A 72,089-nucleotide genomic window follows, 5' to 3' on the forward strand; every position below is an offset into this window, starting at 1 on the left:
GTACGAAAATGATTCCTTACAGATCTCCAATGCCTTGAGTATAGATGTTTACAATTGGCAAAAGGGACAAAACACTACATAAAGAAATAACCAATATTTTCAAAGCAAAAAAAGAAATAACCAATATATTTAGGCAAATTTAATATACTTTAACAATGTATATTCTAGCCGACATATATATATGTATAAGATTTATTTTCTAATCAAGTTTTTATTTATTGTTTATAAGTTTTAACATATTATATTATGAAGTTTTGCTTACGTAGAAGACAACATGAAAAAATTAAATGACAAAGTGGGTTTTTTAAGTTATGCTTTTTATCCAATAAGAAAAAACAATTATATTTTCAATCACACATCATACATTAAGTTTAAGGTATATATTAAATTTGGGTTTGTAAATCTAATCATTTATGATTACTACATATAAATATATATATATATACATATATACATGTTACATTTTCACCATATATATATAGAGATAGATACATATGTTAATATATAATTAATTAGCTTACAATTAATAATTCAAATAACAATAATACAAGTGAATTAAAGAATTTAGATCTTAAAGTATAAAAGTAAATATAAACCTCTTTTTTTTTTAAGATAAAGAAACTAACCTGTAAAAAGGATATCCAAAGAAGTTGTATGAAAGAACTTGAAATTTTGTGAGAACCGAAAATATGTATAAGAAAAAATGTTAAGAACAAAGCATCAAACTTGCTCTTTAAATAAAATAATAATGTGAATTTTTTTTTTCTATGGAATACTTTATAATCAAAAGCACACTCATGACTCATGAAGAATATGTATCGGCTCTGGTCAAATATAAAAGACACGTGAAATTATGCAAAGACAAGAGAGTGGATAACTAAGTGTAGTATATAGAGACAAGAAAGTGCCTAAGCAATAGTCAAACACACATTTATGAAGAATATTTTTTAATTTCAAAACTATATAATGATGTACTAATATAAAATACATGTGAAATTATGCAAAGACAAGAGAATGAACAAGCAAGTGTAATATATAGAGACAAGAAAGTGTCCAAGCAATGGTCAAACACACATTTATGAAGAATATTTTTTTTAATTTCAAAACTATATAATGATGTACTAATATAAAAGACACATGAAATTATGCAAAAACAAGAAAGTGGACAAGCAAGTGTAATATATAGAGACAAGAAAGTGCCCAAGCAATGGTCAAACACACATTTATGAAGAATATTTTTTAATTTCAAAACTCTATAATAATGTGCTAAGATTCTCTAGCATAAAAATATTTTTTTCAAAACTATATAATAATGTACTAAGATTCTCTAACAAAAAAAATAATTTTTTAATTTTAAAATTATATAATACTATTGTAAGATACCCCATGATATAAGAAATTCATGGAGAGTATTTGGTTGATTGATATAATTGAATGATATATTGTCTTCTTCTTAAAAGAAAATGAAAAATAAAATTTATGAATTTTTAAAAAAATTATGAATTGTCTTCTTCAATAATATTTATGAATTTTTTTAAAAAAAAATTTCATAGATATTTTTGAAATTTCCATGGAAATTTTATGGAAATTTTGGAAATTTCCATGGAAATTATAGATTTTTTAACCAAATCATTAAGGAGTTTATGTAGATATTTTACGGAAATTTCCATAGAAATTGTCTTGAAATTTCTGAAATTTCAATGGATATTATGGAAGTTTTATCCATTTCCATGTTTAACCTAAATTTTATATCGACCCCTTCAAAAAATGAAAATGCGAGGAAATTTTGAAGAAATATTGGATATTTTAAACCTTGGATGGTTGTTTAAAAGGAAACATGGAATTTTATGGATTAGGAAAAGTGTATTAAACCGGTAGTATTCAAATTTTGGTATTTATAATATTATAAATTTATATATATATATATATATATATTTTTATGCACGATATAGTACTGATGTTCTGTACTATATTCATGATTAAGGCGCATGTATATATGACAATCCTATGGGAGCTATGGGCTTAAGAGTTGGTAAGAATTTATAAAGTGAGCATCAGTAGCCTTGCCCCTTTGGCCACAGGATTGCTAGTTATTATATTATGATTTAGTGCGCAGGTTATATATATGGTCGTTTTTTGTGAGCTATGGTGAAATAAGGTAGGCAAGTATTTTATGGTGATAGCATTAGCAACCCTCCTTTCAACCAAAAGATGACTGGTTTAGCCACTCTTGTGGGAGCTATGGGCCTAAGAGTTAGCAAAAGGTATCTCTCTTTAACTTTCTCGTCAAAATAGTGCTTGAGACACCAAGTACTATCTGACACTACTGGTATATTGTATAGTGCATCATGTGTTATTTCGATGTATATGTATATATGTTATATTATGTTAGTGTGTGCCACACTGTACGGGGGCAACGACTCGATTCAGCTTATGGACAACCTAGTCTCCCATTTCTATTGCCTAAGACAGCAGTGGATTTAATGGCCATTATAGGCAACAATACTTGGCCGTATTGGTAGCAGTGTACCTGCATCAGCTGATATCATGGGACCATGCATTTGCATATTATATGGTACATTGGGCATATCCCCGCTACGAATGAACAGGTTATGTAGTATCTTTATCGATTTTAATTCTATTTTATCTATTTATGATTATGATTTTCTATTATTATTTGTTATTGTTATTATTATTGTTATTAATATTATTATTATTATTATCATTATCATTGTTATTTATTATTGTTATTATTATTAACTATTATTATTATTATTATTAGCATCATTATCATCATCATCATTGATTGTTACTGCTATTATTATTATTTTTTTTATTACTATTATTATTGTTATTATTATTATTTGTGATTATTATTATCATTATTATTATTGTTGTTATTGTTATTATTATTATCAATACTATTATTTGGTATTGTTGTTGTTATTATTGTTATTATTACCATCATCAATGTCATTATTATAATTATTATTGTCAATTGCACAATTGTTGTATTTGTCCGAGCCGAGGACTTAATGGATTTGGAAATATTATAGCCTTCGCCCAAGTATGACAGCCTTCAGGCAAGTATTGTAGCTTTCGGGCAATTATGGTAGTCTTCGGGCAAGTATAATAGCCTTTAGGCGAGTATGGTAACGCTCAGGTAAGTATGGTAGCCTTCGAGCAAGTATTGTAGCCTTCGGGCAAGTATGGTACCTCGGATAGATATCGTAGCCTCAGATAGGTTATCCAAATTCTTGAAAGGTTATATTATTATTATTATTGTTATTGTTATTATTAGTATTATTATCATTGTTTTTATTATCTTTTACATGTATTTATAGGTTTCGTACATTACAAGATATTATAATAACGTATGGTTGTAATAAGTTCTCGGTATAGACAGACATGAGTTATAAATATATTTACATTTTATTAAAATATTTCTTGCATCTATATTCCTATGTTGTTGTTATTAAAGTATTGTCCCTTGTGGAAAATCTAATATGAAAGTGGAAGGAATAAAGTGGTGTATTATTGGAGTGTTTTTTTTGCAAGTAATTTTGAGACATGTCTAATCTAAAGGTAGATGCTGCTGGATTTTCTGCAAGAAGGTCTAGTAGTGTTTCCCTAGTCGGCACTGGTCTAGGGTTCTGATAAAGAATCTTGGATAGGTTCTGACATTATATATCTATTTATGATTTTCAAGTTGACCTATACCCTGTTATGTTTACTTATCTAAGTTTTCATCCTTTTTTTGGTACTATACAAATATATAACTTTTGTTTAATGTTTGGGCACAAACACATCACTCAAATTATATTATCTAGCTATAAAAAAAATAAAAATAAAAAAAACTAATGCATCACACTGACTATAAACTATATAACAACTTTTACACTAAAATACTATATAAATTTGAATAATTATAATTATCATCATTGAAATGTAGTTTAACAATTATCGATTTCAAAAGCATAAAAATTCATAGTTAAAAACCATGAATAATAATTAAATAAAGCAAACAAAGTATAAAAGAAATGATCTATCTTTCTCTCTTGCAAGATAGAGAGAAAAGAAAAAGAGACACAAAGCAGACCAATAAAGAAAAGAAAATGTCAAAATTCAAATGGAGTAGATGAGGGATTTTTAACTTCTCTTTCTCTCTCTCTCTCTCTCTCTCTCTCTCTCATGAGACTATGAACATCTTTTCTGTGGGATTTTCATGTGGGGATGATTTTATAATTCCTATATTTTTAAGCCAATGAAGAAAAAGAAGAAGGCAAACCTAAAAATCATTTATAATAGCAATCGGCCTTTTTGTGACAAGGTCATCAAGAGTGGCTCCTTCTACTGACTTAGCTTTAGATTTCGGTTGGAAGCCAAATTTTTTAATTTCTATATGGTTAGGGTTTGTGTTTCGATGGTGCTTTTTTATTCATCTTCTCTTCTTGTCAATTAGTTTGTTGCACCTTGCCAAAACCCAGCTTTAAAAGTAAGTTAGAGACTATGAGTGTAACAGGGAAAGAAGAAGATAAGTTTCATCAAAAGGAAAAACGAGTTTTGCTTTATTTTTCTTGATTTCATATTAAATGAGGGTAATTTGGGAATAAATAGGAAAAAAAATGTTTAAATGGAGAGGGTATCCACCATTAAGCCTTTATTTAGATGCGTAATGGGCTAAATTTCCCTAAACCGTGGTGGCTAATCCAGGGGGAAATTGCCCCATTGCCCATCCAAACTGACCCTTAACGATGAATACCTTTTCAGTTAATATAACTTTTATTCCACCCATTAGTTTCCATTTTGTCTCTATTTTTAAAAAAAGTTTTAAGACATAAAAACCTTTTTATTAAAATATTTTTAATAATTTTATAAATCATGCATCCATTTCAGTAGTCTCCCATGTCATTTTTTATTTTTCTCTCTTTCTCCACACCTTAGGTTTCTGCAAAAACTTTAATTTTAAACTCATCGCAGGAAATTCCTTTTTTTTTTCATCACCAAAATAGAGAAATCGTTGGGAGTTTTCATTGATCACCATCTTTCATTCGCAAAATCCTCTCTCATTCTCATGCAACTTTTTAACTCTGATGATTCTCTCTCTAACTTATTGTTTCCCATTCCATCGCTCTCTCATTTTTTCCCTGTTGATTTGATTCCAAAGAATCTATAGCTTTTTTTTATTGACTAAAGCTAACATTTGCTAAGGTATTTTAGCAATTTATTCTATTTTTTACTGTTTTGTAAAAACTCAAAATTATATTGCATTTTTGTTTTTCATTTTAAAATAAATTTCAAAAAATAGTTCTCATTTCTCTCAATCAGTTTTTTTGCTCGCATAGCTTCCATGAACAAGGCGGGTCCATTAATTACTTTCATTTTTGTTGGTTTTTGATTGGTTATGATTTTGATGTGTACAAGATTTTGTATCCTATGAATTTGGTAACATCATTTTCAAGCCAGTTTTTCATTAATCATGCTTTGTTTGTTTTGCCATGGTTTAGTTTCCAAAATATTACTAGAACAATAAAATAATTGTAATTGTTAAAAAGTTGTAGGCTTGGACAAAATGATGCTTAATTTTTTGCCTAAGTTTAGTTCTTTGTTTAGGAATGCTTATTTGCTATCCAATTGTACTTATTAATTTTCTGCTCTTATAAAATTTGCATATTTTAACTAATTTTCAGCTCTCCAATGGTACTTATTATGTTATTCCTTTTTTTGCTAAAACTGTTGTAGGAACTCCCAAATTGAGGCCAATAGCAATTTGTAGCTTGTTGTTTAAGTAATATTTACATGAAAATTCTCTTCGGACTTCAAAATCAAATTGATTTGCAATTAAGTTAATCTCTCTTTTCTTTATTAAATGAAATCTTTGTTCTTGTTTATCACATTCTCTTCAAATAGTAGTTACATAAATACAAAGATTTTTCTTTATTAAATGAAATCTTTGTTCTTGTTTATCACATTCTCTTCAAATAGTAGTTACATAAATACAAAGATTGTGTGTGGAAAAGTGTTTATTTCTGGTATTTAGATGCCATACAAACGCTAATGTTCTTGTACATGATGAATTATGTAAAATTTTCTGTACAATGGATATGTGCGGTTTTAGTTCGGTGATTGTTTTTTTCCCCTGCATTTTTTTTATTTTTTTATAGTTCGTAGTAGTTGATTCTTAAGTTTATTTTTCAATGTAGGAACTAAGCAGCAGCACATGCACTTTATTGCCCTGCATAGGTCCATGTTAAGGCTTAAATGGTTAGTGCTTATAATGTTACTTGTTTATAGTATTGTCTTTTAGATATGACTGTTATTTCATATATGCAATTTACTTTAGTTAGAATGCAGCTGACGCAATGCATTTTATTGAAATTCATGACAGCTTTCTTATTTCATTCATAATAACTTATTTGACCTTTTATGGCCCTTTAATATGGATGATATACTCCTTAATAATAATGCTCTTTTGTTTTGGTTTGTTGATTAAAGTAATTGTGTAATGAGAAATACTAAGGTGAAGATTGCTCATATATATTTTGTTATTTTTTAATGTTTTCTTTGTATGAAGGAATTGTCATTTCACTTAACAACTCTTTTTCTATTATTTATTTGGTTGTCTAATTTCATAGTGTCTTGTGTTCATTCTTAGTTTTGTAGTTATCTAGTTCTATGATTTTGTAGTAATTGTCATGTATTTATCCTTAATTTATAAGCTCTCTGCTAATTTGGTATCTTTCTAATTTCTAATAAGTACTTAAAGTATTGGTGACTGTTATTTACAAAAGGTAAAACAAATAGTTGGCTAACAAATACATTTTGGTTTAATTTGTTGGTCATGATGATGGATAAAGAATGGATGCATTTATCAAGGTTAGTTTTCTTTTTTCTTTATATATGTGTATATATATATATATATTGTCGATGGATAAAGAATGTGATACGAACCTAGAACGACCTGCTCCTAAACCCGTATTATATTAGCCCGGATCTTAATTAAGTTCAAATTCTAATGGAATTGACCTCAACCCTTAACCAACTTATGGTTAGAAACCTTGGTATAATATAGACGCCACAATAGGAGATGGAAGACCTATTGATAAGTCAAGCTAAAACAACCAATTCTCTAATGGTGTTTTAGGTGTTCTCAAAGAACAAAGAGATAATTAATCTCACAAGTATTTTCTTTAATCAAATCAAAGTTGTATTCTTATTGAAAAAATAAGCCTTTAAATAGGCTTTGAAAGAAACAAAATAAACCCTAAAAACCCTAGGAAAAACTGGCCACACACATAAAGAAACCTAGTTGGCCGCAACTATACTTCCTTTCCTAAGCTAAGTTTGATTAATTAATTCTTTTATATTAAATTAGGAATTAATTAATTTACAATAAAATAAAAACCTTCCTAAAGTTATTTGTCCAGAAAATAAGTAAATAAAAACCCAAAAAGAAATAAAGTCAATCGCAAATTAGGTAATGAGTTGACTTTGACATCTAGGCTGAATTATGTCTTCAACCGAGCTAACTTATGTCTGCCTGATGTCCGAGCTAACTTATGGCCTATCCGAGCTAACTGATGTCTGTCCGAGCTAACTTGTATCTGGCTGAGCTAACTGATGTCTGTCCGAGCTAAGTTATGTCTGGCCGAGCTAACTGATGTCTGTCCGAGCTAAGTTACATCCGATGTCCGAAGTCCAAGATCAGATGTTCGAGGCAAGGCTCCGATGTCCGAGACAAGGGTGTCCGATATAAAATGTCCGATGTATGGGTATCCGATGTATCAACCTCCACCAATTGGATACTTGAAACGGGTCTTTTATCTTCAGGTATGGACAAGCCCTTTTGAGAATGAATTACTTTTTGGATAAAGGCAGCAAGATTGTCCTTAAACCTCCTAGCTTGAGCCCTAGTGATCGGTCCAGTCTTCGTCTGTACCGGATCAGTACCCCAGTGAGTTGTCGGTGGTGTGAGCTCGGGCAGGTTTGCATCATTCCCCTCCTCTTGAAAAGGATTTGTCCTCAAATTGAAGTCATCACTTGCAGCAAAAGGAGATAAATCAGCAATATTAAAGGTGGCGCTAACACTATACTCACCCGATAAATCAAGTTTGTAGGCATTGTCGTTTATCCTCTCCAAAACTTGAAAAGGTCCATCGCCCTTCGGCATGAGTTTGGATTTCCTTTTTTCAGGAAACCTTTCTTTCCTTTTTTCAGGAAACCTTTCTTTCCTTAAATGCAGCCACACCCAATCTCTCGGTTCAAACACCATTGATTTTCGGCCTTAATTAGCCACCTTTGCATATTGCTCGGTCCTCCTCTCAATATTTGCTCGTGTCTTCTCATGAATCTGCTTTACAAAATCAGCTTTTTGTTTTCCATCTAGATTAGCACGCTCACTTAAAGGTAAAGGTGTTAAATCTAATGGAGTCAAAGGATTAAAACCATAAACAATTTCAAATGGAGTAAATTTAGTTGCTGAATGTAAAGACCTATTATATGCAAATTCAACATGTGGCAAACATTCTTCCCAAGTTCTTAAATTTCTACTAATTAATGCTCTCAACAATGCAGACAAAGTTCTATTTACTACTTCGGTTTGTCCATCAGTTTGTGGATGACAAGTAATTGAAAATAAAAGCTTAATACCTAATTTAGCCCACAAGGTTTTCCAAAAATAGCTTAAGAACTTAGCATCCCTATCCGAAACAATGGTTCTTGGCATTCCATGCAATCTCACAATTTCCTTAAAAAATAAATTAGCAATATTGGATGCATCATCAGTTTTGTTACATGCAATAAAATGTGCCATCTTAGAAAACCTATCTACTATAACAAATATTGAATCCTTACCTCTCCTTGACCTAGGAAACCCAAGAATAAAATCCATAGACAAATCTACCCAAGGATAGGCAGGAATCGGCAAAGGCTTATACAATCCATGCAGTTTCAATGTTGATTTCGTTTTTCAGCACTTCAAACATCTTTCACAAATTCTCTTAACATCTCTCCTCATGTTAGGCCAATAAAAATGTTCTTGTAGCAAGGATAAAGTTTTTAAAACACCAAAATGACCCATTAAACCACCCCCATGTCCTTCCTGAACCAATAATTCCCTAATACTACAATTAGGCACACAACGTTTGTTTTCCTTAAACAAATATCCCTCAAATATGTAAAATTTATTAAATCCATGTTTCAAACAGGTTCTAAAAATTTCTCCAAAGTCACTATCATGCTCATAAAGTTCTTTCAATTGTTCAAATCCAAGCAATCTAGCATCTAAGGTAGAAAAGAGTACATACCTTCGGGATAATGCATCGGCAACCACATTTTCTTTACCTTTTTTGTAGTGGATCACATATGGAAAGGTTTCAATAAATTCAATCCACTTGGCATGTCTTCAGTTGAGATTTCCTTGACCCTTGATATGCTTCAAAGACTCATGATCTGTATGAATCACAAACTCCTTTGGCATGAGATAATGCTGGCACGTCTCCAAAGCCCTCACCAAAGCATATATCTCCTTGTCATAAGTCGGGTAGTTTAGGGCAGCTCCATTTAATTTTTCACTAAAGTAGGCTATGGGTCTTCCTTCTTGCATTAAGAAAGCTCCAATACCTACACCCGAAGAATCACACTCAATTTCAAAAGTCTTAGAAAAATTTGGCAAAACTAACAAAGGTGCATTACACAATTTTTCTTTCAACAAATTAAAAGATTTTTCTTGTACTTCCCCCTATTTAAAGCCAACATTCTTCTTGACAACTTCATTCAATGGTGCTGCTATGGTACTTAAATCCTTGACAAATCTTCTATAAAAGCTTGCCAAGCCATGAAAACTCCTCACTTGGGTGACAGAAATAGGAACCGGCCACTCTTGAATTGATTTCACCTTAGCTTGGTCAACTTTGATTCCTGCAGCACTTACTACAAATCCTAGAAACACAAGCTCTTCTTTGCAAAATTCACATTTTTTAATGTTAGCAAGCAATCTTTCCTTTCTAAGAACTTGCAAAACTTGCCTAAGTTGATCCACATCATCATCCAAATTTCGGCTATATATTAGAATGTCATCAAAATAAACAACCACAAATTTACCAATAAATGGACGCATTACATGATTCATAAGCCTCATAAAAGTTCTAGGTGCATTGGATAATCCAAAAGGCATAACTAACCATTCATACAGCCCATATTTAGTTTTGAATGCGGTTTTCCATTCATCACCTTCTTTCATCCTAATTTGATGATAACCACTCCTAAGATCAATTTTTGTAAACATGCAAGCACCATGCAACTCATCAAGCATATCATCTAATCTAGGAATGGGATGCCTATATTTGATGGTAATGTTATTTATAGCCCTACAATCAACACACATTCTCCAAGAACCATCCTTTTTAGGTACCAACAAAATAGGAACTGCACATGGACTTAAACTCTCACGAATGTATCCTTTATCAAGCAAATCACTTACCTGTTTTTGCAGCTCCTTTGTTTCTTCGGGATTGCTCCTATAAGCTGGTCTATTTGGTATGGCAGCCTCTGGAACAAAGTTAATTTGATGTTCTCTCCCTCGAATAGGTGGTAGTCCACTTGGAATTTCATTTGGGAAGACATCTCCAAATTCCTTCAAAAGAGAAAACATTGAACTTGGCAATTCAAGTTCTTCAAAGTTAGTTTGATCATTAAAATAATTTTCTTTATAAATCATGACCAGCAAAGGCTTCTTACACTCAATAACCTTATTAATATCCCCTAAACTCAAATAAAAATTGCTACTTAACCTTTCTTTTCTTTCTTTTTCTTTTTTTTCCTTGGATTGGCGCAAACCTTCGGATTTTTCTTCCTTCTCCATGCTCTCGGGTTTGCCACTTTCCTTCCCCTCTCTTTCGACTTTTCCTTGACCTTTCCACTCAATATGAGCCTTAGAAACCTTACCTTGACCAACAACCTCATTCTTACCTTCCTGAAAGGATGGTGAAGCCGTTGGTGCCATACTTGCTTTTTCCTGGAGCTTTTCGGCTTCTCTCCTTTGTTGCATTTGTAATTGGTCTTTGTAAACCTCTTTAAGAGATAATGGTTCCAGCTTGACCTTCTTCCCTTTAAACCTGAAAACAATACTATTTTCTCGACCAAAATGAGTAGCATCTTTATCAAATTGCCATGGTTTACCTAATAGTATATGTCCAGCAATCGTGGGAACAATATCACATAAGACTACATCCTCGAAATTTTACTTTGGCTTGTTTATTTACCTCATCTCACCACTATCATTTAACCATTGTAACCTATAGGGTTATGGATGTTTAATTGTTTTTAAGCCTAATTTATCAACTACAAGATTATTTATCACATTGGTACAACTCCCACTATCTATAATCATGCTACAAATTTTACCTTGTATTTCGCAGCGAGTGTGGAAGATGTTTTCTTTTTGTATCTGCTCTTCATCTTTGTAAACAGCAAGTACTCTCCTTGAAACCAAGCTCAACTCGGCCTTAGATGTATCTACAGGTTTGACTTCATCTTCATTGCAATCCTCCTCTTGCTCAGTTTTAGCCCCACTAGCCTCACTCTCGGATTCCACCTCTCCATTACCCTTAATTACCATTATTCTTCTATTCGGGCATTGGCTGGCTATATGTCCTCTTCCTTGGCACTTGAAACAAATAATTTCTCTTGACTTTTGAGGTTTAGGTTCAGATTTTACCTCACCTTTAATGCCTTGGGCAGATTCGATTTTAAATTCTCTTCTCGGCCGGTTAGTAGCTTCTTCCCCAAGCTTCGGCTTCAGCTTGCTTTCATAGGTAGAATTGTTTTTCCAGCCACTTGAACTTGTCCTTTCACTACTAGAAACTCCTCCAAACCGTGTGCTAACACCCCTCCTCTTGAATTGGTTCTTAAGCTTAATTGCTACATGCAACATCTCCTCCAATTCCAAGTATTGTTGTAGTTCAAGCTGGTTGGCAATGTTACGGTTTAACCCTCTAAGAAATCTTGCCATTGTTGCCTCCCTATCCTCATTCATATTCAGCCTCATCATTAACATCTCCATCTCTTTGTAATAATCGTCCACGGACCTATTTCCTTGAGACAAAGATTGAAGCCTTTGATGGAGTAACCTATGGTAATGGGATGGCACAAACCGTATTCTCATGGCTCCTTTCATTTGACGCCATGTCGAGATTAAATCATCACCAACTCTCCTTCGGGTATTTTGCTCATTGGTCCACCACTGAAGTGCATAATGTCCAAACTCCATTGCTGCCAACTTCACCTTCTTACCTTCCGAATAGTTGTGGCAGTCAAAAATCATCTCCATTTTTTCTTCCCACTCCAAATAAGCTTCGGGATCACTTTTACCCATAAAAGGTGGGATGTTAACCTTGATATTTTCCAAATCATCATCTGTATCTTCCCTCCTATATCTTCCACGGCCAGCTCTATCTTGGACAGCAAAAGTTTTGTCCATACCTTCCTCAAAGTCTCCACCAAATGGCTCCTTATCAAATTCCTCTCTCAGTCTCTCGCGACCTCCTCGTCCTCGGCCTTGCCCTCCATGGAATTCTTGCCTATTTCTTGTATTCCGCATTCCTTGTGAGGCTTCTAGTCTTCCCACTCTTTGATTCACATGCTCAACTTGAGCACTAACCCACTGTATTGACTCCAAAACAGCTCTCATGTCCACTTGGTCTCCACTCCCGGTAGCTCGAGCATCGCCATGGTATGCTACGGACTCCTCCTCATTGATCCTCAAGGGTGGCTCTCCTCTCCTCATTCTTGATTCTGTTATGTTAGTATAATAATGCAATAGAAATAAAATAGGACCTTACAATTTCACTCCCTTACGTGTTTCACTCAAATGAGGACTCGACACTCGTGTTTGCACACTTGTTTCGGCTTTTACCCTCTTTTAAGCTCACACACTCTTGCCTTTTTCCACTCAATGAATTATCTCAAAGTTCTAATCAAAACACCCACAAAATAGCAATTAGATCACTAGTATGCTTTAATTAAACTTATCAACAAACAGCAAGCAAAAGGTAGGCAATACCGAAAGAATCCAACAAATCCTAATTTTTCGGCTTTCTAGACAAGAAAACACATAAAATAATAGAAAAACGTTGGAATTTTTAAAACTACACCAGATGGTCGTAGATTATGAGTTCAAGAATAAAATTCCAGGAAAAGAAATTGAAATACGAACAAGAATCTAATTGAACAAAAAATAGAATAGTTGTTGGTTGTTGTTCTTTGTAATTCAAGTTTTGTATCAAATCCTTTAAGTGATTTTAGTCCAAATAATTTAAGCACCCAAAATTCAAATATCCAGCAGCAAAAATAATTTCCTAGCAACTCAAATAAATAATCAAAAAAAACCCAGCAGCTCCAAATATATATATATATATATTTTTATATATATTTTTATATATATTCGGCTTTACCTCTTCTCTTTTTTTTCTTTTTTTTTCACTCACAGAACATAAACAGCTGCAGTAGCAAGAATAATTACCAAAATTGCAATTCCAACTCCAAAACAAACACCAAACTCGTGACCTCCAAACAAACACAAATGTGCAGCTTTTTTTTTTTTTTTTTGAATATATGAATGCAAATATTGAAGACTAAAACGGCAAAGAAAAATAAAAAAAAACCAAAATCAACAAGAACAATGATAAAAAACAACCAACAAACTAGGAAACAAAAATACGGTACAACTACGAAATCCTAATTCAACTAGGAATGAATTTTTATTTTTTTTTAATGTAAAACGTGTATGGTGATAGAAGCAACCTTAACCTAATGCTAAAATTGCAGATTAACACTAAAACAAATAAAACAAATAAAGATAGAACAAACCTAAACAAAATTTAGCTGTGATACCAAATGATACGAACCCAGGACGACCTACTCCTAAACCCGTATTATATTAACCCGGATCTTAATTAAGTTCAAGTTCTAATGGAACTGACCTCAACCCCTAACCAACCTGTGGTTAGAAACCTTGGTATAATGTAGACGCCACAATAGGAGATGGAAAACCTATTGATAAGTCAAGCTAAAACAACCAATTCTCTAATGGTGTTTTAGGTGTTCTCAAAGAACAAAGAGATAATTAATCTCACAAGTATTTTCTTTAATCAAATCAAAGTTGTATTCTTATTGAAAAAATAAGTCTTTAAATAGGCTTTGAAAGAAACAAAATAAACTCTAAAAACCCTAGGAAAAACCGGCCACCCACATAAAGAAACCTAATTGGCCGCAACTATACTTCCTTTCCTAATCTAAGTTTGATTAATTAATTCCTTTATATTAAATTAGGAAGTAATTAATTTACAATAAAATAAAAACCTTCCTAAAGTTATTTGTCCAGAAAATAAATAAATAAAAACCCAAAAAGAAATAAAGTCAATCGCAAATTAGGTAACGAGTTGACTTTGACATCTAGGCTGAATTATGTCTTCAGCCGAGCTAACTTATGTCTGCCTGATGTCCGAGCTAACTTATGGCCTATCCGAGCTAACTGATGTCTGTCCGAGCTAACTTGTGTCTGGTCGAGCTAACTGATGTCTGTCTGAGCTAAGTTACATCCGATGTCTGAAGTCCGAGATCAGATGTCCGAGGCAAGGCTCCAATGTCCGAGACAAGGGTGTCCGATATAAAATGTCCGATGTATGGGTATCCGATGTATCAGCCTCCACCACTTGGATACTTAAAACAAGTCTTTTATCTTTAGGTATGGACAAGCCATTTTGAGAATGAATTACTTTCTGGATAAAGGCAGCAAGATTGTCCTTAAACCTCTTAGCTTGAGCCCTAGTGATCGGTCCAGTCTCCATCCGTACCGGATCAGTACCCCAGTGAGTTGTCAGTGGTGCGAGCTCGGGCGGGTTTGCATCAGAATGGGTGCAAAGTATGTAAATATGTATCGATATTTTGATTGTGTGAAATGGGTTTATGAGAACAAGCATGAATATGTGGTGATCTTTTGATGATAAAGCTGCTAAACTTAAAGATAGACATGACAAGGCATTGAAGAGTTAAAAATATTGATGATGGATATTGAAGTTTGAAGATTACTAGCAATAAATGTAAACTCAAAGTACTATTGGTTTCAATTTTAAAATTGATTTTTAATACTAGTATTAATAATTGTTAGCATTTTGAACAATTAACTAACTACAATTACCGGCTTATAGAAGCGCTTTGCTAATAATGTAATTTCTGTAAATTACCTTGTGAGTTCTTTGATTTGAATTTGAAGTACAAATTTTATAGTTGGAAAGTAGCTCCTTTATTTGGATCATGTTGTTGGAATTAGTGAAAGATAAATATTGACGTTTAAGCTTTGGGTCTTTAACAACATGTGCAATAAGTTTAAAAGAATATACAACATTTTACTTATATCATTGATTCCAAGATCAAATTGTGACATGATACTAATCATATTGGAATATCAAACTCTTTATACACAAGCATGTGTACTATATATGTTGTTCCTCCCAGATATCAATGGCATCTATTGGTATTCTTGATACTCCTTTCGATAATTGTTTTACTAATTTATGCATGAGGTAATTTTTTTTTTTATTTTTATAATTCTCTATATGGTATTACAATTATTTGTATTGTATATACCATCATAGAAGTTGTATTGATATATTGAATCACTACTTAAGGAATGGATAAAAACAACATAAGGAAATATAAAAGAAACAAACAAAAAATTATCCCTTCTTACAAAAATAATTGTGCAGTCGAAATAATCAATGCCCTATCTGTACTCATGATAGTATATGTTGGTAGCTTTTCTAATAGTAACATACGTTGTGATGAAATTATCGATGACACCTGTCAATATAACCGATAACCTTTCGATAATTTCTTTTCTAATTTGTGCTTGAGATAACTTTTTTGTGTTTATAACACTCCATGTGGTATTAAAATTATTTATGTTGTGTAACCATAATAGAAATCGCTATAACAACCATTTGTAATATTCCTAGGATTTAAACAAGATGGAGAATAACGAATTTCCTCTTGTATATTAATAACTATTACGTCTCACTAATTCCATTTAAACCCAATTACTAATTGAGTGGGCAATGGGTCAAATTCCCACGATATAATTGGTAATTGGGTTTAAATGGAATCGGTGGGATGTAATGGTCATTGATATGCAAGAGGAAATTCATTATTTTCCATCATGTTTAAGTTCCAAGAATATTCCAAATGGCTGTTATTGTGCTTACCAATAGGCTATTGCTAATTTGGACTGGTCAATTTTATTTTATTTTTTGTTAATGGATTAATTTTTCTTTAATTTCATTTTCTTTTTTCTTCAATACAACTTTTATTATGGCTACACAACATAAATAATTGTAATAACATATACTGTTATAAACAAAAAAAAAAAAAAGAAGAAGTTATATCATGAACAAATTAGAAAAAAAATTATCGAAAGGCTATCGTAATACCAACAGGTGCTATCGGTAATTTTATCAAAAAGTATATTACTCTTTAAAAAAAAAAAATAGCAATAGATGCTATTGTGATTACCGATAACGCATTGGTAATTTAAACTACACAATTATTTTTTTAAAAAAAAGGTTAATTTTTAATTTTTTTTTACATTTCTTTATATTGTTTTATCCATTCCTTAAGTTTTGATTTTATATATCGATACAACTTTTAAGACGACATATACAACACAAATAATTGTAATGCCATATAAACTATTATATATATATATATATATATAAAATAGTTACCACATGCACAAATTAGTAAAACAATTATCAAAAGATGTAGTGAGAGTCCTAAGAGATACCATCAGTATTTATGGGAGGAGCTACATATATGGTACATAAGCATGTGTATAAACCGTTTGATAATTCAATATGATTATTATTAGGTTGCAATTTGATCTTGGAATCAATGACATAAGTAAAATCTTTTAAAATTATTGCGCATGTTGTTAAAGACATAAAGCTCAAATGTCAATATTTATCTGTCACAACATGATCCAAATGAAGGAGTTATTATCCAACTACATAATCTATACTTCAAATTCAAATCAAAGAATTCACAAGGTAATTTATTAGAAATTACATTATTAGCAAATCGCATTTATAAACTAGTAATTGTAGTCACTTAATTGTTTAAAATTGTTTAAAATTCTAGCAATGATTAATATTGGCATTGAAAATCAAATTTAAAGTTGAAACCAATAGTACTTAAGTTTACATTCGCTGGTAGTAATCTTAAAACTTCAATCTCCATCTTCAACATTTTCCTCTCCAATGCCTTGTCATACCTAGCTTTAAGCTCAACAGCTATATCATCAAAACATCACGACATATTCATGCTTTTTCTCTTAATCACACAATCAAACATCAGTACATATTCACATATTGCACTCATTCTTTATCCATCAATAGAAATATATATATATATATATATAGAAAAAAAAAAGTAAAAAGAAAACTAATAATGATAAACGCCTCATAAAAAAAAGTAAAAAGAAAACTAACAATGATAAACGCCTTATTTCTTTATCCATCATCATAACCAAGAAATTATACAAAAATATCTTTGTTAGCCAACTATTTGTTTTACCTTTTGTGAATAACAGTTACCAATACTTTAAGTACTTAATAGAAATTAAAAACATACCAAATTACCAGCAAGCATATAAATTAAGCATGAATGCATGACAATTTACTACAAAATCATACAATCAGATAACTACAAAATTAAGCATAAATACAGGACAGATAACTATAAAATCAGACAACCAAATAAATAACAAAAAAAGAATTGCCAAATGAAATGACAATTCCTTCATATAAAGAAAAAATTTAAAAAAAATAACAAAATATATATACGAACAATCTTCACTTTAACCAGCAAGCCATGATAAAATAGCACTATGATTAAGAAGTGCATCATCCATATTAAAGGGCCATAAAAGGCCAAATAAATTATTTTAAATGAAATAAGAAATCTGTCATGGATTTTAATAAAATGCATTGTGTCAACTGTATTCTAACAAACATATTGTATCTATGAAATGCAGTCATATCAAAAGACAATATTAGAAACAAGTAACATTATAAGTCTTAACATGGACCTGTGCAAGGAAATAAAAGTGCATGTGTTATTGCTCAGTTCCTACATTGAAAAATAAACTCAAGAATCAACTACTGTGAACTCCAAAAATTAAAGAAAATGCATGGAGAAAAAAAAAAAGATTACCAAACCAAAACAATAGAAGTCCATTGTACAGAAAATTTTACATAATTCATTATATACAAGAACATTAGTGTTTATATGGCATCTAAGATACTAGAAATATACATTTTTTATGTGAAGAACAAGAACAAAGATTTCATTTAACAAAGAAAAGACAAATTAACTTAATTACACATCAATTCAATTTTGAAGACTGAAGAGATTTTTCAAGTAAATATTACCTTAACAACAAACTGCAAATCACTATTTGGCTCAATTTGGGAGTCCCTACAACAATTTTAGTAAAATAAAAAAATGAATAACATAACAAGTACAATTGAAGAGCTGAAAATTGATTAAAACATGCAAATTTTATGAGAGCTGAAAATTAATAAGTACAATTGGATACCAAATAAACATTCCTAAACAAGGAACTAAACTTAGGCAATTAAGCATCCCTTTGTCCAAGCCTACAACTTTTTAACAATTACAATTAATTTATTATTCTAGTAATATTCTAGAAAATAAACCATGGCAAAGAAAACAAAGCATGATCATTGAAAGCCTAGCTTAGAAATCATGTTACCAAATTCCAAATAATAATATCCTCATCTTATCAACACTAGAATCAAATTGAGTCCCCATATAATGAATTGGATACAAAATCTAGTACACATCAAAATCAGAACCAATCAAACACCAACGAAAATGCTAAACAAAGCAGTTAATGGACTAGAATTGTTCGTGGAAGCTACATGAGAAAAAACAAACTAATTGGGAGAAATGAGAACTATTTTTTGAAATTTATTTTAAAATACAAAACAAAAATGTAATATGAAATTTAGTTTTTGTAAAAACAATAAAAATCAAATAAATTGCTAAAATACCTTAGCAAAGGTCAAATTCAATCGATAAGAATAGCTATGAGTTCTCTGGAATCAAATCGAAAGGGAAAAATGAGAGAGCAATTGAATGAGAAACAGTAAATTTAAGAGAGAATCAACGAAGTTAAGGAAGTTGCATGAGAGAATATTATGAGGATGAAAAATGGTGATAGATGAAAACTCCCTGCGATTGCTCTATTTTGGCAGTGAAAAACGGTCAGAGTTTTATAATGATTACTCTATTTTGGAGATGTAAAATAGTTGGAGTTCTAGCAATGGATTTGAGATCGGAGTTTCTGCATAGACATGGGGTGTAGGGAAGAAAGAAAAATGATATGGGAGATTATTTAAATGGAAAAATGATTTGTAAAATGATTAATCCTTTAATAAAAGGTATTTATTTCTTAAAACTTTTTTTAAAAAGGGGGCAAAATAGGAACTAGTGGGTATAGAACTCTTTTTTGGAAAAAGGGCAAAGTGGGAACTAGTGGGTAGAGAACAAAAATTATGTTAATTGAAAGGGTATTCATCGTTAAGCTCAATTTGAATGGGCAATGGGCCAAATTACCCCAAATAAAACTTAAAAGAAAAAAAACAAAAAACCAAAAACATAAACATTAGGTGCCCATACCCTAAGAAAACCAAATTTGGTGACATGTTCAGTTTTTGGTGATAAGTTTGTTTTTGGCTTTTGGTTTTTTGTCTTTTCTGTTTAATTATGTGGAATTTGTTTAATTCAAATTCAATTGTTGGTTGATTAATACAATGGCCATTGTAGAGGAAAACTCATCTACAACTATTTATATATACACAGATCTATATATATGCAATATGCTCTGGACAGCAGTACAGTTAGGTCCACATTTGGTATACATGGGAGATGACCTTATGAGGTGATGGCATATGGCAAAGGGCAAAAAAGGAAGAAAATTTGCAATTAGTAATAGCAGGTTGCTATGTTAGACAAGAAAAAAATTGCATGGGTGGGAAAATGTTTTTAGTAGGCGAGAAAAATAAGAAAATGCATTTTCTTTAATAAATCATGATTATGTAATAAGAAATCATAATATAATATCTAATTAATGCTTAAGTGACATTAATCAATAGAAAAAAAATTGTAATAAGAATAAATAAAATATTGGAGTTATAAAGTAAAAAAAAAAAAAATTAGACTTTTACCCTTTTACAAACATGATTCCCTTTTCTTTTTTTTGACAATATTACCACTATTTGGACAGTTACATATGTAATGGATAATAAAACCAATATATAGACATGTAATACATTTTTTCACATAATATTATTATGTTATGGACAATTACAAGTTTATGGACAAAATAATAAAATTTTTGACATGTTATCTAATTATGAATATGTTATCAATTTTTGGACCATTATTAATTTTGAAGCAATATTTACTACCATTTGGACATATTGCAAATTTTTTGAAAATGTTACCACCATATGGACTATTTCTAATTTTGAATTGCATGAGAGTAATTATTTTAACAAAACATTTAGTTAAAGAATAAAACTAGCCTTCATGTAGCAAAAGATACATTAATAGTTAGAGAGATATAAAGAACATAACTCAGATGAGTAAATTTAAACTAAGTATAAGTGACAAACATAGTAAACAACATGCTAAAATCATGTTACTTTGATTTGCCACTTACCTTATCCATCATATAAATGGGTCCAGAGAATATTGGAAAAGCAATAACATTGACAATAACAAAGTATAAAAATGATAAATTAGCATAAAAAAATACTTAGTTCTTTGGAAATTGAACTTCGTTTGATATATTCATTCATAATTAGCTCATAATCATAAACTTGATGAAAGTTAATAATTAACAGTTGCATATATAGTATACATGGTGGCATACATCACTACCACACCAATCAGTTCATACACAAGTAGTTAGAATAAGAACATCCAATAAGGGTTCCAAATTGTCAACGTCTAGTACAGTTTACTTGGGCAAGCTACATGATTATGAGAGTCAAAGAAGAGATGATGCTTGAAAACACATATAAAATAAAAATGCTTGAAAAAACAAGTAAAAGAAAATAGATACTTGTAGATAAGAATCTAAGAATCAAGTAATCAATAAAAATTTTATTGAATTTTCTTATTGATAATAAGAGATTGGTAAATTAGATTTAATACAAGCTATAGTGCATCTAAAGAATTATATTTGAAATTACATCTGCTTACACAAATGCCCCATGTCTTTCAAATTCATAGTTAGATTATACTATTGAAGAAATAATTCCAATATGACAGAGGTAATGTCATGATTGATGTTCATCAGCCAAAATTCCTAGTCTCCATAATTAAGGAAGGCCTAGACCTAGATCAGAAATAGAGAAAAAAAAAATGGAAATTAAGCATAAGGAAGTACCAATTTCAATTTTATCAAAGAAACAGAGAAACATTCAAGAACCAAAAGCAAAAGTGAAATTCAATTACCACTAATCATAAGCCAAGCTGCAAAAAGGTGGAAATACATTTAATCAGAACAAAACAAAACAAATATATATATATATATATATATAATTCAAAAGATGAACCATAAATTAAACTCTAAGCTGAGGGGAAAGTTTTTCTAACACCTTGATGAAGCAAATTGTTAATCATCTTGAATGGAAATTTAAACTCAAATATAGTACCTGCTCTACATAGAAATGAAAGTTTTCCTTCTAGGGACCTCCAGTATTTGTAGTAGAGGAATTGCTCATGCTAAGAAATCCTCTATGAGGAAAGACTTTACTTTTTGTGCTTTTGACCATATTACAATTAAATCAATATCTGCAATTTGGTCAATAATCTAATGCGCAAAGAAACTCACAAAAAGTGCAACATTTCAATCAAAAATTTGATATTCCATTTATGAAATAGTGTTTATAACAAGATTTCCAATGCCAAAATAGACACTCAAAATATTCCCTTAAGAATCAAGCCAGTTTCACCTTTACAGTAACCTTCTTCCAACCTTTTAAGCAAAAGCCCAAATATTATCTCCTCCAGTACAAGCTTCCCTTCATTCACTAATCTAAATTTACCCAAAAAAAAATTAAAAAGAAAAAAACATACACACAAAAAAAGATCAAAAACCTAATAAATCATTCTCATGAAAACCATGATCATTAATTTCTTCCCCCATTTTTTCCATTTACTTTTTTTTTTTAAACACAATAATTGGATTTCCAAAGAAATACAATAAAGACCAATAAAAATCCAAGAATGAAAAGAAACAAAAAATTGAAAAATCTACCTATTTGTAAACAAAAAAAGGCAATAGCTAACCACTTTGTCTGACAACCACCACTGGAATGTTCTTCACCACCACCACCAACCATTCCTCGACATGAGCCTAATCATCTCATCCCTCTCTACGAGCTCTCTCTCTTGGTGGAGGATCCAAAGGGTTTTTTTTTTTTAAAATAGCCACTTGCCCGGTCAAAAGTTGAAAAATAGCAACCAAAAAAAAAAAAAAAAAAAAACTAGCCAACTGTGGACAAAATACCCTTGACTAAATTGAAAATTACCAAACATGCCTCTCTCTTTTCCTTTTTCCTCCTTTCTCAAAGAAACACCACTTCACCTAAAAAAAAAAATCATCATTCAAGCTTGTTCTCCTTCTCACTCTCTTTTTCTTGTATTTTCTCAGTTTTGAAGCTAAACTGAGGTAAATTTTTCTCCTTTTCTTTCTCTTAAATTCTACATCGAAAATGTTAAATGAATTTGTATCTTTTAAGATTTTTGTAATATGGGTATGTAATAATTAGTTTATGAGCTGTTATATTTGAATTAGGGGTACTTAGGTTACATATGGTGTGAAAATGGGGGGAAAATTTTGTAGATCTAAAAAATTGTGAAAACCAATAAAAGCCTAGGAAAATTGGCGAAAAAGATGGACTTCCCCCATTTTTTGCTAGTTTGTCAATTTTTACTAATTTCTACCAGTAGAAAAATGTTATATTTAGCGGAAAAAAAAAAAGAAAAGCGATTTTTTTTATACGGTTAATATGTTTGTTTAGTATTATTCATATTTTTATAAATTCACTAATTTAGTTTAACGTTATTCATTTAATTTTGTAGTGAAATGGAAGATGATGATATTGTAATTGCGATTTTATACGATAGATCATTGGTGCAAAATGTGGTGGTCATTGGGAGTATCAAAATGGTAAAAATATAATGGTTTTCGTCGACAAAAGTTGCACAAAATCAAAGTTAGAGGATGAAATTTTCAATTCTATTGAGATAGACCAAAATAAATATTTGCTACAGCTAAAATGGATATATGGATGATGTACAGAAAAGTTGGATCCTATAGAAATACACAATGATAGGGATGTGAAATGCTTTCTTCAATAAGTGAGGAATGGAGAGATAACAATGATGCGACCTCCATTGTATGTTGAAGTAATTTCAAAAGTTGAACAAGTATCTAAAAAAGTTCATGAAACAGCCTTTGCTTTGGATAGTGGGAGTAATCATCTATCTTTTGCTCATCCTCCAATTGGTGTTCACCTACCACAAGTTCCCAAATCTGAACTTATTAAGGCTACATTTTATGACATTTTATTTCAGAAAACTCAATTTAGAGATCAAGTTGATGTCCGTAGATCTTGTACATCATTTAACATCCATGAACCAGTTGATGTTGGAGGTGACTCTGCTGAATGATTTCCTAACCAAGAGGAGTATGATCAGTTGCATAATATTAGTAATTATGAAATTTGCAATGCAGCAGGCAAGGAAGAAAAAGTCGATGATGTTATCAAAATTTCGATGACATTATCGGGTATCGGTGAGCATCGACACCGATAGAGGGAGAAAGAAATATATGTCTGAGGTATCACCAAAATGTCACTGTTGCCGCAAAATTTTGACATTGTCGACTAAAATCAATGGAAATCAGATGAAAATTTCGGTTGCTGATGGAAATCTCGGTTTTCTCTCTTTCTCATCTCTTTCGTTGTTTCTCTTTCCCAAACCTATCTTGGCTTTCTCTCTTTCTCATCTCTTTTGTTGTTTCTTTTACCCAAATTCACCTTAAAGCTTTTGCTCTGAGGATTCGCAGGACAAAAAAAATCAAGATTTTTCAGATTCAGACTATGACAATTAATTATCAGAGAGAGAAAAAAGGGCCTCAACTAAGATTGAGAAACAGAGAAATGCTAGCAGTGCTTGCCCCATTCACTTACCCATTTCTTCATCTACCATATGTCTTTTAACTTTTCCAAAACAGATTTACATAAAAAGATTGCCCACTGATTTTGCAGCCTATTACTATATTGCCATTAAATCAATTTCAATACAAAAAGCTTCTTTCACTTTTCTTTTCCTTTTCTATTTTTTTGTTTCACATATATTTCTTAATATAATGCCTTCAATTTAATTACAAAACTGACATTTATTTTCTATCTTTAACTAAAGCAAAATAAATGTTTTAATATCATAAAAACTTCTATTTCACATTTTTTTGCAACTAAGCCATTTTTGTGTATTTGACTAACTAAAACTATAATAAATTTATATAATATACTTACAAAACTAATAATATTCAAAGACTAAAATAATCAATAAAATATGATAAATCAATAAATATGTATTCTATTTCCTTTTAAGTTAGAATCTTCCAATTTTTTTATTTATTTAGGTTTCCCCTTATTTTCCATTCCTACAATACTTTTATTTTTTATTATTATTATTAAATTATATTATGTTGGTAAATCTATTAACAATTTATATTTTTTATTTTAATTAGAAATAAATAAACAATTATTTGTGAAGCACCAATGAGTTCTTTTTGGTATTGATGATGTATTATGAATTGTATTTGAAAATTTCATATATCTTAGTATTATTTATTAAATTTTCAACATTTTGGTGCTAACAAACACTGTATTTTCTTTAGTTAGAATAATTTTTAATATTTATGGACAATTTTATTATCCTTGTAATCTAATTATTATATTTTTTATTACAATTTCCGTAATTTTATCGACATTTCCATCCATATTTCTATAAAATCATACCTTCAATATTTTCATCGATACTGATATTTTCATCACTGACAGTAGTGGATAATGTTAGTATTCAATCGGATGACATTGATCATAATGATATAGATTTTGAATATGAGTTGTCCGAAAATAATAATGATATACATCCCGAAATGAACAATGAAGGAGTCGATGCTGTTAAGGTTCATCATGCTCCAAGTGACCATTTTTCATCAAGCAAAAGTGGTTGTATGGCTATAGTTTCATCAAAGTTCACAGGCTACGAGAGCATTGTAGTTGGACAAATATTTCACAACAAACGTGAGTTACAAAATAAATTGAGTATTTATTGCATGCGTGAAAATAAAGAGTTTAAGATGATACGATTAACTATATAACTATATGAGGTTGTGTTTTTGGAAAATACTTGTAAATGGAAACTATGTGCGACCAAATTAAAAAATGAGGAAATATTTGTTGTCACAATTTTTGATAACATACACAGCTACTCATTAAATATCGTGCATCTAGAACTCAAGCAGGTAAGTAGTTGGGTTATCGGGCAATATATCAAATCTAAATATGAAGGGATTGTATGTGTTTACAAAACCAAAAAAATTCAGCATGACTTTCTGCAAAAAAACTGGGTGAAGATAAGTTATAATAAAGCATGATGAGGTAGAGAATATGCATTTAACAGTGTTAAGGGATCTCCAGAGGAGAATTTTGCTAAATTGCCTACCTACTGTTATGAGTTAGTGTCAAAGAATCTTGAAACTCTGACCCATATCAAAACATATGATAATAACCATTTTGTATATTTCTTTATGGCAATTGAAGCATGCATTAGGGGATTTATATCCCACATAAGACCAATGTTGGTTGTTGATACGATTACTTTGAAAGGAAAATACAAAGAATACATGTATATTGCAGTGGGCATGGATGGCAATAAGCAAATATATCCTTTGTCTTTCAGCATTGGAGATGGAAAGAATGAGCAAGCATATACATGGTTTTTCCAAAACCTCAAGGATGCTATTGGAGATTTTTCGGATTTGGTGTTTGTGAGAGATAGACACTCAACTATTGAAAAGGCAATACACAAAATTTTTCCTAATGCATACCATGGCCTGTGCATATACCACATAAGCAGAAATATTAAGGCTAATGGACATGCGAAAGAAGATGATACGATAATACAATGTTTCATGCTTACAGGTAACGCATATTTGGTTGAAGATTTTGAGTTTTATATGGGGCTAATAGAGGCAAAAGACAGTAGGGCTACCCAGTACATCCGAGCATGTGACCTTACAAGATGGGCATGTTCTCCCTCTCCATGTAAAAGATACACTATCATGACCACCAATATTGAAGAAAGCTCAAATGGTATTTTGCTAGATGCTAGAGAGATGCTAATAGTAACATTGATTAAGCACATACGGGATCTACTGCAAAGGTGGTTTTATGAAAAACGAACTACATATGCAAAATTGACAAAGCCTGTGACTAACCATATGGAAGAGCAACTCAAACTCCGCAATTTGGAGTCTATCGGGCTGCATGTGAAGGCCGTGAATATGTATGAGTTTCTTGTAGAATGTGGGAGTTTAAAGGGCACAGTTAACCTCCAATAAAATATATGCTCATGGAAAGTCTTCGATCTTGATCAATATCCTTGTGATCATAGTATTGTTGCTTGCAAAGAATATAAAATTACTCCTTATGTCATATGTTCTCAATACTACATTGCGGATGCATATCGGGCAGCTTATATTGAGTCCATTTACCTTATTTTAGATGAAAAACAACAACATGCTCCGGATGATGTGTCAAATTGTATTGCTCTTCCATAGAGATGGACGCATAGGCGAGTGGGTAGGCCAATGATGTAACACATACCATCTCAAGGTGAAGATGTTATTGGACATAAATGTAGTCGATGCAGTAATGTTGGACATTATAGGCAGAGATGTACGAATCCATTGTCTTATGCTTCGAAGTAGGGATTTTTAATTTAGCGTATTATAGTTATGTATTTTAATTTATGTCTTTTAACAAATTATTTTGTATCATGGATATATATATATTCTACTAGATGGTAATGCTTTTTTATGTTATGATAATGGAGTAGTACATATTTAGAAATTTTAGTTTAATAAATTCGAAATTAAAAGAGACATTGTGGAAAAACTACAAAAAAAAGTAATTTTGGTCGTAAAGGAAACTGATTACAATAGATTTTTTGGAATGTTCAAATGATTTTGAAAATAAAAATAAAATGTATCAATTTTCTTTTTTTTTTTTTTTTTTTTTTTTTGGTTTGACGAAGAAGAAGAAGAAAAAGAATTTATCAAAAGTTACAAGCATACATACTGATTAATAACACATTGAACACACTATAATAGTAGATGTTAAATGTTAAAAGTTTAAATGGTTATATAATATTAAGGTAGATGGAAGCCTTCACAGCTATGCAAAGCATCATATTCTTATCTTTCTTTATTTTTTTTTATATTTATTTACTTATCCATTTGGATTAACCTTTAATTGGTTAGTGATTTTAAAAGTCAAGATATTATTTATTAAATTCATCTTCATGTTAATGGTTCATTTTCATCATATATTTATAATGATAATTGAATTTAATATATATATATATATATATATATATATATGGGCTTTCATTTATTGAGTTCATAACATATTTTATCTCCACTCTCATTTTTATTTTTTTATTTTTTTTGCCCTAATATTAATTTATTCAGCTATTGGAAAATGATTTTCTAACTGGAGGAAATTGGTTTCCGACAAGAGTAAATATTTTCCAACGGGAGGAAATTTTTGCTGACAAGAGGAAAATTTTCCCAGAAGCTAGACCTAAGGGGTTTGTGCATGAATGAATTCTTTGTGCATGAATGAATTCTTATAAAAATGTCACATTTTCTAGAAAGTAAATTAGTTATCTTTACATCAAAAGTCATCATTATCTTTATTAAATGAACATCAAAATCCATCATTATCTCTACATTCAAAAGGCTAATAGAAGAAAAAAGATGCATCTATAAACATGATAAAGTAACAAAAACAAAGCAGTAAAAAAGATATCATATTGTTCATTAATCCACCACCCAACTCATATGCTTAGTTACTTGTTGTAAGCCTCATGAGCATACTTCCTTCTAAAGAACACTATGTCGTCTTGTGTGAAATTCAATGGTAATCTAGTATGTAAAAACTTCATGCACTTGAGCACAAAAATGCCAAAGTCATCACTGTAAAATATTTATTATTACAACAAAACAATAACATAATTACAACCATATTCAATAGTTAAAATTTATTCAACAAAGATAACAAATATTTATTTATATATGACATTGCTTCACAAAAATAATCTATGGTTCTAACAGTTCTTAAATATTATGGTTCACATTCAAATCTCCTATTCAATTCCACAAAAAAAAGCAGCTTCCTACAAGATATAATTTCACATTCTAATAACATAATATCATAAGCATGGCTCATGATGATAAAAGTTCAAAATTGAGCAATTTACAAAGAGATGAGTCACATTCTAAAATAATGCATTATGAAAATTATCAACAAACTCATAATCCATACATTGTAGCACAAATAAAGGTTCAACGATAAATTCTTTACATGAATGCAGCATCAACTTGCATAAATATTAGCTATTTTGTTTAGAGAAATAACTTACATTAATGGAGCACAAATCACCACCAATGCTTCTCTATCTCTCTATCTTTCTCTCTTTCTCCATTTGTGTGTGTGTGTGTATGTGAAATCCTTATTTTTGCAATTTTCTCTGTATCCACTTATAACTCTACGAACTCTAATTTACTACTTCATTTTTCTATTCGGTTCCTCATTTGCTCCTCCAATGCTGGAAAAACCAAATTAACATTATTAACAAAATTTAATTATTTATATTGATGCAATTATTGTCACCTACATGAGGAGAAAATAATAGTAGCAACACATAAGAATATTTCATAGCAAAGCATGTCATATGTAATACAGAACAAATCAATTTGACAAAGTTCTCAGTCGTTTTTAAAACTCTAATCTACCAGAGCCTTTTTTAGTGAATATATCAATCCCTAGAAAAGACAATAATCAGAAAATAACAAACAGTTTTTTAAATATATCATTAGAAGGTCAACAGTCAATCAAAAGCATACTCAGTAATATGAAGGCTTTGACACTATTACTAATTTTCTAGAAAATGTGATTTGCATCAAGATTTATTAGAAAATACCATTAATGTTCATATTTCATCAGATCAATGAAGATACATAATGAAAACCAAGAATCAAATGAACAACTTACTTAAACTCTACTAGTCCATATGTCCAAATACCAAATTAAAGAGATTAGTTTGTATATGTTTTACTTACAGCTTAACATTGAACCATAGAATCTGGACATATGACTAATTAAGTTAGATTATTCTTACAGGCCTTATATTGCTTCCTTTGCATCCTCCAAGAGATAAACCTAGGCAAAGAATCTTTTAGCTAAAAAAAAAAATTATGAAAGAAAGAAAAGAAGCAGCCAAAGACACCTGATTCGATCTTCAATCCAAATATTTTGTTTAATTGCAAGAAAACCAAAAACATATTAAATTAAGATATATGCTTGGCAAGAAAATATTAGATTCTGCTTGCTACCTAGATTCAATAATCTTAATCTCTCCAATGATATTAAAGTTTTCAAAGAAAAATATGAGGGGTCATGACAAAAACCAAAAAAAAAAAAAAAGATCAAGGCTTTCACATATTGGATTGATAGAAAAGTCCAAATTAGTATATGCATTTTGAACCAATTAAAATTTTCAAAAAGAAAAGAAAAAAAAGAAAAAAGTTTCTATCAAACATACAAAGAATTTATGATTTTTTCTCTTGCTCCATAATTATAGTTTTGTCTCTTGTTCTATAAATAAAAGTATAAACTTGTAGAGGTAATTAATATCAATAGTCAATTACTATCTTAACCTATCCTAATTACCCACTCAACTAACTAGAAATTTCAGTCATAGGAACCAGTATTATGAACAAGACCTATTTATCGCCACCAAGAGGTATCCAACACTTGCTCATGTTCCAACTTACCATCATGCTGATATGAAATCATTATAAAATCTCTCCTAAAAGATAATGAAATATAACTTCAACGAACGTAAAAGAAATATTACAAGAATTTATGTTCTCTCTTCAAAACAAAGATGAGACATAGCAATTAGAATTGCACAGGTACACAGGTAATATAAGTTTTTCCAACCTCCATAACATAATAGCCAAAGTAAAGCATAGCCAAGACGACAAACTCCAAACCAGGTTGTTTCTTTCTATGTTCACTACTTCATATTCATGATGTTTAAATCAAAAAAAAATATGTTATACTATCCAAATGGTAGAACTACAATCAATATTCCCACATTTCCTAAAAATAAATTCCAATCGAAATTCTAACAAATTGTAAATGGAACAAACAAATTCTCAACAAAAAAAAAAAAAAAATCCTAATTACCTTCCAAATAATTGTATCACTACACTCCTTTGCCGGACTTTAGCTTTCTCTACATCAATAATAGACTCCACCAACCTAACAGCATTCTCGAACTTCCCCTCAATATTTACAACAACATAATCAAAGTTTCTAACATGCTGCACTCCTCTCTAGCCATTGCAATCCTCAAAAGAAAAGCTCCTTTAGTCTATGTCTTCCTGTCAATCAACCTCTCAACAAGCTTAGCTTCACTCTCTGCAATCAAAAAGATAAAAACCGCAAAGTTCCCAAGTATCCTCCTCAATGTTTTAGGACCTTGAATATCAACTCTAAGTTGGCTCCGTCAAATATAAAAAAGAGTTTATCAAGTTGAGAGTTAAATGTGCAAGATAACACAAGAGAAGAGAACCACCACAAGAATCTCACAAGGGATGCAGATATTGAGTCAACTATTGCAATTTCAGCCAATTCTAAGCACATTCCAAGAGTGTTGAAAGTATTCAAGAAGCATTGAGAAGAAACAGTATGCCCTTTAAGATAAGACAAAGTAAGATGAATATTTTCCGCGAATTTCCCAATATAAAATAAAAATTCACAATCTCCATGGCAAAAGGCAACTTAACTTAAAAATTTCCAACAAATTAGTGTTAAATGTTTAGCTAATTGTCTAAAACAGGTTGATTAATTAAATGAGATCTATCTTAGCATAGAATACCACTTACAGTCTCTAACCGTGTACAAAAGCGACATAAAATATTTCAGCAACATATACTCATCAAAATATAAAAAGTGTAATGAAACAGTCACCATGCTACAAGAACCATTCACAAACACTGGATATAGAATCAGCAGCTAAAACCAACATAAAGTGCATGAGCGTTAGTAAATTTTACATGGTCTTAAATTCCGAGAAATAGCAATGGAAACTCAACTAAAGAATATTAACAAATTTACAGAGAACTATTGTACAGGCTTGTATAGTATAATATGTATAATCATACAAATTTCTCAAGACTCCGAAGAAAAAGAAAAATTCAATCATTCATTCAATCATACCAAACACATAGATTTCCCATACAAAAATTATCTAAATTGTATCCAAACTTTAAATTCACATGAACACACTAAAATCAAATCCAAACTTTAAATTCAAACGGACACACTAAAATCAAACATAATTAGAAGCAAATTACCAGTGACTACATATGTTTGTAACTTCATGAGATGCAACAGCCATGGGAGATACAAAAAGTGGGGGAAAAAAAAACACCTAGAATTAAGACATTATTGAAAGAGATAGTAAAGGGAATGGAAGACAAAGAGGTTGATAATTGAATGGTTTTGGGTGATTTCAATTTTGGTTTGGTTGGGTTTTTTTTTCTTTTTCTTTTTTTTCCAATGGAAAAAGAAACAATCAAAGAGGAAATAGAATTGAGAAAGGGCCTTTTTCATTTGGTTTTGGTCTAACAAACCTCTTCCATTATTTAATTGCAATATATAGTTGCGTGTGAGAGAGAGAGAAAGAGCAAACGGAAAGACTTTTTGGACCCTTCCTAGTAAATCTACACCATTGTGATAGCTTCCTAGAGCAATCCAGTCTAAAAATTAAGCTATCATGTGAATCACTTGCATTCAATATCAACCAATACACACACAATAACTGAGCTTCTATTCCCACTTCCAAACCTCTGTAGAAAACCCATGAAACCCATAGAACTCATGATACTACAGAAACTGAACAATTTGAAAGAAACAAAATTCATAATTTCATTAACTAAACAGACTTGCACAACCCTCGCAAAATGACTTGGTGGTTGCGATGGCACCAGCATTGACACAGCCTGCGACTACGACAACGACTAGCTCTTAGTGGGATGACGGTTGTGCAAAAGATGACAATGGCAGCGAACGAAAGGTTGGAGTAGGGCCAACGGTGGTGTGTCTCTCCTCTGCCTCTGGGTGGCGATAGCGATCAAGCTTTTCGAAAGGGAAAGTAGAAAGGGAACCCTAGCTGCATTTTGAAAGTAAAAGTAGAGGGACAAAAAAAAGCAAAGAAAAAAAAAAACTACGTTTTGATAGAAAAAAAAATAAAAAAGAAAAAGAAAAAAATAAAAAACTTAATGAAGGGTATTTTAGTTCAGATAAGTTAAAAGTGGGCTAATTTTTTTTATAAAAAAAAAAATTACTATTTTTCAACTTTTGATCGAGCAGGTGGTTATTTTTCAAAAAAATCCTTATCCAAACCCTAGAAACTATTTTTGCCTTGGAAATCTGCAATCCTCACGTTGAGATGGACAACTTTCCTAATTTGCCTCATAGATCTGGTGAAGAAGCCATTTCTCTTATGCTTGCTATGCATTTTTTGTGGCTTGAACACAAAAAAATTTGTTTCTTATAGTGGTACAACGATGAAGAAATTTGCAAAAACCAATTGTTTCTAGTCGTGGATAAGAACTGGGGAGAAAGGAATTTTTCACCAATGGGTGGGTTTTGACCAATATGAAACAAAATACTTTATTATTATTATTATTATTATTATTATTTATATAAATCGTATTTCATTAAAGGGATTTTTTTTTTTTTTTTTCATTACCGGTTTGACCGGTTGTTATTTAATCAATAAATTATTCCTTGGATTCTCAATGAATCATGTATCATACTTGCAAACGGGGGGGCCTGACTATAGATTTTTCCGATGTGTTTTTTTTTTTTTTTTTTTTTTTTTTCAGATGGCACATGTCGATCAGTATAATACAGGAAGAGACCCTAACTATTAGGGAACAAATGACAGGAGGAAAGTTCGATATTGCCAGAGTCCCAGAAGAATCTTCAACCAGGTTGAGCTGGTAGTCTCCAGTTCTATCGATGACACATAGTTTGGAGCTGGGAGCTTCTAATCAAATGCAATTTTCAATCAAGGGAAAATATTATTATTATGGGTTAAGCAGCTATACTGCTTATTTGCCATAAAGGATGGGAAAAATACAAAACATGAATCTTAGAAAAAGTAGCAGCATTCAAGATTCAAGATAGCAGTGCTGTATACAGGTTGAACATATATCTTAGATATCATAATTAATATGGAAATGACATGCATGCCTAACTTTGATTAATTTGTTGCTTTAAAAGAATAAAAACTAAATAAAAAATTCATGTTTCCATATGATAATGTAGTTTGATATTGACATTAGCTATGCAAGAAAAGAAAGTTTTAAGCAATTTTTGCAACTTGATTGACCTCAAAGGATCAATGTGTCCCCAATACGTTGCAAATCTTTATCTTGTATTTTGTTGTCCCTTGTTTTGCTTCTCTCTGTGGGTGTAATTCGTGGTTTTTTGCACTGCAAGTCTATGTGTACCTTATCAAGGTGGTGAGTTTTCTCCGTTATTGGTGGCCACCATTACTGCTTTTATATCCCTCTACACATACATTCAAAACAAACTTGCAATCAACAGATATACCTTGCAAAGATTTCTTTAGTTATTGCTAGCACTAGGGCTTAGTAATGCAATCATTTTCTCCTTTATTAAGACATTCTACAATTCTAGAACAAGCCTTAAAAAAAAACAAAAAATCCTTCTTGTTTTGTGTTAAAGAGCTCGGAAATCCAATCACTTCCAATTCCAATTGCTTTTATGCATATATTGAGAAAGAATCATATACAGTAATTATAATATAACAATCTATAATATTATGTAACATGAAAATAAAATATATTACTGTATTATAATTGTTAAATATTGATTACGGATTACTTATTACACTATATTACTCGATGAAAATAAACATTAAAATTTCAATCAAAAAATACATATTAATTTTTTTTTATGTATATATACTTGGATATGATTTTATTCATTTATAGCACCTAAACTGTTCTCTTTTGCCCTTTCGATTTGTTTTCTCTTTTACAAATTTTAGCGGATCCAAGTCCAAAATGAAGTCCACGTTCCAAAATACAAAAAAAAAAAAAAAAAAAATAGAAAGGTCCATAGTGAAGTTTATGGGATTGAGAATGATTAAAGAGAATTTTTTTTTTTTTTTTTTCCAAAAGGCCGAAAAAAAAAAATAGACTCACCTATATGGGAAATCCATAGGGCATGAAATGGGGGTTGTGAAAAAGATAGATTACCAAACAATTTTCTTCCAATTCATAATAGAATTAAGGATCAAACATTTCTAGCTACCATGCTCTCCTTCAACATTGATTATGTCGTTGCCTTTACACAAAATTTAATTTTTTAAGTGGTCCAACCAGACTGGATAATGCTTATTTAGCCGACACCTGGCCGGCTCTTACAATGCCAATTCTCATGGAAATTCTTAGGACTTAATTAGGCCAAAATTCTTTGATAAGTTCGTGTTGAAAATCTTGCGTGAAACTTATTCAATTTTCCGTTCCAATTAGTTTAATTGGAAATAAAACATGTCATCTTAAACATCAATGATTTAATTGGGACCAACCCCCTTAGCGCACTAAGAATGTATCATTTTCTAATTTTTTTTTTTTTCTGTTGAGAATCATTTTCGAGTTAAAGCTTGATACTTTTTTCTATACCATTGAGTTAAAGTTTTGTCAATTCATTATAATTTCCATTAATTTTAGAAAAATAAAATTACAGAGATGTGACTGTCAAATGCTACATCTCCACAAAATCATACTACTTGTATTATGTATAATTTTCTCCAACAATTTTAATTAATAAAATATACGCAAATTTATTCAACAAACATAATATCCCTTTACATTTGAAAATATATATATATATATATATATATTTTGAGACAAAATTGAAAAATTCTAACTAAATCTCTTAACTTCTCTTGCCTTTATTTTTCTTAAACAATAAATTAATTAAAAAATTATAATTCTTGAAGAAGGAACTTATTGCCTGTTTTAATATCTAAAAACATGTTCAAATTTTAATTTGAATAAAAAAAAAAAAAGAGGTTTAAAATTAGTAAATTTTAGTGGGTAATTTAATTTATTATTTTAGTTTAAAAAGTCAATTTTATTTGAGAAGAGAAAAAATAATAATAATAAATGAGAAGATAATTTTGCAATATCTCGTGAAAGAAACAAATTCTCGTATTTCCATAGGTACAGCGGCTAAAAGATCAAGCACGATAATGACGCATGGTATCACGGATTTACGAAACGAAAACCAAAACAATGAGATCGTGTCCGTACACGTCAATATCCTGATTGTAGCCTTTTACGGCCTCAACGTAACCGCGCTGTCTTCCTAAATTCTCTGTTCGTTAAAAACCGTCCCCGTGGAGACCGTGGACTTTGTTGGGTGGGTCCGACCCGGTGAAATTCTAGCCACGTCACCAAATCTCTGTCCCTTTTATGAAATTACAGCTTTGCCAAACAAACGACAACTTATTACCAGAAAGTGACGTGCCAGACGCAGGCAAAATAAAACACTTTCACATTTTTCTACTTTCGGCACACACCGACCCTACTTTTTGAGCACCAACTAATTCCCTCTTTAACTGTGAACTTCCATTGCCGCGCATGCATAATTCATTTATGAATTCACCAATAAAAAGAAAAAGAAATGCATAATTCATTTACGAAGTTATTTTTTATTTTTATTTTTATTTTTTTCCACATTATTATATGTATTATTTCTGGAACAAAAAACACCACGCATTAAATTTTGTACTAAAAAGCATCAAGCCATGAAATGAAAAGTAGTTTTTTGCCAAATCTATTTTACAAAGTTTAGCTTATCCACAAAAGCCAAAAAGAAAAAAATATATATTTTTATAAGTTACACTACAAATACCAACTTTTTGCAACAGCTGAAATAAGTGAAACTCAACACAAATTTTGTTTTTATAAATAATTCAATACAAAGTTGGTATTCAAAGAGTTAGTGGAGAAGTTGATATAAGTAGTAATATTTATTAATTTATTTATTTATTTTTGTACCTTTTACAAAGTGAAAAATAATTAAGTGATCTTAAAACAATATGGATCCTAAAAAAACTTTATATAATTTACGTATGTAATCAAGATGATACGAAGTTTTTTATAAAAAATAAAAAATAAAAAAAACATATGGTTTCAAAACCATTTGAAATTTATTTTATAATAATAATACTTATAAAATTTAAAATTTGATGATTAAAAAATAAAATATAGTAAATAATTTATCGTTAACATGAAAAAAAAAAAAAAAAAAAAAAAAAAAAAAAGAGAGAGTGTGAATGGATAAATGAAGACAAATGGGTATCCCAATATGAAAATCCGGGATCCCTTGATATAGGCATTGAAAATTGGAACAGAAAACTGTGGAGCAGAAACAATTGAATGCTCCCACAAAATATGTTTTAGTTTGTTTCTCTCCTCTCCAATATTTACTTCTTTGGCTCTTTCTTCAAAAACTTTGACCATTTTGACTCTGTGACTTCCTTCCATTCTTGTATTTGTACCAACTTTGAAGATTCATTCTCATTCATACAAATCACATGATAAATGGACAATCTTAATCTTTGACTCATAAATAGTTATTCATCATTTACATCTAGGAAAGAAAAAAAGGAAGGGGGTTTTATACATTGAATTCATCTGTAACTTTTCAATGCTTGTATTATTATTGTTTGATAGAAAAAAGGGTAGATATTTATTCTCATTAGTTTCTTAAAAGATAGACACTATTTTTTTTTCTCCTAAATCTTTTTTAGCAAAAATTAATAAAATATAGGAGATCGAAACACAACAATTTCATGGGGTGTTCTTTTTTTATTTTCGGCAAAAAGATGTATTAGTAAAATCAAAGAGTTTGGTTGATGAAATAGAGGTTTAGGATTTAGCAAATGACACGCTTTGGACCAATAAACATTGAATTCAGTGGAAAATAAATGAATTCATTAATCAAGTAAATAAAAGAGGTGGTGGAGTCAAATCCACCACCACCCAAGCAAAGGCCCGGCCACCAAAACGGCGACACAAGTGTTAGACCGCACGTGCGCTTTGATCTACTCGAACACCCTTCCTAATTGCCATGGGTCCCACCCCCCACGTGTGTGTTGCTTTGGTTCAATAAGAAATAATAAATAAATTATCAGAAAAATAAATAAAAGCTGGACCAGACCCAGCTTGGCTGTCGAAATGCCGGAACAGTCAGCCCAGGTTCATGTTTTCCGGGTTACAGATCCCAAGTTCTTAGTCTCAGGAATTGACAACTTTCTTTATTTGTTTATGAACTTTTTTTTCTTTTTTTTAACACTTTCTTTATCTGTTCATTGTTATTAGGTAAATTGTTTACATTTATATAAAATACAGTAAACTGAGATGAAAATGAATTACTTTTATGTTTATTTTATAAATAATAATTTTTAGTAGAATGATATTTTTGGCCAAATGTGTTAGATAAAGACATTTGGATTTTGTTAAATCATTTAAATAGTAAAAACAAAAAAAACAAAACTTTCCTTGTACATTGTGTGCCTTGATTTGAATTTCGTTTCTTTTTTTTGTTTTTTGAAACACAAGTCAAGGTTGAATAAGATATTGTAATTTGTCAAATAGTTTCTTATGTTCATAAATTCCATGGAATAAAGACATCCAAATCTGAAAATTTCTATTCAAGCTGTGAATTGATGACCTATCACTTCCTTTTCCTTGGCATATCCTAATCCTACAATGTTTTTAGGACAAAAGGCAAATACCCATTTTTTTTTTTTTTTTATTTATCAATTTTTGGTCCTCAATTTGTTATATAATATTTTATTATTTTTTTGGGTGTACAAAAAGGAAAAAGTTATAAGATACTAGGAATAGAACAGAATGATGAGGTATAACATGTGTCTAATTAATTGACATCCAACACCAACAAAGGCCAACATAGCGAAGTCAAACAACTAGATGCCAATTCATTAAGCCAACAATAAAGCTGTTCCAAGTGTCCAACCATGGTCAACAATAAAAAGTGAAGCTCTTGAGAGGTCCTTTGACTTGCCCTTCCAATTTTATTTACTTATTAATTTTTTGGCAATTCTCTTTAGTTTTTATTGGTAAAGCTGATTTAGTTAAGGTTTATGTCTATTTTCTGTTGCAATATTCTTGAAGCAGTGGACGTTCAAGCTTAACCAGCAGCATCCAAGAAAAGCCAGTTAAGCTTTGGGTTTTAAAATAGTTCAGATGAAAATGTCCAGTTCCATATTCTGGATTCAATCAATTTGGACAAAAGAGCAATTGATTTATAAGGTCCCAGTAAAATACTTTTCATTTTTCAAATATTGATGATTTTCACGTTCCCGCAATTCACCAATGCAACCCAAAATAGACCAACTTGCCAAACAGCATTTATCATTCATAATATATGAAGCAACCAACATGGTGTTCACATGTTTTATGCACTTCAAGATCCACACTGGTTGTGAGGTTCTTAACTAATTCATAAATATCACCAGCACTAGCTTTCCTTTTCTCTCAACAGCATAGCGAAAATATAAATTGGTAATGAAAAAGATAAAACAAATTTCAGAGACTATTTATGTCGTACAAGCATTGAAAATGAGTAGTTCATCGTAATAGCAAGCAACAATGTTCATTTAAAGCATTATATACTTACACCACAAACACCCAAAAAAAAAAAAAAAAAAGAAAAAGAGTACCAAAGCAAAATGTCATGAATCAAAGACTTTTTGAGTTAATATCCAGTTTTCCCTAGTAAATTAAAACCCTTCAAACAAAAGTTTAAAATACTCTCAACATCTAGCCTCGAGTGCTTACATAAAGACTAAGCAAATATGCTCAGAGGACCAGTCTTACTTGATGCACCTAGTCCATTTTCAGCATTCCGAATCCCTGTGACCCATGTCCTGCAAAACAATTTTTTCAACCTTTGAATCAAAGATTGTTCATAACCCATCACATTTACTTTGGTAAATATAAGTCATGCATTGAGTGATCGAAGTTGATTTTTCCGTTACCTTCCAATATTGTTGCTGCCTGAATCTGTTAGAATCGTCAGCCTTTTTGCAGTTTTCATAAAATCGCTGCAACAAAAACAAGAGGAAAAACATAAGGAAATTGCTTTAAATATAAAGCCAATGAGACTAAATTCATTTGAAATTGCAGGCAAAATGACATGTAGATTCATTTAACAAAACCAAATTGATAATATCTTACAGGTTGAACAAGCGATAATGAAGTATTCATAAGCAATACCTGAACGGTTCATCTCCTGTTTGTCTAAGAGCACCGCTTGCATCACGGTAAAGAACGTGGCTCAGCATCTCTGATCTTTCTATTCCAAACATGTTGGCCAACCTCATATATAGCTCTTCATAAGAGCCCAAAACAGAGAGGTCAAGAGTCCTCCCCACATCCTCCGACTCCATGAATACCTTGCAATGACCGGTATCAAGTCCTAATTCAGCCGCTTGTAAACCTTGATTCCATGAAAACCCAGGACTTGATGATTTTTCTGATGAAACCTGCTGCTCAAGTGTGGATCCGGAGCCATCAGAAAGAAACTTGGCTCTTTCTGAAATCTCGTCTGTTGAATTTTTCCCACTAAGAACTTGTGAGACTGTCACAGTGGAATTGCCATGAGAGATTTGCTGCTCGGTGAGTATAGGTTGACCAAAGAGTAAAAACTTGTGTTTCTTTACACTATCCGACTTCTCCAATTTCGGACTAGAATTCCCCATTGTTAGCAAGCAAGATAGGCCACTATCGTTGCTATTCGTGCGGCCTGTCATGATCCCATTAGAAATTCTAGAATGTTGATTGAACTGCTGGAAACTGGAGGAAAACAGCCCTGACTGCAGCTTGTTGTTAAGGTGGAGATGTGATAAAGATAATCCAAATTGGGTTTGCCTGGCTCCCTGTATGCCTGCAGGAGTGTTATCAGGTAGACAACACAAGGGGCTGCTGGGCCCAAGGGGGTTGCCTGAAAACGATGGCACGGTGAATTGACCATCGAGAGTAAAGTCTGGGTGTTGCAGGAGCCGCAACTTCTTTCGTGGTGGTGAAAGAGATGACAAGTGGACAAGGGGCATGTTAGATACCAATTCAATCAACCATGGGCTTACACGCTTTACGTTTTGTAGCAAGTCTGGTTCATCCCATGTCACCTGCAACATTGCGGATTTTAAATCAGATTTAAACAGAAGGTGATTACAAAGAGGCGATTTATTTTGTGTACAGCTCTTTTGAACAATCATCTAAACAGTTGCACATAACAATCAAGATGGAGACACGTACATACGATTACCCCCCAAAAAAAAACTGAAAAAAAAAAACACTTTGCTAGGGGAACATAGCCACCTATGTAATGAGTTTCAACTTCCCAAATAAAGCAAATTGTGGGCATTTAAGAAGTTCCCAGGGATATAATCTTAACAGAAACAGGACTCAGCATTTCAGACCACAATTACAGCCATACCAAAATCAAAAAATGGGAGATCAAAGACCAAAATAAGAACTTAACCAGGAACCAAATAATTAGAGAACAAAAAACGTAGCGGGAAATGAAAATATAAAGCAGGTAGTTGCAGCAGCCGAAGCTAACAACAGGGTAACTAAAAGTGCCAAAAAAATATTACCGTTATCAAACATATGCAGAATATACAGAAAAATTAAATCTGAAGATACCACGAAATCAAGAGAATCACATATAAATAGTCCAAAAAAAGAAACATTAAAATCCAGGGAAAAATAGCAAAACAGGACAAAGAGACAGAGATAGCGAGAGAGATAAGGAATTACACCTGAAGAAGCCGCCATGGAGAATTAGGCCAGCGGATTGGATCAGCAACCTGAACAGAGGCTACGGTTCCCATGAACCAGCTAATCCTGGAGGAATCCTCAGTTTCAAATGCCATCTTGAACCTCATCCCAGAGCACCACTGGATCCTCATTGCCGCTCTCACCGCCGAGGCCTTAACACAGAACTCCGGAGTACTTGCTCTCGGATAGTACACCACCTCGAACGGCTGCCCTTTCGCCGCCATAGCCGCAGCCTCCACAACAGCTTCAGGCCTCACCCTGCCGCCACCGGGGATCGAATTCCCACACCCATTCCTCATCATCAGCTTGTTCTCTTCCTCCCTCAACAGCATAGAGAATCCACCATATGACGAAACGCAGCTTCCGGGATTCCGTTTCCAACCGGAAGGAGATAGGGATTCCGGCCCACCACCGCCGCCGGCGCCGACGATACCTCTCTTGGCCCGCCTAATCCCGACGCAGAGATCACCATTATCGGCCCTGAGGAAGACGATGGAATCGCCGGCGACGAGTTTCTTCTGGTTGACGAAGGTGCTCCAGCCGGTGGTCAGCAAATGTCGGCGGGGTGTTCCTCGGTAAATGTGCCTGAACTTCCAGATTTCACCGTGGACGTCCTTGGCTATGACGGTCTGGACCGGAGGGTCGGCGGAGTAATCCAAACGCGGGAAGATCGTCTCCGCGCAGTATCTGGGAACGGAGAAACCCCCACCATTGTTGGCGTCGGATTGGGTCAGTGTCTTCGCGAAAGAAGCTGGTTTTTCGGGGTTTTCGTCGGAACCACCACCAGCACCCAAAACTCCATCTCCGCCAACGCCGACGCCGAGTCCGACTTCGCAATTGAGCTCGTTGTTTCCCAGAGGAACCAGCTTTATCTTGGAGAAGACCTCGTCGGTTTCTGGGTCCGCCATGAATTTCACGGCGGCGACACGGCAGAGAATGAGCGCCGGAATACGGTGGGGGGCGGCGGAGGAGAAATCTACGTTTGTCTGGGCGTGCTCGGCGTGGCCTTGAGGGAAGTAGAAGACTTTGGAGTTCACCGGAGGCATGTGAACCATCCCTCCTGCACATGCGTGCCATAGCTGCGGATCCAAGCTTTTTTCTGCTTCCTTCATCTCAGAAGCTCTCCTTTTTCTCTTTTACGGTTGTGATTTTGTTGTCGTCGTTGTTGGTTCTTCCACAGCAATAATAACAAAAAAGCCTCTTTTACTTCTAATTCATGAAGATGACGATGAACATCCTCGACAAAGCCGCTTTTTTTTTTTTCCCCCCCCTTTTTTTTTTTTTTTCCGCAAGTTGATTCTGCTTCAGTAAATGCTCTAACTAAACCCAACAAACAAAAAAAGAAATAAAAAAAGATCCACAATTAGTTAAACAAATACAAGCCCACTGCATTAAATTCTAAGTATATTTTGTAAGAATCGCTAAAATTCCCTTTCTTTTTCTAAAATTTTACCTTTTGTTAGATGCAATAGGAATATTACAAATGTTGCAGTGAAAAGCCAAAAAAAAAAAAAAAAAAAAAGTCCAATTCTTCCACGCTACAAGATCAGCTTCTTTGAATACTTGTTCGTCTTCCAGGTAAGATCCAGATTTGAAAAAAGCTTCAGTCTTTCAGTCCAAGCCTCTGATTCGGACAAAACCCAGAAATGGAACAGCCCAACAACAACAACAACAACAAGTATGACAACAGCAACAACAACTTAATCTTCTTCAATTAATTTCTAAGACACTCTCAGGCGCCAAAAAGGTATAATCACTGTCTCTGTCTAATAGAAAACCCAATCAAACAGCATCAGATTAGATTCCCAATTGTGGAATCTCTTTTTTTGCTCTCTGTCTTCCTTTTTTCCACTCAAAAAACTTTTGCAGTCTTTGAATGAATCAGTGAAACTTTCCATGCAACAGAGTAATAGAACTGAGGTTTTTTTTTTCTTTTTTTCTTTTTTTCTTTTTTTCTTTTAAAGATCAGGATAATAGTATTACCTGCTTCATTTTCATTGCTAGACTCCAAATACTTTTTAATACCCTTCTCGTCCTTTTTTTGATGGGTTATGTGTATATATATAAATATTTTGTTTTTTGGGTTCCGAGATCTGAAAATTGAATTCTCTCCCTCACGAACCGAAACAAAAACAAATCTTAAAAAACAAAAAAAAAAAAAAAAAAAAATATCTCTAAAACTCGTTTTTTTGTATCATCTCGGGAAACAATAATGCACAATATCACGAGAATTACAACACAGTTAATAAAATAAGTGAAAAAATAGTACTTTTTGGACTGCTCTGAAAATCAGAGCAGTCATAAATAGAAGCAGACAAACTTAACCCTTTGGTAAATAATAGAGGATTTATTATTATTATTTTTTCCAAAGGGACCCAATAGGAGCGCGTGGGGTAAAATTGCGGATATACTATTGGTCCGTGGTTTTCAGGCGCATAAAAGGAAAAGTAATTGGTTTTGGTGGATCGGCGATTTTATGGTCGGGAAGACGAGGAGAAAAATGAGAGAAAGTATTTTAATAAAGAGATTGAAAGGCTTTGGGTTTTGTGGCCGTCTTTGAGTATATATGACTCTTTAACAAATATATAGAGGGAGTGTTTTTATTAATTATTGGACCTTTTGCTTAAATGCTATCTACCTCTTACTGACAAAAAACAGTGAGATGGACCTCCTCTTTTGGGTAACTACCCTATTCTGTTTCTTTTCCAACTTGTTCATTTTGACACTGTTTTTGGATTTTTTCTTTTTTTTTATAATTTATTTTTAGGGGTTTGTTTGGGATCCCAATTGTCAAAGCCTATCGTATTGTGGCATTTCAGCAACTTTCCCTGCTTGAAGGCTACAGCTTTTTATTCTTGGTGGTGCTACGTACGGTGGCCTAAAGAAATTTGAAGTGTCCCGTATATTTTCTGTCAAGATTTAATTTAAAAAAAAAAAAAAAAAAAAAAAGATAAGCGGGGAAAGTTAGAAAAGTCTATTATTATTTGACCAATGAATGAGATAAGCTTTGGTCCCTTTGGAAGCAAATTGACCCGAAAAAAACAAGGTTTCAGTTAATATGAGGATTCAGCCTATGACTCGTGTCCTTGAAATATTCTTATCCAACAAGAAAGAATAGAGCAACTTGGTCTCGTATCTCATTTTATATTTTTTCTTTTTGATCCAAGTTTCTCCTTTTAGTTTGATATGGAATTTTATGCAGATATGTATTATATATTTTGATACTGCTCAAGTGAAAAGATATGTTCAATAGTTGATTTTGTTGCACATTTACGAAAAAAGCAAATAGTACAATTCAGTATAACCCGTTCTAATTTAGTATAACCATTTTGGTTGACGTAACATGAGTCATGTTATAATGGGAGACTTCTTATAATGGGAGACTCGTCCTAAATCAATCATATAATTTTATCATTAGAATTTTTTATATCAATTTTTTAAATACTTTAAAAGTTAAAATTAAGATTTAAGAATGCGTTAATAGTTATTTGAGTTCATTTATTTTTTTTTTTTTAAAGAAATTCATATAGGATTCACTTTATTCGTATATGGTTTTATTATTCTCTAACCTATAAATTTATATAAAATATAGGTTTACTATCTCACTAATTCACGTTAAGATTAGTAATGCTCAGAGAAAAAAAAAATTAAGATTAGTAATGCATTTTAAGATACAAACCATTGATGTGATAAAGGAGGTAGTGATATTTAAACCATAAGATTGACTTAGTGTGGCCTTAACTATATATATATATATATATATATTTTTAATTACATTGCCATATTCTAATTTTATAAAATTCTCATTTTGGAACATCACAAAATCAGTTAGAATGTCACCCATCTCGAACAATTTTTTTTTTAAATAAAAATGATTCTAGTAATTGGTTTAACCAACAATCGAAGATAAAATCATCTACATTTTGTTGGGTGTCATCAATTGTATTGTCTACATATAGTTTTGATATGTTAAGAACATAGTTTCATTTTATGTTAAACACATATTGATATATCAATTGTTAAATGTTACTACTAATCAAAGTAGGATTTCAGTTTTAAATTATTAATTATATCACACGGTTAGTACTTATATACATCTTTAAATGGTCAAATGGGAACATAATTTAGAAGAATGCTTTTAATGTAATCCATTATTAGGTTGAATTTTAATTTTCTATTGCTAACATGGAATGTTAAGGTCTATTTAGGTTATTAAATTTCTAAGTTGATCAAAATATAATTTTAAAGGTTAAACATATTTAAATCCCATATTTGTTATATATTTTGCACTTTATTATGCAAACTACAAAAAGTTTCATATTACCCCTTCAACTGTTGGTTTCCATCGCTTTAGTTCAATATGTAATTTGGACGGATGAATTTAGTGAAATCAATCATACATAATTGATTTAACTTTATTGGAAAATTGTTTTCTTCTACTTTCATTTCATGTGTTAACTGATGTGTGTATGCGTAATTTTGTCAAATCATAAGAAAAATTGCATGATGACAAATATGATTTAAAAAAAAAAAAAAAAAGAAAGGAGAAAAGAATAGTTTAGTGACCAATCTAACATTTTTTTAATTTGAAATGCAAAGTGTAAAAATTGTAATAGTTCAGAATGGTAAAGTGAAATCCATCCTAATTGTAGTTTATTGGAAAACTTCTTACCTTTTTCAACATGATTTTTGTTATAGGCGGAAAAAATATTGTAAATATACCATAATAGAACTAATGAACTATTTGTATAATTTCCTGTTTATTAGGCTCTATTGGACATTTTATATCGAGCTCAAAAGGTTATTATAAGTTTTTTTTTAAACTAATTCTCCTACACCTTTACCCTTTTTCCATTTACTCTCAAACTCCATTGCGATATTCCTAGCAGCAATATTTACAAAAGCTATCTTGAAGAAAATTCATTTTTCCTCCTTCTATCTCTGTGAAAACAAAATCAAAATATGAAGAAAGTGCTCGAAGAAAATCTAACCCGTTAACGCTTGAAGAAAAGCCAATCAAAATCCAACCCGTTAATGCTTGAAGAAAAGCCAATCACTATCAAAGGAGAGCCGGATTTTCTTCAAGCATTTTTTCATTACATCTTAATTTTGATTTTCACAAAGATGGGAGTAGGACAGATTTTGTATATTTTTTCTTGGGAAATCACCAAAAAGTCAAGAGTAAATGGAAAAAAGTAAAGGTGTGGGTGTAAATAAATAAAAGCCCCTCGATCAAAGTTGTATTAGTTATAAATAACTCAGGTCAATATAAGTTGTTTAATAGAACCGTATATGTATTATTATGTCATATATATAGTGAGTTAAAATCCATATCAAATTAACCTGTCGGTTTAATTTTTTTTTTTTTTTTAATGAATGTTAAATTACTTTAAAGATTTAGATCTAAAAATATAACAATTTATATGTTATGGCCCTGTATAGGCATAGTGCAATATTGAAAACCTATATAAGTAAATTGAATTCTATATAACCCAACAAACCACTTATGCAAATTTTAAATTTAAACTTTTAAAACAATTTAACAACAAATAAAAAAAATTTTATAGTAAAGTTTTAATATCGATCTTGTTGTGAATTTTATTTTATATATAGAGAATAAGCCTCGTATTAGGAAATTCTTGATTTAATCAAATTAGAAATGCTTATGTAACAATGGTTTAACCATAGAATAAAATGCTAATTAATAGAGTAAATGCATTTTATATGAAGTATCAAAGTTATGCTATTTATGACCTATTTTTTTATTTTGGCAAATAAAGCTTTAAAGTTTCAAAATCATTGCAAATTATCTAATTTCTAATTGTGATGTTAAAATTAACAGTGTTAACGTCCGCATAACGTCTCGTTAACATCAAAATTAATTTTTAGAAATAAAAATATTTTTTTTATAAAAAATACATTTATTATTTTTCGATTCTGCAGTTTTTTTTTTATTTGGACAATTACATACATTCGTTTTTTATTTAAATTAAAATACTCACAATCATATTTAAATATTTTTGGATTTAAAATTAGATAAAAAATTAAAATTAAAATAAAATAATTTTTTGATCCAATAAAATAATTTTATTAGACCAAAATTTAAAAATATTTTTTTATGCCCAAATAAAAAAATATACATAAATACCAAAAATCAAAAAATAAAATAATTTTTGAGAGATTAAAAATTAAATTTTTTTTTGAAAAAAGATACATTTCTTATTTTTTTCATTTTATAGACCAAAAAAAAAAGAAAAAAAAAATCCCAAAATGATCTAATTTTTTTTTCATTTGACCAAATGAATTATAAACCAAAATACTAATATAAAAATGAATATGATCTATTTTTCCATTTTTGAAAAAATTTCCATTTGACCAAAAAATAATCATTCAAAACGAAAAATAAAAATTAGACCCAAAAGAAAAATGGAGGCCATTTTTCCATTTTTGAATTTTTTTTTCATTTTTCCATTTTTCTTTTTTTTTTCCTCCCTCTTAATTTATAAAATGGTCTTTGTTTTTCAAAAAAAATACTTTTATTTTTTAATTTTGGTCTAATTTTTATTTATGAAATTTGGTTTAATTATTTTTAATTTTTGGTCTAATAAAACTATTTTTAAACCAAAAATTCCAATTTTATTCTTATTTTTATTTTTGGTCTAATTTTATCTTTAAAAATATTTAATTATGATTTTTGGTATTTTAATTTAAATAAAAAAGAAATGGATATAATTTTACAAATAAAAATAAGTATAAAATTGAAAATAACAAATGTATTTTTTTCAACCTTTTTTAAAAGCTTTATTTTTTAAAAAAAAAATTATTTTTTAATTTTTGTTCTAATTTTTATTTTGGTATTTTAGTCCTTTTTTTTCGGCATAGAATAATTTTTTTATGTACTTTGATCTAGTAAAATTATTTTTACTTGACCAAAAATTCCAAATTTTTTAATTTTATTTTTATCAAATTTTAGGTTTAAAAATATTTAATTATGATTATGGATATTTTAATTTAAATAAATAAAAAATGAATGGATACAATTTTTTCAAATAAAAAAACCATAAATATGAATTGGAAATATAACAAATATATTTTTTTTCTTTTTTAAATATTTTTTATTTTTGAAATAGTTATGGTACCAGTATAATGTCATATTGACATTACCATCTTTAATTTTAATACTATTGTTAAAATTTGAATCAATTTGCAACCATTTTGAAATTTCAAGGCTTAATGGGCACAAGTAAATAATTCAAGAGCAAAATCACACAATCCTAACATTTCAAAATACTAAAGTGTAGTTTGTCCTAATTCATATTTGAATTAAAATTTAAAACCATATATGGGTTGTAACAACATTTAACATCTACCACGTAATCATTTTTAATTTAATGAAATGGGAAAATTCATCTATATATATATATATATATACACACACACACCCAAAATATTGACTTTTATGTGTACTATTCATTTATATACTATCGAACGGAGGATCACAATATTACAGCCCTTATTTACCAAATAAACAAAAAAGGCAATATTACAGCCCTTGCCTAGTAAAAACCAATTTTGTTTGAACCTTGATTAAATGCTCCATTGGCAATCCACCTTTTGAAAAAATTAGATCTAAATAGTCCATGAAAGAAACATACTTATTGTTGGTCTTGCAGTGTAATTAAAATCACAAGATTAGAATATTCTAAAACTTCTAGTTAGAACATTTCTTTTTATTGATGAAATAGCTAGAATGTTTCAGAAGATTAGCATATAGAATGTTTTAAAAGTACTATAGTTAATTTCGGTCCTTTTTTTTTTTGGATGATTATAGTTAATTTCTTTACAGTCCAACATTAGTCATGTTTCTTTCAAAAGATTAGCATTTGAATATATAGTTAATTTCAGTCCATAATGTACAAAGAAGATGGCGACCCTCGTTACCAAAAATAAATAAAGAAAAGCGCTACCCCATTATCTCGTGTATAATCACCAAAATCACAAGATTGGTAATATCATATTGATTTTGCTTGGAAATCTCCTTGTACTAATTATTATGTAAGCAAAACATTTTGGGAAAATATTTATCCAAAAAGAAAACATTTTGGGAAAGGCTGGCCAGCTAGCTAGTTTAGCTAGACAAAAGACAATAAAGGGTCACTACCCCAACGGTAAATTTCTTTCGCCATTTATCGTTTATGAAACCCTTAAAATGTATTAAAATGTAAGTTGAATACTTTCTAATCTTTTTTTTTTTTTTTAATTTTTTTCGGGTGATTCTTCCTTTAATATTTTTCTTTTCCTTTCCACGCACCCTTTTAAATATATGTATCAAATTTTGACTGTGGACTAAACCTTTAGTGTATAACAACCCTCTTAAAATGTACAAAGCTTGAGTTGAGAGCAAAATGTTTTTGGTTACATAAAAAGGACAAGTAACAACAACACCAACACCAGCACCAACAACAACAAAAACATGGGGAAAAAACCACCAAACCTTTTTAAACCCACTTGTCCACATTATCTTAAGCATAATTTTTAGATGTATATGTGAATCTTGTTGTCATTATAGATATATATATATATATATATATATGTATGTATGTATATATTACCAATTAAGCACATAAATAAACAAATAAATAATTTTCCCATTAAAAAAGATGAGACTGGAAAGGCTTTTAAATCGGTGGGACAACAACATCGATACCGACATATCATATCAAGACATGAGACAGTTCAAGAGGAACTTCATAATTGTTACCCATAAAAACGAAAGAGGGCCTCCTAACATGCTTTCTTTAAACTACAAGACAAAACCTTATTAGGGGGAAAAAAAAAAAAACTATATGATGGAGAATATAGATTGGTTGGATAGGAATCAACATTGATACTTAACGCACACAGCCAAAATAACCTTGTTGGGATATACATTATATTCAATACTCTCTCTCTCTCTCTCTCTCTCTCTCTATATATATATATATATGTGTGTGTGTGTGTGTATCTATAGCTTTTATTAATGGGACAAACATCAAATTACTAAGGTGGGTTTTTATATTCAAGCAAAAAAAAAAAAGAAAAAAAAAGAAAAAAAAAAGGTTTTCATAATTTGTATTTCAATATGTCTTATCTTGTGGCGGAGCCTATATATCTTATTGCTATTAGCGTACAAATTGCCGTCCCTTAGCCAGGCCAAACCAGCCCCCAATGGGGCAGGCTTCATTTATGGTGTGGATCTACGTGGGTTCTGGTTTGCTCCCATAAGGTGGTCCTTCAAGAAACTGATCCTATTAGTTTTAGGGATAGAAAAATAAAATAAATAAAGGGTGTTTTTTTGGTGATAAAAATAAATAAAGGGTTTAAACTTGTTTGCCGACGATATTTATTATTATTATTATTATTATTATTATTATTATTATTTACAGATTTTGATTCATCAATCAACATTTTGATACTTGTCAAGGTTTTAATAATTGTGGGTCATGGTTTTTATGACACATATTTGTGTTTTTTGAAAACACTTTGCTTCCTATTCACTTGTCACATTATTGACACATCAACAAGACATGAAAATGGTAATTAAAAGTAATGGCCCATAAAATTAAAAGCATCTGTACCATGAGAAAAACTCAAAAATAAAACTTTTGAGTTGTCTCTAAGGGACAGATAAAGTGACAAAATGTCACTTTTCAATATGACCCAATTTGGATCAAAACCATCACATGTATTTTGTTACTTGATAAAACACTTTTCAAGCAAAAGAAATTTTAATCTCTTTATATATACAAGAGTTTTAATATATGGCAAATTAGAATTCACCCAAAAAAAAAAAAAGAAAAGAAAGGGATTTTAGAATTTTGGATTCAACATTAATTGGCAAAATAAAATTTAGGTGCATACTGCTAACCTTCTTGAGCTAGCTAATCGTTGAATAATTACATATTAAAAAGAGTGACACTGTAACAGTATTTTTAAGGTAGAGTTTGACAAATTAAGAAACCATTAATTACACTTTAATTGTAAGTAATCAAATCATCTACTTTAGAGCAAAACCAAATTACACATGCATGCATATTAATTAAACCTTATTTTAGGCCAACAGGGCCTTTTTTTTTTTTTTTTTTTTTGGGTCTCAATTTCCTCGTCTGCAAAAACTCGCCGAATTAAAGAAAATAATAAATAAATAAACGTCTTCTTTATAGGTTTGGCCCCTGAAGAACGACAACCCAGCTGACGCCACTGGACTGTCGCTGCCAGAAAGTAAAAAGAAGAAAAAAAAAATTTCAAAACATTTTCAGATCCTTTGGATCAGCGTTTGTCGCTTAAGAACTCAGTCTGCTAAAATGCGCCAAGTGCGCGTTTTAACTTCGGGGTTCGTCACCTTTCTTTCTTTTTTTTTTTTTTTTTTTTGGCTGCCAGAGTAGCACAGTTTGACAGCTAGAGACAACCCATGAGGCTCTGAGGTCGTACAAGTTGACCTGTGTGTGACTTGGCAGTTTGATGTGTAGACGTGTCATCATCAGGTGGTGTTAATCACAAAATGTGAATTTTTTTTTTTTTTTTTCATGATGCTGATGCTGATGCTGGTGATGTGGACGTTTCGATGCCATTGTTGTGGGCCCCTAAAAAACCTATCGAAACAGCCCAGGAATCTCTGTCGTTGTGTTCTCACTTCACTTCTCGGATATCCACACATGATTCCCGACTCGGGCTGAGTTGACTCTTTTTTTTTTCCCCGATTTAGTGGCTTTTTATTTTTTTAATTTTAATAAAATTACATTTTTAGCCTTTCATAACTGTATATTTTACGCTTTTAAATTTTAATTTATTGCATTTAACTCATTTATTTTTTTGTTTAGCTCGTTCAATTTAGTATAGAAAGATATTAAAATATAATTGTTTTAAAATGAAAAATACTATTTATCATTGATAATGATAGTTTTCAAAGGAATCTATATGTTATTTAATATTTTAAAGATATGTTTGATATTAAAAATACATGTAAAAATATAATAGCTATTTCATAGATTTAATTATTCTTTTATTTGGTATATTTTTAATTTCAAAAATATATATTTCATATAAAATACATACTTTCTCAATTTAAGGAATAATTATTCTTTTTAAAAAGTTTAAAATTTATATTTTTTTCATTTCAAAGATAAACATATTTATCATATTAAAAATATGTTTAATCTATATTGATCATTCTATATTAAAAATATAAAAATAACAATAAAATTTGACTTTTAATTAATTTTCACCAACTTTTATATATTTTTTGAAAGAAAAAAATATGGGGAAAGTTTCCATACTAGACTTTTTAAAATAATCTAAGTCATATAATTAATATAATCAAAAAGTCTACATTAATCTATTTGAAAATCCTTAAATCCTTCTATCTTTTATTCGATTAATTTATTGGAATGAAAATATTATTTCTCTCTCCTCTAATTAAGTCCATAGTTATTTCATTTTCAAATTAATAATCTAGACAACAATTAATTTATATTTAGTTCCATAGCATTAATCAAGTAAGGCCTCTCTACAATTTTACAAAAAATAAATTTTCTTACTATTTGATAATTTACAATCCACTTTGTTTAAAAAAAAAATCACTTTTGATATTTAGGAAATAAAATCTGTAAAACCAAAAATATTTTCTTTTTTATATTTATAAAGCTCTTATTTTATTGAAAGAGGGAAAAAAAAAACAAATAAAAAAAACAAAAGAAATTATAACAAAAGTGCAATAGCTTTTGTATCAAGTGCAATGGCTTTCTATGAAATGTATGTGTATTTTATAATCGTGTATCCATTGTCATCTACTATGTTTTATTAATTTTTTGCAATAAATATGTGTTGATGTCAAATACTATATCTATGCTTTACGGATTTTATAATGTATTCTACAATTCAGAGTTGTATTATTAAAAAAAAAATGAGAATTGTATTTTTTTTTAAAGAAAAAGAGAAAATTGTATAGTTAGAGATTTTTTTTGATTAATTACATAGTTAGAGATGAAGAGAGAATATAATAGGAGTTTAATTAGAGGAGAGAAAGAATGTTTTGACAGCAGTAAATTACTTCCATAAAAAGTTTTAAGGATTTTTTAATTAGGTTAATGTAAATAGTTAGATTAGTTTAATTACAATGTTAAAATTATTTACCAAAAAGCTTAGTAAAATTTAATTCAATATAATAAGTAAACATAACGCTGAATAACTTTTTTCCTTTTTTAAAATCATTAAGTAAGTATTTCTATTTGATGTAAAATAATAATTTTGTATATTAAATGTACCTTAACAATTTGTTAAAAAAAGTTCATTTTTTCGTATTAAAATAAAAATAAAAAATCAATACATATTATCTATTAGTAATAGTTATATTAATTTGGATTTTATCAGTGATTATCACCTTTAATTTTTTTAAAATATAAAATTTAAATTGCTAGGAATCCAAATTATTCAAGAGTCTAGATTGTAATATTTTAAATCTAATAGGGTTAATAAAGTAATTAAATAAAATTAATGATATTAAAATGAAATAAATCTGATATACAATGATATCATTTCTTGATGTTCAACACGTGGAAGGATGAGATAGTGGGGATATAAAGGAAATGATGAGGACGCGAGAAGAGGGTGAAAAGTCACCGAGCACCCAAAACATGCCCAATTGGACCATCGATCCGACATCTATTTGACACACATCGTTTCAGTTTGTGCGTCATTTTCTTCGTGCCTAAGAATGTCGGACGATACCTCCGTCCAAACACAGCTCCTATTAACTTTTTGTTTGTTTTCTTTCATTCTAGCAAAACATCAAGTTTCTTTTTTTTTTTTTAACCCCTTAAAATTTGATTATTTGGTGAATAGTATTTGTCATTGATTACAGTAATCAGACTGAAAAAATGACGTTAATTTGTGAAATTAATTTTAAAATTTTTATTTGAAATCAATAATTTTATTTGAGCTTCTAGAATAGAATGTGAATCAGGGTTAGTTGTACTTTCCTCAAATTTGGATAAAAATTGTTGTTTTAACTCTTCAAGTATAACGTTGAAATTTGACAAAAGAAAACAAAAAAGCTTCAGAAAATGTAATCTAGCTGCTCATAAACTTGCAAAATATGCTTTAAGTGATTAAGATCATTTTTAACATAATTTTTATCTTTATTTTTTTTTTAAGAAATACTTACTGAAAAAGTGATTATTTCATGTTTTGATTGGAAATATTTTTGATCTCTAAAATCACTCCTTAAAAAATTATTTAAATATTTTTAAAAATAGTTTTTGAACATTAAAAATTTTAAAAGCTACTTATAATATCCTAGAAGCTATGTTTAATATCACCTAACATATTTGGTTAAATTACTTACCCAACAGAATTAAAAAAATAAAACCATATTTGGGTAAATGAAAATTGAAAACCATTCTTTCTTTTAATTGTTGTTTTATATGATTTAAATAATTTTTCCATGGAGCAAAATTGATAATTTTCTTTTAAGATTTTGCATTTTAATCCAATATAAATTTTTGGCTAATGATAATAAACCATTAGAGGAGATTAAAATGTAAATTTCTAGAACTTTAAAAGATATTTTGTCAGGAAACCATTTGGTCACATGGGCAAACCATTCGGTTATGTAGGAGTTTATATGAGATGAAGCCATTGGCCAAAAAAAAAAAAAAAAAAATGGTCCAGTTGAACCAGAATGTATTTTTTTTTAAGATTAATAAATTAAAACTTGAAATCTAAATTGTAATATTTTAAATTTGAAAATTGAAAATTGAAAATTTTTTTTTGGGGTCTTGAGCTTTTTTTTTTCTTTTTTAAATTGAAGATATTTAAAAAATTTTATTATTTACAATAAATTTTTTTGACTTTATCTCTCAAATTTATGATTGATAATATATATATATATATATATTTTGCAATTTTAAAAGAATTTTATATAATATTGTTCTTTGTATATCATTATTTAAATAAATAAAAATATATAAAATAACTTTAAACAATATTTTTAATATCTAAAATATCTACAATTCACAAGTTTCTAATTAAACCAAAAAAAATATTTTTTTTTTCCACAAATCACTTACAAATCAAACACTACTTTACGAAAATTTTTCACAATATTTTTGAATAAAATTGATAGTTATGAAAATTACACAAAATTTCTTTTCAATCAGAACACTTTTGGACAATGCAAATATATATTTCTCAGAGTATTCAGTCTCAAAATTATAAAAATCTCTAAAGATGTTCAATGATATATTTATGAATATATTTAATGGTATATTTTTGAATATATTTGAAATGTTCGTATTTGAATACTTTTAGTTGCATACTTCTAAATATATCTGAGATATTTATATTTAGAAATGTTCGATAATATATTTTTAAATAAAATTTAAGATGTTTAATTATATATTTTTTAACGAATTTAAAATGTTTAATATTATATTTTTAAATATATATATATTTAATTAATAAATATTTTTAATGATAATTTTAAACGAAGATAGAAATATAAATTTATAACAAAATTATATGGATTTGTTTGCTAACGTAACTAGAACTTTCTCTTTACGATTCTTGACATAAATATAAGAAGCTTCCCGATCCTCTCTTTTTTAATTTTTTTAATTTTTTTAAGTTTTCATCTCTTACTAGATAAAAACGTAAGAACTTTGAATTTAATTTATATTAATCAACTTTTTTTCTTTGTGCGGCTTAAGGACAGGTAATAAAGTAAACATTATTTAATTTGGATCTTTAAAACCTTAAAAAAACAAAAGACAAAGAAAAAGAAAAATAAAGAAAGGTTCGATCCCTTAAGAAAAGCGTTTGATGTGTATGGTATAATTAATGCTCACCAAAGACACGAAAATAAAAGGACATAAAACATAAATTAACACTAATAGTCAATTACCCTTCAAATCTGAATTCTAGACCCAACAATCCTACATTAGGGTCTTAGGTAGCCATTGAAAAGAGAAGGCATGGATGAAAAAGTGGGGCCCCAAAAGATTTGGTGAATGGAAAAGTGTTGCTACAACGAAATAAATAAAATAAAATAAAATAAAATAAACACAAAGTCATAGTAAAGGCAGAAAAATGGAATTGGAATGAAATAAGAATTAGAAGGAAGATGGTATAAAGACAGAGTGGGTGGTCAACATTTGTCACCCAACCCAAAGTAATAAAAAAAAAAAAGCCAAAGAGAGTCAAATCCTATAGCACTTGTTTAAGAGCGCACGTGAAGTGGCTACTCCAATTAAATTGCATTCATTTAAAGAGAGAAGTTAAAAGTTGGTGAAACAGCATCGGCCAAAGCGGCTGTGTTGCCGATCCAATGGCCGCGCCGTGGGCGCTGTCCCCGGACGCTTTGTGTTATGTGTAGGACTTCCTACTTTTTTTATTCACACTTGGAAGTTATGTAATTTTTGCCTCACACCACCTCAACCATCCAAGCTCAGCATGATCATATACTGATTCTAATATTAAAACCCTCAAATGTTAGTTCATGTTAATCATACACGAGTTCAACACGAACGTCAAGAGGCCAGCTATTATTTTTTACTTTTAGACATTTAAACCTAATGGGATGATTTTTATTTATTTATTGTATTTTTTAGCCATAGGACCAAACTAGGATTTAGAAGTGCCTAGACCATTCTCAATAGAGTTCTCGCTAAGAAGATACAATCTGTCCATGTTTCAATATATTGCAGCATTATTAGCAGTTTTATTTTTATTTTCATTTCAAGGGGAACGATTTCTTTTGAGAAATGGGAGAGCATAACATGTATACCCAAAAAAGAGGCATAAAAGGAGAACATGGGCTGAATACTTGCATTTGCATTCTAGTCCTCCAATCCAATACTTGTTGCACTAGGACAAATAGAATTGGATTGGGTACCAACCCAGATTAACCTGGATTTAATGTGGACTTGGAAATCTTCTGAACTGGGTTACTTGGCTGAACTTTTTCTTTTGAGCCTAGCACCCGAATACAGGTAATCTGTTCAGCATAATGTGCCATGGTTCTATTTACAATTTCAATTGAACTCTGTACACTCTCCATTCATGGTTAATTGAAAAAAAAAAAAAGAAAAAAAAAACGAATTGGGAACAAATAAGGGAAAAGAGGAGGAAAATAAAGGTTTGGGTGTTTTGCCCCCTTTTTTTTTTTTTTTTTTTTTTTTTGTTTTTTAAGCATTGCTATTTGTTTTTAATAGTCAACGTCACCTGTTCACCTAACAATTGCTAATTGATACTTTTAATTATATATTGAATTTTATTCTGAACCTCTAAGTTGGAAATTTTTTTTATTTTTATTATCCTATTGATGATTAGTAATGTCAAATAGCATTTGTTTGTTTTTTGGTGGATGGGTGATTTGGCAACTTGGTATATTTGTATTGTGTTCAATAGGAATTACAGTTAGAATCTCCCAATGGTTTAGCATTTCATAGTGTAAGGGTTCATCATCATCATCATCTAAGAGCCAAAGTAAAAGGCTGCAACCTAAAAGGGTGCAAAATAGCTAGAAATTCCAATTGAAATTAAATGTGCATGGGAAAAATTCAATATACCTATCTATTTTTGATGAAGTTCACTTGCCCATCTAAAGGCACATTTAATTTATAGAATGATTATTCTTATTAATATAATGATATCTATCATGAAAATAAAAATAAATAAAAAAGAATTATGATTTCTATTTACATGTTTGGTAAAAATAAAAAAATTAGATTTAAAGTTTAGCATTTATAAATATCAAATTTGATTACAATTAGTTAAAAATAATTATGTAATAATACTAGAGATATTAAAATATTCATTAAATTTATTTACCAAATGATGTGATATTAGTTAATTGATTTATTTTTTTATTCACTTATCTATTTATAAAAAAAATATTATTTGTCATTAGTGGTGAATAATCATTAATGGAACTTATATATCATATGACAATTTAAATAGTTACTATTAAAGAGTTCACTTTTAAGATTTTATCATAAAAAACAATATAATTAGATACTTCAATTAAAATTTACTATATAAGTTGAAAATCGTCACTAATAGTGATAAATAGCAAGATTCATCTATTTAAAAGTTTACTTATCTATATTTATGTTGTATAACTATTAATATATTAATATGTGCCATTTGGCAAATATTTTTGGTTAATATTTTAGTGCCCACATTTGTTATTTATATATTTTTAAAATGTGATAAACTATTTAAATTTAATATCTGGATTAGAATATGGAAATAACAGTTTTGAACTTTCAAAAATGAATGGCTATTAATTCAAATGAAGGATTATTTATTCCTTCCTTTGGAATAGTTATTCCTTAATTTGAAAAATTACCAAATACATGTTACAATTGATATTGAGGAATAGTTATTTTATTTCTGCATTTATTTTACATACCAAGCCTATCTTAAGTTCAACTTGAATCCCCACATATTTCATTAAGTTGCATATGGAAAAATCAATAAAGCATAAAGGTTGAAGAATCTCAGATAATTGATTATAATGACTTAGACTTGGTAACATTCCTCCTTATGTCATGTTTATATCATATTTGTGTCAAAAATTTTCATTCAAATATAACTTGTTAAGCTTTTGTATTGGAATATATATAATCCAAACATATTCATTAAATTATTATATACCTTATAACACGACTATTAACATAATAAACTTAATTATAAAATTTATTTTAAAGAAAATTATAACAAAATATTTTAATGAATATAATCAATTAAAAATTATACTTAATTAATATTCATTGTACAAAAAAGTGATAAAAATAATTATATTTACAAAATTAATTATTAAATAGATGAAATAAAATATTACGTATAAGACAATAATATTGAATAATATTAATAAGTTATAAATATTCAATAATTATGATTGTTATGGGTAGACCTTACAATGTATTACCATAATTGTGTTACATTGCATTCGTATCAAAATTTCTTAATCTAAGCTTGACCCATTAAGCTTTTATATTGAAATATGCAAACCCAATCTTGTTGACGCTTTAAACTAATAACAAAATTATTCTTTTAAAAAGAGATAAAAATTATAACAAAAATATTTAAGTAAAATAATAAAAAATAATTTTAATTACAAAATTAAATATTAAATAAATAATACTAAATTAAATAAATCATAATAACAATAATAGATCCAACTTATATATTTAAATAATTGATCCAACTTATATATTTAACTCTTAATACATGTGCAAGAAAAACTAAAAGATGATTGTTTGAAATAAAATAACAATAATACATGAATACATTGCAAAATTAAGCTTTTTCTTTCCTCGTATCACATGTTGCAAAATTATTTAAAAGCCCTTAGTAATGGGTGAAATGGATTCTCGTAGATTTACTTATTAAAACTTCGTTATGTTCGTGGATCCTAATGGGTTGGCTCGTTACATACTCCATTGGTTATACATATAAGCCCAAATGTTTAAAAATGGGAGCAGATTTATATAATGCAAGGTTCAAAATTTTTGTATTAATAAAAATATCGAGAATTCAAAATATAAAAATTTTCGTATAAATATTGAAAAATATTGAATATCGATAAAAATTCATAAGAAATAACGAAATTGATGGAAATTTATTCAAAAAAATATTTTTTTTGAAATTATCAAATTAATTATAAAACTTGCTAAAATATTGAATGGATATTATATTCTCTTAAACAATTGATTGATAATAAGCATTAATGACCATAAATAAATTATTATAAATAAAAATATACCAAAAAATACATATTTGATAAAATTATTTATTAACTAAGATATATAAAGCAATTATTATAATTACATTATATTCCATAAATGTCATTTCAATACCACATAGAACTGTTAGGTGATTAAAAATTATTAGTCTCTTCCTCATTTAGATTTTGAGATGTGAAATATGAGAAGTAGTTATTAAAAAAATGTGTCTCATAGATAATTGTTAATATGCCAATCATATAGATCTTGCAATATTGGTTGATTGTATTGCATAATTACTACTCTCTGATGTTTGAGTTTGAGATGGTACTTGATGACATTTCATAAGTTGCTACTTGATGACATTCCATAAATATCCATCGAATAAGATTTATGAAAATGACGTTCAACCCTCATTGATCCAAAATTAATAGAAATTGAATATTTTTTTTTGTTGTGACATCTTCATTATAGATTTCTTTTTATGTATATAGTCTTTTCGAACAACACCAATTTCTTAACCTATATCTCTACTCCCACGATCTTTATCTTGTGTTGCATGTGTGTAATATTGTTTACAAGTAAATGAGCTTAATTCAACTTCTCGACTTGGTAATTTTCTTTGGCTACTGCTTTTTTAACTTCTAATTCAGAGAATTATTGAAGTTATTAGAATGATTACTAAGAGTCTTAATTGTGAATGTGTACCACCTGATGGAGCTGAAGCACTAGCAGTTCTAGTTGACTCTCTCATAAGCTTCTGAAATGAATCACCATTACGAGAATTTACTTTAAGCAATCATTTTTGAACATTCATTCCCTTTTTTTCAACTTGTAGAGCAATCTTTGGATTAGGATTTCCTTCATGATCATCTAAATGAACATCTTTAATCCATTAATACATTTGGTTGCTCTCTTCATCATCATCTTCCATGATAGTTTCGAATATTGCTGTTGGATTCAAGTCTTGTGACAATACTTTCAATGCCAATTTCTTTTATTATGGGTACACTACCACCATACATGATGAATCATTCAACTGTTACAAAATAATTATTATATATATATATATACAAATTTGTTCTATTACATCAATTAATATTTACATGCTACAATATTTAAATTTACCATAAGACATCTCCTTTCTAGAAGTAATTGTTGTTGGTCTTACAAATCCTTTCCTTACATCCTTGAAGTATATAAGCTGTTAAATAAAATTGAATTATGTTAATAAATTATTATCATTATACCTCCTTTCCAAACTAGCCACTTGCAGTTGATTTAGGATTAAATGTAGTATATACATCATGTACAGCCTTTATACGATTAGGATCTTTTCAACCCTAGGTCTATATTGGTATTAATGATTCAAATAGTAAGCTATGTAAGAAGGGAAAAATATATATATATATATATATATTAATTTAATTAAAGATAAACAATGAAAGATTATAACGTATTTTACATTAACAAAAAATAAATAAATAAATAAATTATACGAACCTAGGTCGACTTGCTCCTAAATCCTTATTATTTTAGCCTGGATCATAATTAAGTTTAGGTTCTAATGGTCACTTTAACCCCTAATCAACTTGTGATTAGAAACCTTGATATATGATGAACATGCCACAATAGGTGATGGATGTCCTATTGATAAGTCAAACTAAGACATTTGATTTCTATTAAATGTTTTAGATGTTCAAAGAAAACAAAGAGAATTCTTTCTCATAAATAAATTTTTGAATAATAACTAAGCTGCCTTCTCATTGAAAAATAAGTTTTTAAATATGCTAAGGTTTACAAAGCAAAAATCCTAAATCACATTAGGAAAACTGGCCATAGGTTTAGGAAACATGATGTGGCCGAATTTCCTTTACTTTCCTAAACTAAATTGGATTAATTAATTCCTTTATTTTTAGAATAGGAATTAATTAATTTTACAACCAAAATAATAAAATTATAACTTTCCTAAAGTGATTTATTCAGAAAATAAATAAATAAAAATAAAAGATAAAGACTATTTCCTAAAACAAAAAGTCAAGGTTCAAATTAGGAAACTAGTTGACTAGTTTTACAACTAAACTGTCTTTGTCCAATCACCAGCTAGTTTAGGCTCTAAATCAGCTCCAATATACCATGTAGGATGCCAAATAGGATTAATATTGATTCCAATATATTGCCCTTGATTGGAATAAGAAAAACTTACTTGAACAACAAGAAATATCAATCCCAGCACTAAAATGGTGCATTTTCAGCCAAAGTGAAGCCTTATGCACACATGCCTCCTTTGAATATCTTAGCTTCGGTCTTGACATGATTCCATGGCTTTATAGTAATCTCAATATCATTCATTTTGAATATCGTAGTTTCGGTCTTGACATGATTCCATGGCCTCATGGTAATCTCAATATCATTCATAGGCTAACAAACTAATCCCTTATTGTCCGAAACCCATAGATGCTCCAAAATAGCTTGCCGGGTCCATATTCGCCTTCATAACTTGATGCATAAGAAGACGAGCTTTGGATCTTTGAGTATTGTCATGCCCTCTTGAGAATTAATAACACTTTGTATGAAGTGAACCAGGTTGTACTTAAATCTCTTAGCTTGTGCCTGTGTGATTGGCCCCGTCTTCAGTTGTACAGGATTAGTATCCTAGCGGGTAGTCGGTTGTATGTGTATAGGTAGATTCTCATCAATAAAGGTCTAATATATTTTATATAAATTAACTATGAGTTTATACCTGCTACATGCAATGGATGCCTTAAATTTTTATCGCACCTATTGTTGATAATATTTAATATTCATTTTGCACCATGGATTTTATCAAGTTCCTCTTTAACAGTTTGCATCAACTAGTACATTGCGCCCATTGTTCGATACCCCTTGTTGTCAACAATACTTAAAAACTTGTATAATGGCTTAAATAATTCACACACCTTATGTGCTTGATCCTTGAAAGTATAATTAAGTACTATATTTTCTACTATTTGATCTTCTTTTAAAGCACTACAATTATGATTAGTCCAATTAGTATATGTGATTAGTTACTTAAGTTCTGCTTTCTTTTCAACCAAGCTATTAAGCGAAAGATAGTTTATGGGAAATCGTGTAAGTTCAGGACAAATAATAATATAACCTTTGCAAGTTTCATGCATCTTTGCTAGCAACTAATTATGATTGTAGATGTAAGTTGTGATTGTTCTAGTTTGCTTGACCACATTAGCCACATTCTCATTCTTCCCAATATCTTTGAACACTAGTTAATGTAATGTGTTGCACATAGAGTCCAATATAAATTGTAATTAGACCTGGCAATTCGTGTTCGTGGGTCGTGTTCGTGTCAACCCATTTAATAATCGAGTTAAAAATACCTAACATGAACACGACCCATTTATTAATCGTGTCAGGTACCCAAAACACTAACCCGACTTGTTTATAAATAGGTCAACATGACACAACCCATTTAACACAATTACTTTAATGGGTCATGTTGACCTATTAACTCGTTAACCTGAAATTGACTTATTAACTCGAAAACTAACCTATTAACCCGTTAACCTGAAATTGACCTGTTAACACGAAAACTAACCTATTAACCCGAAAACTAACCTATTTATTGAAATAACTTGTTTAAAATGCCAAAAATTATAATTCACAATACATAAGTCTTAATATGTGCTAAAAAAGACAAATTCAATACACCAACATAAAATCTAATGTCCTAATAATAGTAAAACACCAATACAAAATAAAATAAATGGTATCACAACCATATAAATAGTCTCAAATTGTTACCATAATACATTTAAAACCAAAGGAAAAAGGACATAACTATCATTATGCTCCAAATTTATTTGTCGATGTCCAAATTCCAAACCAAATATGTCAATTTCTGGTGCTCAACAATCCAGCCTGGGATCATAATATCAAAGTAAATAAAAAAAATCAATTAAATATAATACAAAAAATAAAATGTTAAAATAGAATAAAATAAATTAAATAAATTTTAACATTGATATTACCTTATGCTTGAGTATTGGCATAATTAGAGCATTGACTTGAAGATTCTTCTTTGTTGATATCACAGCTCAAAACATCTTCAGTAAGATCATCAAGTTGTGCTTGAAATTTTTCTTGCATTCCATAAATTAGTGAAACAAAAAAATTATTAATATATGCAAATGAAATAAAGAAAACATTAATAAAAATAATTACCTCTTTCCCCAAATAACCAATCTCTTGTACAAACTATTGCTTCAACAGTGCTAGGCTTTAATGAACTAGGAAATTGATCTAATACTCGTCCACCAATGCTACAAGCAGATTCATAAGCAACGGTGAATATAGGGATACTCAATAGATCACGAGCCATTGAAGCAACTTCAGGATAACGAAACTGATTTGCTTTCCAATAATCAAGCACATTCAATTTAATTTCAGTAGCCATCCTTGGCTCCTCTAAATAAAGCTCCAATTGTGATTTTTGTGTATTAGCACCTAATTCTTCAATTTCACAAATATTAAATTCCTACATTATTAGAAAATAAAAATTTCAATAAGATTATTTTTCAAAAAATTATAAATAATCACTAATTAACACAAATACAAACAATTAAAATAAATAAAAAATTTAAGAGTCATTTACCTTCAAAATGGAACTAGCTGTCTTTCTAAAAGAAATGACATCTTCTCCAACACCACAAGATGTGGTACTCTTTTCTTTCTCCAAAGAATGTGTAGAAGATGTCAAAGATCTTTTTTGAACATACTCCTTAAATATTGAAAATAATTTGCTCTTCATACATATAAACTCACTAGAACCACTTGCTCCATAAATTTTTCTATAACACCAATCGACAAATTGAAGCTTATATCGAGGATCCATAACCACTGCAATGGCTAATATCAAACTAAATTCTGACCAATACTTCTTAATTTTTTTAAGCATTTGATTAGCCATGGTTCTCAAGTAATCATCCTCATTTTCAATATTTTCCTTCAATGTAACATAACAAAAGAAAACCGAGGAAAAGTACAAATTTGAAGTAGGATATTTACTGCCTGAAAATATGCAAGTGATATCATAAAACAAACCCAAGAATTTACTTATCTTTTCAATCTTCTCCCACTCATGACTAGAAGGACAACTCTTATAATTTGAATCACTTAGTTCCAAATGACAAAAGGCACGTCGATAGTACAATGCACTTTCAAGCATTAAATATGTAGAGTTCCATCTAGTAGGCACATCTTGCCTCAGACCTCTCTTAGAGTCCATTGACAACAATTTAACACATTTTAAGAACTTCTATTTTCTTACTTGTGACCCTCTTACATATTTAATACTTTTCCGAATCTTATGAACAACATTATCAATATCTTTCAACCCATCTTGTACTACCAAATTAATGATATGAGCACAACATCTAAGATGAAAAAAATCACTATCATAAACTAAAACCCCTTTTAATTGCAATTGAGTAACTAACATATCAACAGAGACATCATTGGCAGAAGCATTATCCAAAGTTAAAGAAAATAACTTTGTCTCAATTCCCCATTCAAACAACAAAGAGTATAGTTTTTCTACCAATGCTCTACCGGTATGTGGAGGTGGCATATAACAGAAATTTAACACTCTTTTTTGCAAGATCCACTCTTTGTCAATGAAATGGCAAGTAAGACATATATATCCATCAGTAGTTGCAGAAGTCCATAAATCATAAGTCAAACAAATTCTACCACGAGTTGCATCCAGCATGCATTTTATCCTACATTTTTCCTTCAAATGCATTTTAAGAACATCCGACTTAGCAGTATTTCTAGAAACAAGTTGTATATCAGGATGCAAATATTGAAATATGGTTCTAATTCCCTCATACTCAACAAATTGGAAAGGCAAATCATGCATGATTATGGCCGAAGTTACCAATTATCGAAAATGCTCAAAGTCAAATTTAGATGCATTCAATGAGATAGTCCCTCTATCTTGAGATATCAATAATTGACCAATATCACGAGTGTCTCTTTTCACACAATTTTTCAAATGACACATCAAATTTCCCGTTCCATATTTACTATCACAAAGATAAATGGTACTATAATCTTTACATTTACATTTTTGCTTACCATCAACATCCAAAGGAAGCACATCAAAGTAAGACCAAACCTTTGAAGTGAGTTTTCTCTTGCATTTCACTTTATGCACTTGTGATCCCTCCATAGGACTTGCATCATCTTCTAAATTAATAGGCATTTCAAAGCTACTTGATTCAAGATTTATTTGAAGTCCATCCATGTTTATCTACATGTTTTCAAACAAAAAAAAAATTATATATTAAAATAAAATATTGTAACAACCTTATAATAAACATGTATATAATTTTTTTATTTCCAAATCACAAAGCAAAATATATACACACATATGCACATATATAATTTTTTTTTATTTCCCAAGCTATAAGAGGTATAAGATGGCCAAATATCTATGCAATCAGCTTCTACAATCAAGGTATTCATAAATTTTGAATAATACAATCCAGATATTCATAAAACAAAGAAAAAACTCAAAGAAAAAAAAATTCAAGAAAGCCACAAACTTCCAACAACTCCATAAACAAGTTCCCATTAGTTTTTGAGGCATACATATCTACCAACTACTTGAAAGGTGAATGGCCGTGTACAATCAACATGAAGAATGGTTCATAAAAAAGTCCCATCACTCACAAAAAAAAATACATACTTGATAAACTTTTTGACAAAATAATACAATCCAGATATTCATAAAACAAAGAAAAAAGTCAAAGGAAAAAAAAAAATTCAAGAAAGCCACAAACTTCCAACAACTCCATAAACAAGTTCCCATTAGTTTTTGAGGCATACCTGTCTACCAACTGCTTGAAAGGTGAATGGTCGTGTACAATCTACATAAAGCATAGTTCATAAAAAAGTTCCATCACTCACCAAAAAATAATCAAAAAAAAAATACATACTTAATAAACTTTTTGACAAAATAATACAATCCAGATATTCATAAAACAAAGAAAAAAGTCAAAGGAAAAAAAAATTCAAGAAAGCCACAAACTTCCAATAGTTTCGTAAACAAGTTCCCATTAGTTTTTTAGGCATACCTGTCTACCAACTACTTGAAAGGTGAATGGCCGTGTACAATCTATATGAAACATGGTTCATAAAAAAGTCCCATCACTCACAAAAAAAAATACATACTTGATAAACTTTTTGACAAAATAATACAATCCAGATATTCATAAAACAAAGAAAAAAGTCAAAGGAAAAAAAATTCAAGAAAGCCACAAACTTCCGACAGCTCCATAAACAAGTTCCCATTAGTTTTTGAGGCATACCTATCTACCAACTGCTTGAAAGGTGAATGACCATGTACAATCTACATGAAGCATGGTTCATAAAAAAGTCCCATCACTCACCAAAAAATAATCAAATAAAAAAATACATACTTAATAAATTTTTTGACAAAATCATACAATCCAGATATTCATAAAACAAAGAAAAAAGTCAAAGGAAAAAGAAATTCAAGAAAGCCACAAACTTCCGACAGCTCCATAAACAAGTTCCCATTAGTTTTTGAGGCATACCTGTCTACCAACTGCTTGAAAGGTGAATGGCCATGTACAATCTACATGAAGCATGGTTCATAAAAAAGTCCCATCACTCACCAAAAAATAATCAAATAAAAAAATACATACTTAATAAACTTTTTGACAAAATCATAGACTCCAATTAGTACCCAGGAAAGGAATGAGAATTTTGCAAACATCTATTGATGTAAAATAAGTATCAATATACTATTGGCTTTATAATCCCACAGAAAATTTACTAGTTGGGCTGAAAACATCAACTACTTGTATCCAAAAAATGAAATTCAAACATGCATATTTGATATTTGGCTAATGTTCTCAGAGAAAACAGCACCCTTTTTTATTTTTTATTTTTTTTATGTAACTCAAAAATGCTTTATGATATGCAAATTTGAAAGTTTAGCATTTGCTTCAACTCAATATAAAAATGACTCACCGTTTGTCAAGAATATATACAGAACTCTCAAAGACCCTGTAATGCCAAACCCAAATTGTTCTCCTTTGTTCTTTCAACTCTCATCTGCTTCAACTCTCAAACGACTCATTATTCTCCTTTGTTCTTTCAAGATTTAAATTTTAGGATACTAAATCAATGAGAAGAAATAAGAAAAGACCAAAGTAAGAAAAGAGAGAGAGAGAGAGAGAAAGAGACTAAGATTGAGGCAAAAAGAAGAAGTAAGGGGTAGAGGAAGGAAGCTTTGATGGCTGATGGCGATGGGGCTGGCTGGCGGCTGCGTTGTGAAGTGCTGGAGAATAAGATGAAAATTGAAAAGTAGGGCTTGAGTTTTAGATCTGAAATATATATATATATATATATATTTTTTTTTTATGTTTCTGTTTTTATTAAAGATGCATTTTTTGTTTTTAAAAAATTAGTAATAGAAAATTATTTTTATAAAATTTTTAATTTATAATATTTTTGAGTTATTAAATATTATATTAGTGATAAAATATTAATTTAAAATTAAATTTAAATGGGTTATAATAGGTGTATAATCGTGTCGGGTTGAAACTGACACGTTTAATAAATTGGTCATGACGGGTCAATTTCGAGTTAAATAGGTCAATCCGAAAATGACACGATTAATAATCGTGTTAAACGGGTTGACCCGATTATGATCCGAACCCATTTATAATAAACCAAAACTCATTTATTCCAAATTGTTTTCGAGTCATGTCATCGTGTCATGATCCAAATTGCCAGGTCTAATTGTAATCTTGCATCAAATTCTTTCCAGCTTTACAAATGCAGAGCCATTATCTATTAAGATATTTTTATACCATATTTTTCTTCCTTACTTCCATAATTATTATCTTCAATTGTTCATATATGTATTAATGATCCTTTATTTGATTTGAAGCATCAACAGATTTTAGAAAAAAATTATGCTTCCTTTTGAGTACACCTTGAAATTAATAATATACATATTGATGGGACTCGCCTATCCATCACACATGATTGTACAACCGTAAGTCTCCCACTTGGCTTTCATTTTGTTCATATGGTCTTTTATCTTTTTGTACTTCATATCCAAATATTTTATGCTGATCTCATAAAGGGTTTGAGGCTTTACACATGGTTCTGCTTGTTAGCATCCTACCACCAAATTCTTGAAATAATGGGATGATACTTTATTTGCTAGTAAATTTTCATAAATAAAAAATTTACTTATCATTCTTGCCATACCTTCTTTTATTTTTCCTCTAGAATTTTTTTTATTTTTTTATTTTTTATTTTTATACTTTTTTGCCTTGCTTGAGAGGACTTGTATAAACTTGGTGCAATAAATCTTGGTTATGATTTTTAAGACTCTGTGTTCATTGTACTGTAGGTTTCGAACAACGGCTAAATTCACCTCCTTCAACATGATATGGAACTTTGTGGAGATGACTTCTTTCCTACTGTGATTGTTTAGAAGTATGATTTGTCTCTCGATAATCGTTTTTCTCATATGGATCTATCCCACGTGGATATATTATATCATTATCATCCTCTTCATCCACATCACATGCTTCAGCATGAAGTTGTCCTCGTAAATCTGCATGAATCTCTTCCATTCTATTTGTTTTTTTGGTCCTGCACTGTTATTTCCCTTTTATGAAATTTATTATGAATTTTTTAATTTCAGGAGGCACTTGATCACATTTATGTACGGTGTGTGACGGATCAGTACCACTAAGATGGTGCTTTAATTGTGTTACTCCACCACTCTTCATCATGCGATTACAATATTTGTATATTAATCTATTTTTGTTACCTTCAAATTGGAAAGTCATGTTCCCATGCCGGATAGCGTTCGCTTCCTCCACTAGCCATTATCTTATTATAATAATAATAATCATAACAAAAACAATAAGAGTAACAATAAAAACAACAATAACAATAACAATTTTAATATTTGTGTGTATATATATATATATATAGATATTTGAATATTTGTTTTAGAATTGGATATAGATATTTATATAAAGTTTGTTCATCATTGAATTTGAGATTTGATATATAATTTGAGTGAAAGTGGAAAAAAAAAAAATTTGTATATCCATACAGGGGCAAATCTACAATTTGAAAGGGGGCAAAAATATAAATGCCAAAAATTTTATTAATTACATTTATAAATTTTAATAAGATATCTATTGATCACATAAATGAATTACAAAAAAAGTTAAAATAGTTTCTTCTAATTATGAATAATAATTTAGTAGAAATAAAAAAACATTCAAGATCTTTGAAATTAAATAACTTATTTTTAATGTATGTAGCAGTATGAGAGCAGTTCTTTATGGCTCTCCAATGCCTCGAATTTAGATGTTCTCTCCTTTGTTATCAAATATCAACAAATAAGTGTCTTTTCAAAAGAAAATAAATAAAAAAGAAAAATACTATAATGTAAAACATTATATAAAGAAATAACTAATATATTTAGGTAAATTCAACATATTTTAACAATGGTATATGTTAGCCAGCAAACATATATGTTATTATTGTAGAATTAAAATTATAATTATAAAAAAAATTAATTTGTTAACTAGTTATTATGTGCAATAATACCATATAAAGAATATATTTAGTTTGAGGTTAATATTATAGAGATTATCTTTTAGAGACATGCATAAGATCTATTTTCAAATAGTTTTTTTAAAAAGTAAATTACCTAAAAACATGTATAAGATTTATTTTCTAATCAAATTTTTATTTTTTTGTTTATAAGTTTTAAACATATTATATCATGAACGTTTGTGTAAGTAGAAGATAATATGAAGAAAATGGCAGAGTGAGATTTTTGAGTTATTCTTTTTTATTTGACAAGAAAAAAAATGGTATTTTCAATCACACATCATTACTATGACATATAAATATATATATACATGTTATATTTTCACCAATGTACCTATAGATAGATAGATAGATAGATACATATGTTAACATGTGATTAATTGGAGCTTATGAACTAACCTGCAAAAAGGATATCCAAAGAAGTTGTTTACAGTGATGAAAATATCGATATCGACGGAAATATCGAGGGTATGATTTTATGGAAATATCGATATCAATGGAAATGTTGATAAAATTATGGAAACTGGAAATATTTAATTTAGAATATAAATTTTTGTATATGAGATCATTAGTATAGTAAAATAATATAAAAAAATACAATAATTAGAATACAATGATAATAAAATACTTATCCAATTAGGCATATATACTAAAATCCTATATATTATACAACACAAAAACTAATAATGTTATTTATTTATTTATTTATTTTTGTTTTTAAATAGATAAAATCAAATTAAACACTAAAAGAATGGATAAAAAGATAAAAAGGATAAAGGGATATGTATTGAGATGCTACAATCCTACAATCTTTAAAAACTTTACATTTTCTAAAATGATCCGTAACTATAATTTAATCGGCATAATTAATAAGTTGGATATTTGAGCATATGAAGAGCCCAAATATAATATTATCATATTATTATTTTTTTTCTTTTTGTTTTTTTTATTTCTATTTCCTTTTTCCCCCACGTGGGAAAAAATATTTTTTTGTTCTCCTTTCTACTTCTTCTTCCTCTCTTACCTTGGTCTTCTTCCTCCCTCTCTCTGATGGCATTTCTCTCCCACTCGTTCTCCTTTTTTTTTTTTTTTTTTTTTTTTTTTTTTTCTACTCACCTATTCGGACAGCTCCTCTCCCACACAAACACACACCCACACACCCACACACACACACACACACACACACACATGACAACCCGCTTGATATCTCTACG

The 72,089-nt window shown here is 29.9% G+C and overlaps 1 protein-coding gene across 2 annotated transcripts; it reads right to left on the reverse strand.

Annotated features, from left to right (window-relative positions):
* Window positions 1-39,219: 39,219 nt before the first annotated feature.
* LOC107409384 (auxin response factor 18) lies at window positions 39,220-43,506 on the reverse strand. 2 transcript variants are annotated; one of them, XM_048469007.2, is made up of 5 exons: window positions 42,888-43,506; window positions 41,416-42,754; window positions 39,869-40,779; window positions 39,631-39,696; window positions 39,220-39,519 (listed from the first exon to the last, which is right to left on the reverse strand). In XM_048469007.2, exons 2-5 carry the CDS (start codon window positions 42,544-42,546, stop codon window positions 39,438-39,440), a joined length of 2,190 nt encoding a protein of 729 aa, XP_048324964.2. In that variant the 5' UTR covers window positions 42,547-42,754; window positions 42,888-43,506; the 3' UTR covers window positions 39,220-39,437. The 2 variants fall into 2 exon arrangements, with proteins under 2 accessions (XP_048324964.2, XP_048324963.2); XM_048469006.2 differs by having other exon boundaries at window positions 41,416-43,506.
* Between the last annotated feature and the right edge of the window lie 28,583 nt (window positions 43,507-72,089).

The sequence above is a fragment of the Ziziphus jujuba genome, chromosome 10 (assembly GCF_031755915.1).
Source record: "Ziziphus jujuba cultivar Dongzao chromosome 10, ASM3175591v1".
Lineage (NCBI taxonomy): Eukaryota > Viridiplantae > Streptophyta > Magnoliopsida > Rosales > Rhamnaceae > Ziziphus > Ziziphus jujuba.

What these genes read in the sequence shown, in the direction of transcription:
- LOC107409384 (XM_048469007.2), bottom strand. Translation starts at nt 42,546, where the DNA reads ATGAAGGAAGCAGAAAAAAGCTTGGATCCGCAGCTATGGCACGCATGT. An exon ending in CTCCATGGCGGCTTCTTCAG is followed by an intron (nt 40,780 to 41,415) that starts GTGTAATTCCTT and finishes GCAATGTTGCAG; the next exon opens with GTGACATGGGATGAACCAGA. An exon ending in GGCAGCAACAATATTGGAAG is followed by an intron (nt 39,520 to 39,630) that starts GTAACGGAAAAA and finishes ATTGTTTTGCAG; the next exon opens with GACATGGGTCACAGGGATTC.